A 60,948-nucleotide genomic window follows, 5' to 3' on the forward strand; every position below is an offset into this window, starting at 1 on the left:
TCGGCACAAACCTAAGGCAGGTTGGTACAGGAAGAGGCAGATTTCCTCGGAAAAGGCAGAGACAATTCCCTGAGACACTAATATGTGTTCTCCCAGTGCTTTCTCCTCCCCGTTACGAGCCTCGGGGAATTTTACAAAGCAGGCCTGGTGTGCCTTTAACAAATGCCCAAGGTCAAGGGAGAGCTTTGCTGGTGTCCTGCAGGGGGTGCCTTTGAGAGTAGTACGGGAGAGGAATTTTCTTCCCCCGCAGCCTGAGGGAGATCACAGAGAGGCCCCGTGGTACACCAGGTCCCCCTGGAGCCTGGGGCCTTCCCTGCCTCTCCAGATACTCCTGAACTGGGAACATTGTACAGAAAGCACACCACCACCTGACCTGAAGGGTCACCGCCTAAGTGAGCGGGTGTCCCAGCGGTAAACAGTGTAAGCCAGTGATGGATGAGAGAGGGAAGGTCTCTGAAGTTTCCACACAGTCCTGGCAGGGGTGTAAGGGGGCTGGGGGTAAAGCTGTGAGACAGCCGAGCCTCACGCATGATGTGGATCCCAGGATGTGCCTGGATCTGAGCAGGGGCCAGGCTCTGGAGGGTGGGGAACACTCCCTCCTGGGGTGGCCACACCAAACAGGATGGCCAGCCCAGAGCAGAGACTGGGTGCCTGGGTGCCGAGACCACTGCTTTCTTGTCTGTCTGTCTTTCTTTTTTCGGCTGCGCTTTACGGCTTGTGGATCTTAGTTTTCTGACCAGGGATTGAACCCCGGTCCCTGGCAGTGGAAGCATGGGTTCTAACCACTGGACAGCCAAGGAATTCCCCCAAGACCACTGCTTTCAACGAATTAAGATCGAGGCTGGAAAGGGGTCCTTGAATTTACGGCTGTCTGCTACCGACCAAGACAGAAAGGGGGCGCTGTAGGGTAGGAAGCCACCAGTGTCAACTCACACTTGTTCCCCTGGGTTCCATCCTGAGCATTTCTGAACCGTGTAGTAGCTGCCATTTAACCTGAAAGGAAGGAAAGAAGACGGACGAGCCTGTTCTTTCTGATTCTAGAAGTAACAAGAGGAGGCCGGAGGAGCATGGCTGTCCCTAAGCGGGGAGCAGCCAGGTGTGGGCCTGTCTGGGTCACTGGTGGGACCGGCCACCAGATATCTGTCTGCCTGGGGGACAGAGGAGTCTCCAGAAAGCCTTAAAATGTGAGGCAGAGTGTATCCTCCAGAAGACAGCCCAGACACGACAAGCTAGACTCAGTAAGGACCCCTCAGCCCTCACAGGGGAGGGATAATTGAAGGTCAGCAGAGATCACGTGTCACTCAGATGTATTCCCTCTCCCAGCACCCCCTCGTCTGCAGTTCAGTTAATCCCAGAGTGAAGTCAACATAGAATGCATGGCTTCACTACAGCTCCGTGTGACTGGGGCTTTGAAGCCACCTGACAACGTGTAGCACTCTTCCTGGCATAATGTGGTTTTGAGGCTCTCAGAGAAAGCAGAGCCCCAGTGCACCTCACGAGGGCCCTGCTCACAATCACGGTGGTGTCCCGGGCTGAAGGCTGCGCCTCTAGCGATGGCAGGGGTGCCTGGCAGACATGGCCGAGTCCACTGGGATCCAGCAGCATATCCCAGTTGGGTGATGGTGGCAGAGAGGTACCTTCACCTAGACTCGATCCCCAGGGAGCGTCAGCCCAGCCTCGGCCAACACATACGGTACCTTTGAGAGAATTGGAAACAGGTGCCCCACCTGGGCAGATGAACCATGAAACCCTCCTCTGTTCTGAAGCAGGGCTTGACCGATGGGGCCCAGGCTGAATTTCAGCCTCTCTCCGAGACCAGGCTCTGTTGGACCACGACCCTGGATGTGAGTGAAACACCGTCGGAGAGCCAAATGTTCAGGAATGGGGGAAGAGAACGGGGATGTCATGGCGAAGCACTCTGATCAGAGCAAAACGTTTTTAAAATCTAGGAAAGTATAAAGAAGAAAATCGAGATACTCATATTCTCAGTAATTTATGTTCAAGCCTGAGAAAATGTGATACAGAGAGAAATCAGAACCAAAAGATCCCGTAATGCCCTTCCTTTGGACAGTGATGTTAAGTCTCACTGGCCAAACCAGGGCCTTTGCCGGATGCCGGACCCAGCTGCTCCGTCACCAGCAAGGCCCCGACCGTGAGTAACAAGGTTACTGCTTCCTCTGCAGCTTGGATGCAGGCACTCCATTTTTCCTTGTGACTCGGAGCCCCTGAAATCCTCCAGCCTCTGGAAAACCCTTCATTGATTCATTCTCACTCAAGAATATCTCTTGAACGTCTTCTCTGCTCCATTCTTACCCTCAGGGGAAAAGAAAAATCACAGTGCATGGAAAGGAACAGTTGCCTCTCTGCCCTCTCTGCCTGCGTGGGCGGCTGTGCTAATTCCCCCGCCGCGGGCCCGCTGCTTGCGAGCCCTGCCTGCCTCTGGCCGTGCCGTCGTGAGATGCTTCTGCTGCTTGTCAGAGATCTGTTTCATGCAGTTTCTCCCTGGCAGTCATTCCCCATACAGGTCCCATGATAGCCCTTCCCTTCGGCCTACCTTTTGCAATATCCTTTCTTCTGGCTCAGGACTAGGCCCTGCCATCACCTTAAAGGTCCCAGCCGATGACAGAAAGTGATTACAGTAGAAGGAAGGAAAGTGTTACACAAGGAGGAGGTGTATTTGAAGGACTGCGAGGTTCTCAAGAGGTGGAAATGGCAGAGGGCGGATATTTCAGCAAGAGCAAAGCAGATGGACCTCGGGGGGCTGTGGCCAAGGGAGCCCCGGGCAGCCTCTCAACACTGTCCTCCCCCTCCCTCCCTCCCTGCCTCCCTTCCTTCCTCCCTTCCTTCCTTGCCTCCCCCCCCCCTTTCTTTCTCTCTCCCTTTCTTTCTTTCCCTCCCCTCTTTCCTGCCTCCCTTCCTTCTTTCCTTCATCACCAGAAATGGCCCTTGAGTCCCACAAATATGACTATTATTCTTGGGGAAAACTGTAAAGTTATTAACTCATAAAGGACTGTGGATGGATGTGCTGCACTGTGTCACCAAAGCTCTGGCAATGTGTGTGGGGGTCGGGGGTGGTCACAGAAGGAAGGGGAGAGAAAAGCTCTGGAAGCTTGTAGCATAGATGACAATTATGTACCTTATTTGTCACTGGTGCCTGAGGAAAAGGGTGATTGCTGCAATAGGAAGTGTTGCACTGGACCTCTGTGATTTTTTTAAAAGCTTTTTCTTCAGGAATGTGAAATTTCAAAATACATAAAAACCACATCCTTGGGCTTCCCTGGTGGCACAGTGGTTAAGAATCCACCTGCCAATGCAGGGGACACGGGTTCGAGCCCTGGTCCGGGAAGATCCCACATGCCGTGGAGCAACTAAGCCAGTGCACCACAACTACCGAGCCTGTGCTCTAGAGCCCGCGAGCCACAACTACTGAAGCCCGTGTGCCTAGAGCCCGTGCCCCGCAACTAAGAGAAGCCACCGCAATGAGAAGCCCACGCACCACAAAGAGTAGCTTGTCGCAACTAGAGAAAGCCCACCTGCAGCAACAAAGACCCAACGCAGCCAAAAAGTAATTAATTAATTACTTTAAAAAAAATCCCCAAAGCCACATCCTTGCTGACAGATAATTGCATAACATTGTTTTGAATTAAAAGGACTGTTTCTGAAAAATAAAAATATTATACAAGTTGCTCTATCAGCAAGCATGAATTAATAGTTGATATGTGTAAGGATATATTGTCAATAAACGCTGTGCATTTAACTCCTCCCAGGCTGGTGCTCTGCACCTGTGTGGTGACAGCTGGCCACCCTACGTGGAGAGGGCTCCCGGGGGGTGTACAGGATGAGCAGAGAGAAGAGGCTGAGGGGGCTCCTGGGAACACCAAAGAACAACGTTCTCTACACTATTTAAAAGAGTTCATAGACTCCTTGAAACTCATCCAGGGAACCCCCAAGTTAAGAAAAGCAAAAGCTAACACAAAAATAAACTCAAAATGGCTTAAAGACTTAAATATAAGACACGACACCATAAAATTCCTAGAAGAGAACGTAGGCAAAACATGCTCTGACATAAGTCATACCAATGTTTTCTTAGGTCAGTCTCCCAAGGCAATAGAAATAAAAGCAAAAATAAACAAACGGGACCTAATCAAACTTACGAGCTTTTGTACAGCAAAGAAAACCATAAACAAAACAAAAGGACAACCTATGGATTGGGAGAAAATATTTGCAAATCATGTGACCTACAAGGGCTTAATTTCCAAAATATACAAACAGCTCTGGGACTTCCCTGGCAGTCCAGTGATTAAGAATTCCCACTTCCACAGCAGGGGCAAGGGTTCGATCCCTGGTCGGGGAACTAAGACCCCACAAGCTGTGTGTTGTGGCCAAAAAACAAAAGAAAACATACAAACAGCTCATACAACTCAACCACAACAACAAAAAACAACCCAATCGAAAAATGTGCAGAAGACTGGAGTTCCCCGGTGGCCTAGTGGTTAGGATTCTGGGCTTTCACGGCCATGGCCTGTTTGGGAAACTGAGATTCTGCAAGCTTCATGGTGCAGCCAAAAAAAAAAAGAAAAATGGGCAGAAGATCTTAATAGACATTTCTCCAAAGAAGACATACAGATGGCCAGTAGGCACATGAAAAGATGCTCAACATTGCTAATTATTAGAAAAATACAAATCAAAACTACAACGAGGTACCACCTCACACTGGTCAGAATGGCCATCATTAAAAAGTCTACAAATAACAAATGCTGGAGAGGGTGTGGAGAAAAGGGAACCCTTCTGCACTGTTGGTGGGAATGTACTTTGGTGCAGCCACTATGGAAAACAGGATGAAAGTTCCTCAAAAAATGAAAAATAGGGGCTTCCCTGGTGGCGCAGTGGTTGAGAGTCCGCCTGCCGATACAGGGGACGCGGGTTCGTGCCCGGTCTGGGAAGATCCCACATGCCGCGGAGCGGCTGGGCCTGTGAGCCATGGCCGCTGTGCCTGCACATCTGGAGCCTGTGCTCCGTGACGGGAGAGGCCACCGCGGTGAGAGGCCCGCGTACCGCAAAAAAAAAAAAAAAAAAAAAAAGAAAAATAGGAAATTCCCTGGAGGTCCAGTGGTTGGGACTCTGCACTCGTACTGCAGGGCACACAGGTTCCATCCCTGGTCAGGGAACTAAGATCTCGCATGCTGCACAGTGTGGCCAAAAAACCCCAAAAACTAAAAAACTAAAAATAGAGTTACCATGTGATCCTGCAATCCCACTCCTGGGCATATATCTGGCAAAACTCTAATTAAAAAAGATACATGTACCCCAATGTTCACAGCACCACTATTCACAATAGCCAAGACATGGAAAAAACCTAAATGTCCATCAACAGATGAATGGGTAAAGAAGATGTATTACATATACACAATGGAATACTACTCAGCCATAGAAAAGAATGAAATAATGCCATTTGCGGCAATATGGATGGACCGAGAGATTATCATACTAAGTGAAGAAAGTTCAACAAAGACAAATATCATATGATATCACTTACATGTGGAATCTAAAATATGACACACAAATGAACTTATCTATGAAACAGAAACAGACATAGAGAACAGACTTGTGGCTGCCAGGGGGAGGGCAGTGGGGAAGGGATGGATTGGGAGTTTGGGATTAGCAGATGCAACCTACTATATATATTGATAGAAGAGATAAACAACAAGGTCCTACTGTATAGCATAGGGAACTATATTGAATATCCCGTGATAAGCCATAATGGAAAAGACTATGAGAAAGAATGTGTATATATGTATAACTGAATCACTTTGCTATACAGCAAAAATTAACACAACATTGTAAATCAACTAACTTCGATAAAATAATTTTTTTTTAAATCAGCACGTCTAAAAAAAGAAAGAAAAGAAAAGAAAGAGCCAGAGTAAACTCTTTCTCCATGGAAAAGTCATCATAAATCATTTGCATCAACAATCCTTGTAAGAAAATAAATGAAAACAATGTTTGGTACTCTTGGTTTTAATTTAAAAATTAAACTTTATGTTGAAACGTTAATCTTGGTCAAATGCTGTCATGTCCTAGAAGTGGTGAAGAAAGCAGGAGTTTAAACATCCATCAGAGAGGTCCTCATTCTACCAGGACAGGACATGGGATACCCCCATCCTGTGTGACAATGCCAGCTGCAATAAGAATTTCTTTCACCAGAGTAGATTCAGCAAAGATTTATCGAAAAAAAAGGAAACAAACCCAGGTTATCTGGTTCCAAACCCTAATTTTTTTTTCCCATTTACCACAAGTACCAAATTAGGCAGATCTTTAATTATTTAATAACTATGATTACATTGTTGAACTATAATCAAAGGATATAATTTTAAAAGAAAATCATTGCATTTACATTCCCAGCACTGTGCTGAGAGAAGTCTTAGGAAAAGAACTTTATACTCTGGTCAGGGAAAAGGGACACAGAGACAGGCAGCAAGTAGGACAGAACAGCCTGTGATGAAAGGGAGAGAGCCGTAGCTACTCGTCTAAGGGCAGGCCTGGCAGAACCTGGATGGCTTCCTGGCAGAGACGGGGGTAGGGCCTTAAAGGCCAAGGAGGGTTGGTTGGCTGGAAAAGAAGTGGCTTTAAGTGTGTCCTTTCAACCCGCCAAGCCTGATGTTTCCTCTCTGGCCCATAAAGGGGTGAGAACAGATTCTTGTAAGGATGTTCCAACTCTAAATTCCAAGACTGCCCAAGGGGACGGCATAAGCAAAGGCCCTGAGGCTGGATCGAGCCACAGTGAATTGATGGTTCACCCAGGGGTACTGCCTGCTCAGAGCAGTGGGTGCGTCTCAGGAGGTTAGAGGGGAAAGACTCCCTAAAGCTAAAGCATGGAATTTGGTGCTGTAGGCAGCGAGAGTAGTAACTGTAGGTCCTAGAGGACGGAGGTAGTCATACATTTAATGACTCCTCCTCTTGCCACCCCGTCTGCCCATTCCCTCCTGCCTGCCTGAGCTCTGGCCCTGGGGACCTCCAGCTCCACCAGGTTCCTGGGGGGGCATTTCCCTCCCACCGTCTCTCCCATCACCCTCCCCGCCCAGCTGCCTGTTGTAGCTATTCCTTGGATGTCCTTAACTTTGTATTGCCAAAAAAAAATAAATAAATAAAATACAGGATTCCCCATTAGATTTGAATTTCAGAGAAATAACTATTACCCGAAAACTGTGGTTTGCCTCTCGGTGGGTGTTGAGCCAAAGATCGGGAGAAGGAAGGATTTATTATTACTTGCAGCAAACAGGGAGAACAGGGAGATCTTTCCCAAAGCAGTGTTTCCCCGAACAGAAAAATTGGGGCAGTTTTAAACTAAGAGTACATGTATATTCATGAAGGAGCTTGGGCTGTGGGCAGAGTCCAAGCTTTAGTTGATTGAAGTCCTGAGGGTCAGAAAAGGTCAACATTATTATCCCTTAGGTCCTATTGATCTGGTGGTTGAGCGCGCGGGGCGGGGGGGGGGGGGGGGGGTGGGGGGTGGGGTGGGGGGGGGTGGGGGGGGTGGGGGTGGGGGATGATTTAAATTCTGCAAAACAGCTCAAGACAGTGCTTTAGGCTAGTCTTTTGAAATAGAACTGGGAGTCTTTACAACTGATTTGTTATCTTTGCTCTGGTTACTTCTCTCACCTGATAAGTTTGTCCTTTTGTTCTCTTAAGATCATTATTACCGAGACCTGTTCCAGGACAAGCATTGTGGCCAGGCTTAGCTTACAAAATGGCTTCTCTTATGTCAAGAAAGTGACGCTAAGTTCTCTTTTTGGGGGGACCCCCTACCCTATCTGCTTACATAGCAAATAATTTTTTAGTGTAAGTGTGTCCCCAGTGTTAGAGATACAAGTACTCGTCCTAAAAAAAAAATCATTTGCTGTTTAGATGAAATTCCAATTCAGCCGGGCATCCTGTATTTTTATGTGCTAAATCTGGCATTGGAATCCCCCTGATCCCTCCCACAGGCTGTACTGGACCCTTCATTAAACCTTTGTTGGGGTCTTCCGTTTCCTGCCATTTCTGACTCACACACAGCCATCCGCTCTCCACCGAGGCCCTGGGTGTTGCAGCAGCAGCAGCGGGTCCTGCCCTCACTGACGGTGGGGGCTTTGCCAGTCGCAGCCCCCGAGCCCAGCTCAGCGAGCGCACACTCCCTCCTCCTGCGGCTCCTCCCACAATGCATGATGTGTGGAGGCCCTGAGGGACCCTCGTGTCAATCAAGAGGCGGGACTCCTTTCACGGGGCGGAGTCCTATCTGCCTGTGCCTGAGGAGGACAGCTGAACGGACTTAGCCTGCCCTGCGGCCCTGGATGTCTGGGAGGAGACCCTCAGGATGCCCGAAGCATCATGGCTGAAGGTGGCACAGGGCAGCGGAGCAGCCCTGAACCCATAGATGCGAATCTCGGGCTGGGTGGCCCTGACCGCCGCTCTGAGTGTGTTTCCCCATCGGTAACTTGGAGATATACTCACCCCTAGGGTCATCGGGAAGAATAGGTATGTAAAAATCTTGGCATGTGGAGGGCATTTCAAAACTAGAAATTATTTGTAAATATCGTTCATCCTATAGGTCTGTCTCCCCTGTGACACTGTGAACACTCAAGGCCAAGAACCGTGTCTTCTCAGCGTCTGCTCAGGGCCCAGCCGAGGGCAGGGCTTGGAAATGTCAAAGGAGCAGGAGTTGGGCTGCGTTCACCCTCTGACAAAGGTCACAGAACGGGCAAGAGAATGCTGTTTCTCCGAGTTAAGCTTCTGGGAGGGAGAGCTCATTATCAGGGCCAGATCCGGACTTTTCAAGGCCCTGAACCCTAAGCGTGAAGAACAGAGTTAGTGCGATCATTTGCATGATTTTTTTCCAGCTGTCAGTACCCCCGCCCCAGCTTTTTTGTGCATGTGATCCAGCTTTGCGGCTGCATCAAGTGTACGCTTTAGCCACGCATTACGTGATCTGGTAGTGGGAGCTGGGACTGGGGCAGGAGACCTCCTGCCAGACGGCAGTCAGGCCCTCGCATAGCCCTCTGGCACCTTCCGCTCCTCGCAAGAGCCAGGACTCCCCTCCAGGGCCGCAGCTTGGCAGGACCAGCCTGATCGTGGCTGGTTTCCCCTGGCTCACAGCCTGCTCACCAGTTCTTGGATGCCCTGGGCCAGGAGCCCAGGAGGTCGATTATATAAGGTGAAAGAGGTCCATTTACAGAGCCCAGAGGTACAGCACAGACACCCCTACTTTTAGGTGACAATGGGGCTTCTGAGGACCCTAGTTCTACCGCTGGGCCAGCTGACTCCTGGTTTGACGTCAGGCTGGGTGTGGGCTCCATCACGGGCCACCCAGTACAGGCTTCATCTGGTCTTTGCAAAATAAACACGGTCGGCAACATCTGGCCACACAAGGCCAGACCCCTCCTGGCCTCAGACCTCCGGGGATCCCCAGGCCCACATCTCACTAAATTCAACGCCTGGAGCCACGTCAGGCCAGGACAGAGGCAAACCAGTGGAGACCAGGGAGGATGGGAACCACCTGGAAGATTGGAGGGCCCATCCCTCTGCTATGGGGCCACAAGCCAGAGACCCACCCCCATCCGTATCCCAGATGCCCTTCTGGAGGGAGGCAGGAGGAGGGGATGGAAAGCCGAGAATAAGCTGCCCAAGTGCCATCATCTGGAGGAGCAATTTAAACTTACGCATCAGATGAAGTCTCTGGAATGGACTAAAGACGTTTTGCTTTTCTTTCTATTCCATGGGTGGTAGCTTATTGGGAATATTGAATCTACCCTCTATGAAATTTAAAAATCTGTTTTCTTTTTTGTTTTTGTCTTTGCGTTACGCAGGCCTCTCACTGCTGTGGCCTCTCCCGTTGCGGAGCACAGGCTCCGGACACGCAGGCTCAGCGGCCATGGCTCACGGGCCCAGCTGCTTCGCGGCATGTGGGATCCTCCCGGACCGGGGCACGAACCTGTGTCCCCTGCCATCGGCAGGCGGACTCTCAACCACTGCACCACCAGGGAAGCCCTAAAAATCTGTTTTCTTTGCAAGTCTGAGTTGTGGTGTGGATCAATTTGGGACCCTGTGGCAAATGGAGAAAGTGTTTTGATAAAGTCAAGAACTACAGACTCATATAGGCACCGAGGGAACCAAGGGTGTTTTGAGGACACTTCCGAGGCTGGTGTCCAGGTCAGCATACTTTTATATCTGTTGTAAAGTGGACTTGAGCCATGACATAGAGGTCTTTTGAGTTCTCTTTGGTCGTTTTAGCAACAAGCTATCTCTCTGTGGCCACATGTCGGGGGCCAGAGGACCTGAGCTCAGGGTGTGACTTCAGGTGGCCACAGCTCTGAGGGCAGCTGTGTGTGGTTATAGACCTACTGGAGGGCTGGAGGGGGTTCTGCTGACCACGGTTGAAATAGCCCCCCCCACACCCAACCCTCTCCCTGAAATGCGTCATCCTGGACCCATCTGGGTGTCTGGTGGGATCTTCGAGTGACATGTTTCATCCTTTTTCAAAGGATGGCAAGACCCTCACACAGACCTTGGAGACCATGCAGTCTGTCTCTCCCCTACCAATTTAGGAGCTCTCTCACTCAGCAGTGGCAGCTCCTCCTACCCTCCCCGTTCTCTTGCATCGGTGGTGCTGGTTATATCTGATGACCTGAAAGAAACAGGCTGTCAGTAAAAATGAGTTTATTCGGGATCAGCAGAGAATTGCAACTCAGGATCTGCAACCAGGCCAGCCCTGGGCAAGTCCCTGCACAGCAAGGGAAGGAGAACGCTTTTATAGAGGGGAAAGGAAGGTGGGAGGGCTCTAGTAAGCAAAGAATCCATGGCTTTTCATTGGCTGAGTCCTTGCCAGGAAAGAGGAAGAATCCTTCTCCTTCCTGTTGGGCTCTGCTACAGTCTCAGGATGTGAGAACTCCCCCTCGGTGTCCCGACTCTATTAGTTGAGATTTCTGTTTATTAATTTTTTACATATTCCACTTACCAGCCCTTCTTTGCCCTCATCTTCCATGGGAGGCTGACAGATAGGACTGCATCTCCCAGGTGCCCCTGCTCCCTCGTTTCCGTTCATGTTTGGGAGCCACTAACATAAGGTAGCGGGGCAGGAGGACAGAAAGAACTAGGTACTCATCCCCACCTTACACACACACACACACACACACACACACCCTCTTTGCAGGTGACAGAGTTCCTTCTCCTGGTCCCTTCAGCCTAGAACCATTCTTCACACTTCCTCTTATGCTGGTTCTAGGGGTGTTTTTTTTTTTTGGAGTATAGTTGATTTACAATGTTGTGTTAGTTTCAGGTGCATAACAAAGTGATTCAGTTACACATATACATATATCTATTCTTTTTCAGGTTCTTTTCCCATTTAGGTTATTACAGAATATTGAGTAGAGCTCCCTGCGCTCTACAGTAGGTCCCTGTTGATTATCTATTTTGTGTATAGTAGTGTGTATGGCTCTAGGGGCTTTGACATCCGTTTGGCTCTCTTAACTCCTCCCATACCTCTGACCAGTCCTCTCATTCTTTGCGCAGCCTCAGAGAGGCCCTCACTGCTCTTCTAACACACTGGACACCCCAGGGTCTCTACAATCATTTAGGAAAAGCCCCAGGCTAAAGACCGGGTCTCAGCTCTTGGGCAATTTTGATGTTATCTACTGCATTTCTCAGATTCCCCTCCCCCCGGACCTCTGGAGTCTGATTATCTGAGAAGGTTTGGAAGCTGCTACCTTTGCCTGGGCCTGTCTGCACGACAGTGGTCACCTTCCCTCTAATTCCAAGACTTTGCTAGTCACTGGTTGCTTTGGCAAAATCATTGTAACCTTTCTAGGAGACCAACCCACCGGATCCGTCTGAGGACCCTGGGAAGATATGGCACCACCTTGACTGTCACCATCGTAGTCACTGCCTCAAAACCATGACCAGAATAGCACTGAGGTCAGATTTGGGTCACGTGTGGCAGAGGCTTGGGTGAACGGGGCTCCAGAACAAACCAAGCTCCAGAACAACTGGAAGCTGAGAGTTTGCTTCCTTTCCACCTGACAGAACTATTCTAGACCCAGCTGGGTTCTCTGACCTCACCTTCCCTCAGCACAGTCAGCTCTGGACTGTGCACCCGCAGTGTTTGGGGACATATCACACTGTGTTAGTGACTGGTTTGCCTGCTGCTCTCCGTCCTCTCAGTCAGGACTTGGATCAGGCAAGTCAACATTTTCTAGATGTTCACTGCGTATGTATCACAAAACATGCCTCGAATTTAACTTGCACAGGATCAAGTCCAAGAAATTCATCCAGACAGTTTCATTTGCCTTTCCTGAAGACCAGTGGGAAACAGAGAAACAGAAACATCCTAGAATTTTCTTTCTTTCTTTTTTTTTTGGCTGCACTGCACAGCTTGTGGGATCTTAGCTCCCCGACCAGGGATCGAACCCTCACCCCCTGCGGTGGAAGTGCCGAGTCCTAACCAACCACCGGACCGCCAGGGAATTCCCCTGAGGATTTTCAATGGTTGGAAAATGAGCTCACTTCACAGGTGTCTCCTTTGCTGAGATTAATAAGTGGAAGGGACACCTGGCCTCGAGTCAGGGGGCGTTGACTGAAATCCAGGCTCCACTGCTTGTCCCTGGGTAACCCTCGGCAACTGACTTCAGCTCTCGCCTCTCAGTCTCTTCATCTGCAAGAAGAAGAACTGAATACAAGAATGGATGCGGAGAACCTGGCCCCATAAGGAAACGCGATAAGGGCGGGAGTCCAGCTAGGTGAGTCCTAGTGTTGCAAATCCCGCACACGGATAGAAGGGCGTGGTGGCCCCCCAGGAAGGTGTCTGGCAAAATGGTAGATGGACTGTTTCGTTGGGCTTTGGATTTGCTGAGTAGAGCACACGGACAGCCCTAGGTTTAGAGAAGGAGGAATTGTACAGAGCGCTCGCTGGAGCAGATTGGTTGGAGAGGAAAAAGGAGGTGACTTGGGAGGCAGAGATAGAGAAGGAAGGAGGAGCTGCTCTGGGGAGAAGAACTTGGGAGAAGAATAGATTTATAGCAGGTGTTTCGGAGTACATGCAGAGTAACATCTCCTCTTTGCCAGGAGATCCTCAATAAGACTTACCCTGGGCACCAGTGTCTTGGCAGTGGATATGCTATTTAAGGGGCTACAGTGATGAGCTGAGACTGGCCACAAGGGAAATGTGATGAAGATCACGACTGTCCCCAAAGCCCTAGTCACATTGGACTACATGGGGCTGGAATGACTTGGAAAGGAGTATTGCAGGCATGTAACAGAGAAGCATACGGCCCTCCCACCATGGATTCAAAGCCCGGACCATTCGACACCCCTCCTCCCTGGAGCATGGCTACAGAGTAGGGGTCGGACCTCGAGTTTTCTTGCAGACACCTAGACTCTTATACACGGGAGATTCTGCCCAGTCAGTTAAGAGTGAGCTTCTAGGTATAGGATTGAGACCTAACACGTGCAGTTCCTCTGTATCTGAGTGTAGGTGGCAAAAATTGCTACAGAAAGAAAAGAAGCCAGTTTCAGAAAAAAAAAAAAAAAAAAAAAAAAAAAAAGCTCATCCAAGATGAGTTCAGCATTTGTAGCTCTAGGAGGAGGCAGGATGAAGAAATTCCCATTCTGCGAATTCCCTGGCTGTCCAGTGGTTAGGACTCTGAGCTCTCAATGCTGAGGGCCTGGGTTCGATCCCTGGTTGGGGAACTAAGGTCCTGCAAGCCAGGGCACGGCCAGAAAAAGAAAAAAAAGAGGAAAGAAAGAAAGAAATTCACATTCTCAGAAGGCCCTTAGAAGCATGAGTTCATAATGGTTTAATAAGCTAGTTTATTGCTGATCTGAGTGATAAGAAAATGGCTAATATACATTTAATTTCCATAGGACCTTGGGAAAGTGTCTTGACAATTGAATATAAATACCCAATATTGGGGAATTCCCTGGCAGTCCAGTGATTAGGACTCAGCGCTTTCACTGCCATGGCCTGGGTTCAATCCCTGGTTGGGCAACTAAAGATCCCATCAGCTGCGCCGTGAGGCCGAAAGAAAAGAAATCCAATATTTGTGTTCCTGGGAATGGTCTTGTCTCAAATCAAATAATGAAGTCCAATGTAGGGCCAGTGCACAAGGGGTTGTTCTACACCATAGCTCCCTGTGTTTCCACTTATCTCCATCTCTCAGATGGTTTTAACACTCTATGATTTCTGTTCACATGATTCATTTCTTCCCCGTGGCTGCTGACTGCGCAAGGAAGTGAGAGGAACAGTAGTGCTAGAGGCAAGTGAGAACTAACATTCATTGACTGTCTTTCAGGCGGCAGGCACCGTGCTAGGTAAATTGTCCACGTTCCATGTGTATTGTCCATGGTTGGGTGCAAGGGTCCACATATCAAGAACTGTGAAGGGTCTCATATTTATTTCATCTTACTTGCAGTCCAGTAACTTAGCCTGCTATAGTGTCACGGATGCTGACAGGAGACACGAGACTCCTGGATCAGAGATAAAGAAATTATTCGTCAGGGCAGAGCAGGCAGCCTGAGTTTCACGCTTATGCCGATTCTTCTTACCCCTTGAGGGCGATATGAGGTAATCCTGTGGTTGCTGGACATGAAGTGTGTTTGTTTCACAGCTGAGGAACCACAAGTTTAGAAAGTTCCAATTTTTTATTATGGGCTGCAAGCAAACCAGCTCAAATCTTGTCCTGGAGGGAGACATTAACCTTTATTATACTAGACAGTGATTATAATAGACAGTGAACTTGCTCTGGAGGGAGTCACTGTCTCTGTACTCCAAGGCTGTCCACTACACAGCCATCCTTGAACAGGTGTGCAGAACAAAATCTGCACTCACAAGACTTGGAGAAGCATGAGAGACGAATGGAGAATCGTCTCCCAAATACTAGCAAGTGTATTAAGTCACCCTTGTTAATTACTTTTTCACATCTCTAACATTCTTTGCGCTTGACATGTCAATACTTGATGGCGGTGTGTCAAAATCGCTCATCATTACGGCGAGTTTGTTCATTTCTCCCTGTAATTCTATCATTTTTAAAAATGTGTACTTTGAGGCAATTTAAATAGGTGGTATATGGGTTTAGAACTGCTCTATCTTCCTGGTAAATTGAACATTTTGCCACTATGTTGTGATCTTCTGTTGCCCTGCTCATGTTTTTGGTTTGAAAATCTTTTTTGGCTGCTGTCAACTTTCTTTTGGTTACTATTTGCCTGACCTATTTTGATTTTCAACTTTTTTGTACCCTTATTCCCAGGTGTGTCCCATGTAAAAAGCATATAGCTGAATTATTATTATTATTTTTTTGCGGTACGCGGGCCTCCCACCGTTGTGGCCTCTCCCTTTGCGGAGCACAGGCTCCGGAGGCGCAGGCTCAGCGGCCATGGCTCACGGGCCCAGCCGCTCCGCGGCACGGGGGATCCTCCCGGACCGGGGCACGAACCCGCGTCCCCTGCATCGGCAGGCGGGCTCCCAACCACTGCGCCACCAGGGAAGCCCTAGCTGAATTTTTTAATCCAAGTTGATAATCACAATCTTTTCAATGGAAAATTAAGAGCAAATAAATTTATTGTGCTTTTTGATGCATTTGGATTTGTTTTTAACCGTCTTACCTTGTGCCCCGTTGTTCTGTTTGCTTCCCCCTTCCTGTATTTACCTTTGATGGCTTCTTTGTATACGTCATAGAGATTAGAAAGAAAATCCCCAAGGAGGACGGAAGAAAGGGAAATAGCCTACAATGTTCACCAGAGAAAACAATGCTTATTCTAATAAACCCCAACACTAAGCAGGCGGAGTGACTGGTTTTCATTTGAGCTGAGCCACCAAAATACATGTTAGTATTAAAAAACTGAATCTGCTTATTCACTGCTCTTGTTTAGTAAAATAAGAAAAAGAAAAGAGAAGAGAAAAAATTAAAATTGCAAAAAATTGCAGTCAGCCAGGCGACAACTCTTCATTAAGCACCAGCTTTGTGTAAAGCTCTGAGCCAGAGTCTGGGAGCTTCCAAGCTAAAGAGGAGACAGACAACAGACAAAGACACAGACCCGCTATTTCCACATGTGACCAGCAGCACATTAAAGAGAGTGCTTTAGCGAGAGGGACTGGGAGGGGGTGGGGGGAAACCACTTTAAAGGGGATGGCAAGAGACAGTTTCTCTGGGCTGAGATGTGCAGGAGGGGAGGAGGCAGCCTTGGAAAGGGTCAGGAGGAAGAGGTGAAGGTGGTCCAGGCAGTAGGAACAGTAGGTCACAGATTGAGATAAAAATAAACTAGGCCTGGGACTTCCCTGGTGGTCCAGAGGTTAAGACTCTGCACTTCCACTGCAGGGGGCACGGGTTCGATCCCTGGTCGGGGAACTAAGATTCCAGGAAACTATGATCATGTATGTGCATGGCGCAGCCAAAAAAAAAAAAAGGAACAAAAAAATTAACTTGGGCCGTTGAAGACAGAACAGAGGTAGGGTGGCTAATGGAAAGGAGTGAGGCCAGGAAGGTGCACTTGGAGATAACTTGGGAAGGAGGTGGGATCCAGCTCACAAAGGGCTTGGAGGCCATAGTAAGGAACCTGGATTTGAATAAGAGACGTAACATGATCTTATCTTTAAAAAACTTACCATTTTGTAGAAGGAACTTTGAACAGGGTAAACAACTCATCCTAGACTGCCTTTTAGGATTAAAAGTTCCACGTCCTAGGAAATCCGTCAGGACAGAGAAAACCGGGAAGACTGGGCATGGTAAGTATATAGTAGATGCGAATCTTGGTTCACACTCAGATCTTGCCTTATTCTGCCTTAAGGCCCTTCCTTCCGGACAGGTCATTATTGAGATTTCTTCCCCTTTCAGGACCATACAGGAATCCTTATTAGGTGCTCAGAAAACTGGGCGAGGGCCTCTAGTCGTCATGGTTACAGCAGGTACCCTGACTGTTCAAGAAAAGGGTAGTCCCCTCAATGCCTCTGCCCCACAAGTCCCCCTTGGCACCCCAGGCTGCCAAGTTATCTGATCTGGTGACCTCGTTCCCTGGAGCCTTGGCTGGGCTCCTCCCTGCTCTCAGATGCCATGGAACTGTCTCCCTTCCCAGTCTGAGAAAATCTCATCTCTGGCTCTGCTGCTGGATCCAGACATACTCTCTATCCTCCAGAACCTCTAGCAAAGAAGCATCTGTGATTCAGGCTCCCACAAGTACAGACATTGTTAGGCTGCTTTACAGCTTTCCTATAATTCCAGGACCGTGGGATTAGAAAGTCTATCTGCTTGAAAAATGAAATGCAGGGCAGGGGAGGGAAGCAAAGAAGGGAAAAATAGAACACTTTTCAGTAATTTTTTTCTGCCATGAGTGAAAGCAGAGAGACAAGTTAGGAAGCTATTGCGTATTCTAGGAGACAGAGATGGTAGCTTGGATTAGAGTGATGGCAGTGGGGGCGGAGAGAAAGGGACGCTTGTAAAACATATTTTGGTGATAGGACCAATGGTACGTACTACTGGAGGTGGGAGATGAGAAAACAGAAGGACTCAAGAATCACGGCTTAAGTAATCCTTTTGGTTTGAGCATTTGGTATAAATAACTTCTGATTTGGAGACTCGGGGCATGTGACCACACACCAGACAAGAATGTATAGCAGGCCCTGTATTTCTGCCTCAAGTGGGAAAGCTCTGGCAGGGGGTGTGGATCTGGGCTGTCCATCCAAGGGACAGCTCTGTCACGTGAGGGTGGCGGTTACAGCAATGTGAATGAGCTGCCACCGGCAGTTTCATCTCTTGGAAGCTCTAAGAGGCCTTGGTTATATTTGTCTTGTGGAATGTGGTGCTGGACACATGATGCAAGATAGTGAAGATACAAGCTGTACTTTTCTCAAAAATGCAGCAAATGCACTCAAACCTCTTAAAAGAGTTCAGGAAATAAAATTTTAATTACACGTTACAAAGAAAAAAGAAACATTTTTAAAGACAGCTAGACCAGTGGGAAAACTCCGTTTTTAACTTTTGCCTTCTGATTTTAGTCGGACTTAGCAGTTGGTTCTTTACTGAGTCCTGAGCCATGAAATGCTGGTCTTCTGGAAAGAAGGGAAAGGAAAAGAAGAAAAAAAAAAATCTATTAAAGAATTCCCGGGACTTCCCTGGTGGTGCAGTGGTTAAGAATCTGCCTGCCAATGCAGGGGACAAGGCCTTTGGACTTGAGCTGCAACTTGCCTCAGTTTCCAGCTTGCCAGCCTCCTTCACCAGACTTTGGACTTACCAAACCTCCACAATCATGTGACCCAATTCCTTAAAATCAATCTCTTTCTCTATATACCCACATCCTATGGTTCTAATTCTCTGGAGAACCTAATACTATAAATGGATTTCACCAGGCCTCTATTAATGGACACTTAGCTTTTTCATTGTTCTGCTATTACAAAGACTGCTGCAGTGAATGTCCTTGTATGTATGTCATTATGCACATGCCACACCCATGTTTTAGCCACCAGTGGTATTTTGCTGTATAAAGGAATGTAGAAAATCCTCCCAAGCAATAGCCAGGCTAGCTAATGTCTTCCTACAAATCTTATTCTGAATGTCATTAGTCATTAGGGTAGTGCAGATTGCAAGCATAATTAAATACCCCTTTGCACCCATTAGAAGGGACCGGAATGGCTAAAATGATAAAGACTGACCAGAGTAAGAGTTGGTGAGAATGTGAAGCACTGGACCTCTTATACCTTGTTGGTAGGAGTAGAAAACATTACAACTACTTGGGAAAACAGTTTGGCAGTTTCTTAAAAAGATAAAAATACACTGATGATATGACCCAGCCATTCCATTCATAGGAACTTTCCCAAGAGGAATGCAAGCACATACCCCACAAGGACTTAGACACAGATGTTCACGGGAGCTTTACTTATAATAGCCACACACTGGAAATAATCAAATGTTCATCAATGGGGAAATAAACATGTTGTGGGAGAGTCATACAATGGAATATTACTCAGCAATAAAAAAGAATGACTTACCAGTTCATACAGTGACAGGGCCGAGTGCCAAAAGAATTATGCAGAGTGAACGAAAACAGACAAAACACGTGTAAGTACTATGACTCCACGGATATAAATTTCTAGAAAATGCAAATTAATCTGTAGTGACAGAAAGAAAATTGGTGGTTGCCCGGGGAACTGGTAGGAGAGCAAGGAAACTTTTGGGGGTGATGAATCGGTTCGCTACCTTGATTGTGGTGACCATTTCACAGATGTATATGTAGGTCAAAACTCATCAAATTGTACACTTTGAATATGTACAGTTATTGTATTTCAATATTTTAACAAGGCTATGAAAATCTTGAGTGTCAAAAAGTAAATATTAGGGCTTCCCTGGTGGTGCAGTGGTTGAGAGTCCGCCTGCCGATGCAGGGGACACGGGTTCGTGTCCTGGTCCGGGAAGATCCCACATGCCGCAGAGCCATGGCCCCTGAGCCTGTGCGTCCGGAGCCTGTGCTCTGCAATGGGAGAGGCCACAACAGTGAGAGGCCCGCATACCGCAAAAAGAAAAAAAAAAAAAAAAAAAAAAGGAGATATTAATGCTTTCTTCCTTAATGCATTCCTTCTAGAACAATCTTCATCTCATCCATGTAAATGAATGCCTCAGGAAAATCAGAAAATATACATACTCAGAAAGGCAAAAGGGAAAGGCACATTAATATTTTTCCAAAATATCACCCCCAGTGAGTTACACGTTTAAATTGTGAGTATGCCCCCTACGCCACACCCTGCTCATCTCCCATCACACCCACAAGGCCAGGTAAGCTGCACCACACTGAACCTTCGGCTCCCCAGATACCCCAGCTGAGGTCACTGTGACCTGTCAAGTGGGCAAAGCTGAGACCAGATGCAAAGTGTTCAGAGCAAGAGCTCACTGCCAGCCTTGAAGGCAGAAAGGAGGCCAAGGGGCTGATGCTCCTTGCTCTGAGCTGAGCTCTCCTTGCCTGGCTGCAAGCTGTAGGAGGAGAAAGATGAGTCAGTGCCCCATCGCAGCCTGCAAGGGGCCAGCTGAGCTGCTGGGGCACGCCTCATGCTTGGTAGCCTGTGCTGATGCCCTCCTGCTTGGCCCAGACAAGCCCTCAACAGCTGCCTCAGATATAGGGCGGGTGGGGTGCCGGCTGAGCAATCGGAAGCTCCCGTTATGAAGCAGCCAGTTCCTCCTGAGGGTCAGCACTGTCCAGCAGCAAGAAGAAAATGAATGCAGCAAGTGAAGGAGGAAGAGTGGCACGCTCCAGGTTACGGCTGAAAAGGTTCGACGCTAGCTGTCCCACCCTGCTTCAAGGCTGCACCCCAGAGAGGGTCAGGAGCCTTTTCAAAGTCTTCTGCTCACTGTAGCTCAGCAAGCCCTGAGCCCCGTGGCCTGGGATTGTCTGAGAGCAGAAGAAGATTCTGGGAAACTTGGCTGGCCTTCTATGTAATTCTCACGGACATCCATTGTTGTCGTAGGGACCCCGTCACTCCCCAGCCCAGCCCACTCCTAGCCCCTCAGCCCCTGACAGAAGGATCTGCTAGGCGCATTGTGTTTCTCTTGGACTTCAGGGGACAATATTCTCCATTTTGTAAACTGTACATAACAGGTCGACCTGTCCTGCTCACCCAACAGGGACAAGCATTAATGGAATCTGCATTGTTTATTACTTTTAAAAATTATAGTTCAGGTATTTGGTAAGTTTGTATTTGTAGGATAAAGAGAGAGATGCTTAAAAGCTCAGATCTTGAAAACAAAAAGGCAAAGAACTCTGGGTACTTTCGTTTCAATTGCCCAAGATCCCTTTCCAGCCCCTGATTCCATAGATTTTCCTAATTTGCAGGATTGTTTTAGCTCACAGACCCAGGATCCTCGTATCTCCTGGAGCCTCACATGCTCGGTTATGCTTGGCTGTTTGTCTTCATTTTAGATAATCAAGAATAGCTGTCAAATTGAGTAGTGAGGGTGGTAGAATATTCCATTCTCAGCAAGATATATTTAGAAGGCTCTACCACTGAAAGCAACAGCAGGGACTTCCCTTGTGGCACAGTGGTTAAGAATCCGCCTGCCAATGCAGGGAACATGGATTCGATCCCTGCTCTGGGAAGATCCCACATACCGCAGAGCAGCTAAGCCCGTGCTCCACAACTACTGAGCCTGCACCCTAGAGCCCACGAGACACAACTACTGAGCCTGTGTACCACAACTACTGAAGCCTACGCACTCTGGGGCCTGCGTGCTGCGACTACTGAGCTCGCGTGCTGTAACTACGGAAGTTTGCGCACCTAGAGCCTGTGCTCTGCAACAAGAGAAGCCACCGCTGGGCAAAACTGAAATCTGTAAGGAAGGTCATTAAAAAGGGCAGGTGGAATTCAGGGGCATGGATGGACGCTACTCTGTCTACAGGTAGAATTTCTTCTTCCCCAGGAAGCCTCAGCTCTGCATTTGAGGCTTTTCGAGCAATTGACTCAGGCCCACCCAGATTATCTAGGATAATCTATCATACTTAAAGTCCACTGATTATGGACTTTAATCACATCTATAAAATGTCTTCACTGCAACACCTAGGTTAGTGTTTTTTTTTTTTTTTGCTTTGTTTTACACGGGCCTCCCACTGTTGTGGCCTCTCCCATTGTGGAGCACAGGCTCCGGACGCACAGGCCCAGCGGCCATGGCCCACGGGCCCAGCCGCTCCGCGGCACACGGGATCCTCCCGGACCGGGGCACTAACCCGTGCCCCCTGCATCGGCAGGCGGACCCTCAATCACTGCGCCACCAGGGAAGCCCTAGGTTAGTGTTTGATTGAATAAGTGGAGACTATAATTCAAGCTGACAGGTAAAAAAGTAATCACAACAGAGTGTGCCTGTTGGCCTCAGTCTAAGACATGTCCATGGAGTCCTCCTGAGAAGTCTGGACCAGTAGGTGAGGTAGCAGCTGGGGCATCTGAGGGATGTGTCCTCCTGCGATGGGTGAATAGAGGGGCCCAGCACAGATTACCCAGCACCACCCCGGCTATGCACCAGATGGGACTTTACACCATGGGACCCCAGGATGTCCAGAGCATCAGAGCTGGGTGAGCCTTTAGACACTCTTAGTCAAACTCTCATTGTCCACTGAGAGAACTGGGGCCCATATCAGTGAAACAGCCAAGACCAGCGCGAAGAAGAACCAAGATCTCCGGCAAGAATGGGGAAAGGAATTAGAAGACTGAGAGGATGGAGAAGCAAGGCCTGATGGAGAAGGAAAGGCAAACAGATCCTCAAACCTCCGAGTCGGAAGTGACTCTCGGGTTCCCACAGTCCACTCATTGTACTGATGGGAAAACTGAGGCCCTAGGAGGGGAAGGAACTTCCTCAAGGTCACTCTGTGAGTTGAGGGTGTAACTGGAGCCCAAGCCAAGCCCATGTCTCCTGGGATGGCGCTGGGTCCCTGCTGCCCTCCCAGGCAGCTGGAGCCACTAAAGGCTGCCCTCTCACCCTTGGGCATTTGGAGTCCGGCATTCTTAGAAAAGAAGAATCAATTTATTGGTCTTAATAATTAGTTTAGGAACCAGAGAGCTTGGGGACTGTGTCATGAGAACAATTCCAAACTCAGTCTCTGACCTGAAAAGGCATAGCTACCTCTGTCCTGTGGCCGCAGGTGACATGCCCACCCCCAGTCATGCACGCCAGGGGCACCAGGGAAGGGCTAGGGGGCTTGGTGCTGGCCTGCCCCGTCCCACCCTCCTACTTCTCATTCCCAGGGGGACACGTGGCTCAGAACAGGTGTCCTGTGGATGGCAGGGGTGGAGCACGCTCCTCTCGCACCACCGTGCAAATGGCAACACGGAGCACAGAGGAATAATCGGCTCAAGGCCATGCCACAAGCTACTGACTAAAACAGCGGCCCTCTAACTCTCAGTTCAGCATCTTTGCTTTCGTCTGTTTGTTTGTTTCCCATTGTTTTTCACCCGCTTACAGTTGATTCCAGCAGGGCAGCCCAGCGCACAGACGGTGCCGTGAAAGCGTCTGAAAGTGTTTTTACTGCGTGTTAGTTGCCCGATGGAAGGTGGGCAGGCTTGAAAGGGCCCAGTAAGGTATCATTTAGCTGCTCAAACTCTTCCATTAGAGGACAAGTATTCAAGTATGGTTTTGAGGTCCCAGGCTTCAAAAACATAGAGAAAAAAATCACAGAGAGAAATACCATGGGCCTCTGGGAGAAATGTGAGCCTGGGCCTGCTCCGAGGTTGCATAAACAGTGGTTATGACCATGACTAATCCAAACCCCACTCAGAGCTTTGCAGAGTGCGTCAGCTGTCCCCGTGGCTCGCGAAATCCCTGCTCAAAACTGAACCATTTTAGGCAAGAGGAAACTGACCTTAGCATGGGCAGAAAGCCGCTGTGCGTCAAATCACGCTGCTGCCCGGAGACACCCTGTGTCAGGAAAGGTCCCATTTCTGAATGACTAATACCTGTACCAGATGCCAAAGCCGGGCAGAGTCGGGTTTGCAGAGCTCTAAAATAGATGCGCTTACAAGACCAAACCGTGCATCTATCTGTGATTCACGGTCAATGACCCCTTTTCTGGATTGTCCATCCATCAGCAAATATTTATGGGGCTGGGCTTAGCGCTAGGTGGTTTGGTGTATAAAAAGATTTACAAATCTGTCCTGGCCCACCAGGAGCTGTCTAACCGAGGTGGTAAGACAAACTCCTACACAGATACTGAACAAGACAAGCCTGGGTCCACAAGTGAGGGGCGCCCTCTGGAGTTGTGCCTCACGGCAGCCCTGGCCACGGTGGTCAAGGCAGGGGAGCTCAGAGGAGGAGTAGATCCCAGTGGGCTGGGCCGGCCGGGGAGGATGGCTGTTCAATGTCCGTATCCCTCCCCTTCCTCTCTACTGCTGGCAGTCGCTGGCTGGGCCTGTTGCCAATGACAGAGGGTAGGAAGGCTGGTCACGGGGCTGCTGAAGCACCTGAAGAAGGAGGGCGCCAGCACGACAGGAAAGCCACGTTCAGCATTCATGCAGATTTCCTTGGCATCTTCGGCTGCATCACTCCTTCATGGTTGGCTGGCCCCTTGACGAGTGCCGTCCAGCCGGCTTCCTGGAGCCAGCTCTCCACCATGCTCACCAGGGCCACTTGCCACTTCCCATTTCTCTAACCAATTATGTGATGTAAGGGACCAAAGTAGCGATAGCTTTTCCAAGTACCTCCCCCGATGCCTTGCCAGAGGAGAAGAGTCATCTAAAAATTGTACTAAAATGTTACCATGGTAGCTTGATTCCAATGGAGTTAAGTAGCACCCACCCTGGCTCCCTTTTTTTGAAATGCCAACAAGGAGGTGGGGGTACTTAAGTTCCTATTACCTTGGTGTGAATGGTTTGTTCAACTTTGCTGCATCGATAGGAACTGGGTCTCCAGGAAGGACCAGTGGTCCCCTCCTTCGGTCTGCCTGCTCTGTGCTCTGCTGCAAAGTGTATCTCCTGAGAAGCCCACTGCCCTGTGTCTAAAAGGTCGCCAGCAATCACCAGCAACTAGGCAAGAGGCACGGAACAGATTCTCCCTCGCAGCCCTTGGAAGGAACCGGCCCCGCAGACGCCTCAATTGCAGACTTCTGGCCACCAGACCCATGAGACGATACATTTCCGTTGTTTAAGCCACCCAGTTTGTGGTACTTTATTACGGCAGCCCTAGCAGACTAACGCCTATGGCTTCTCTGTTTAATTATTTCTGTAGACCCCTTCCTCTGCTACTCGGAAATAAATCAGGCTCCAGGAGGAGTCCTACCTCCAGTCCTGCTACCCAAGTCCATGGATAAGAGGACACACACACCTTTTCTTCAAGGTGACTCCCTCATCTTAGGAGGCTTATGTTTGCTGATGCTTTCGGGACTCTGCTGCTGCTGATTGGGCCTCCCATCGCATCACCACCTCCTTCTTTCTGGCTTCTGTCTGATTTCAGCTGCTCTTAGCAGCTCCGATTCTTTTTTTTTTTTTTGCGGTATGTGGGCCTCTCACTTCTGTGGCCTCTTCCGTTGCGGAGCACAGGCTCCAGACGCGCAGGCTCAGCAGCCATGGCTCATGGGCCTAGCTGCTCCGCGGCATGTGGGATCTTCCCGGACTGGGGCACAAACCCGTGTCCCCTGCATCATCAGGCGGACTCTCAACCACTGCGCCACCAGGGATGACCCCCCGATTCATATTTTGAAGGCTGTGGATCTGCTCCCAATTTTGCTGAACAAAAAGTTCATTGATTTGGCCATCCTTCTCGATGCTTTTGCATGACTTGAGAAAAACCAGACAGATGCTAAACCTATGTCACCGCATTCATCCCAGAAGTCCTGAAGGTTCAGATTTAACCCCACAAGCTCAAGTAGTGATTTCAGCTAAGTGCACAGAAAGTCATTTTCCCACGGTGATAATTACATAGCAGTTTTCATCTTCACGATACTCGGGCAACTTTTAACAATTACTCCTTCTAATACCTGGAGCAATTACAAAAAAAAATCACACATTTTAGGGCTTCCCTGGTGGCGCAGTGGTTGAGAGTCCTCCTGCCGATGCAGGGGACGCGGGTTCGTGCCCCGGTCCGGGAAGATCCCACATGCCGCGGAGCTGCTGGGCCCGTAAGCCATGGCCTCTGAGCCTGCGCGACCGGAGCCTGTGCTCCGCAACAGGAGAGGCCACAACAGTGAGAGGCCCGCATACCGCAAAAAAAACCCACAAAAAACAAAACCTAAAAAAAAAAAAATCACACATTTTTATTTGGCTAAAGGAGATAATTACCAATATTAGGAGACAAGGAATACCTTGAGGGACTGGAGGTGAATAATTAAATTGTGGTAGAAATATTTCTAGGCCTGATTGCCTTCTGTTTTCATGAGAGTAAAGAGATTGAAGCTTCATTAGGGGGACTTCCCTGGCGGCCCAGTGGCTGAGAATCCACCTGCCAATGTAGGGGACAAGGGTTCAAGCCCTGGTACAGGAAGATCCCACATGCCGCGGAGCAACTAAGCCCGGGCACCACAACTACTGAGCCTGCGCACCTAGAACCTGTGCTCTGCAACAAGGGAAGCCACTGCAGAGAGAAGCCAACTCAATGAGAAGCCCGTGCCCCACAATGATGAGTAGCCCCCGCGTGCCACAATTAGAGAAAGCCCTCACGCAGCAACGAAAACCCAATGCAGCAAAAAATAAGTAAATAAAATAAATAAATTTATATTAAAAATTTAAAAATAAAACATTTATAAATTGATTTTAAAATAATAAATCCATTAGATGTTGACACAGACAACATAATTTTATGAAAAATAACTATATTTTTCAAAATAAAAAATTATCAAGAGATTGGCATTGTTTTTTTTTTTTTTTTTTTTTTTTTGTGATACGCGGGCCTCTCACTGTTGTGGCCCCTCCCGTTGCGGAGCACAGGCTCCGGACGCGCAGGCTCAGCGGCCATGGCTCACGGGCCCAGCCGCTCCGCGGCATGTGGGATCTTCCCGGACCGGGGCACGAACCCGTGTCCCCTGCATCGGCAGGCAGATTCTCAACCACTGCGCCACCAGGAAAGCCCTGGCATTGTTTTATATTTACTTATGAATTTCTGTGATTTTCCTTTTTGGGAGGGGAGGCATGCAGGGTATGCAGGGTCTTAGTTCCCCAACCGGAGATAGAACCAGTGTCCCCTGCAGTGGAAGTGCAGTCTTAACCACTGGACCATCAGGGAAGTCCCTGAATTTCTGTGATATATTTTGATAGCAAAGATATCATTCAGTTTGTTATAGATTATTTCCCACTGTTGTTTGCCCTTAGTTAGTTCGTTTTCTTTCCTATTTTTCCTTATTCCAAAGCACAATTTTGGGGAGGAAGGGAAAAGAAATTAATTTATAACATAGTTTAAATGTTCTACTGACTTTTACTAATAAACTACTCTATGAAGCAGAATTCAAATTTCCAGATTTCTGGGAATTCCCTGGCGGCCCAGTGGTTAGGACTTGATGCTTTCACTGCCAGGGCCTGGGTTCAATCCCTGGTTGGGGAACTAAGATCCCACAAGCTGCACAGCATGGCCAAAAAACAAAAACAAAAACAGATTTCCAAATTTCTTTATCCGTTAAACTTCTTTCAGGTATATAATAAATTCCTTAAGTACTATACATATTAACATAGAAGGGAATAACAATTCTATTGAACTGCAGGCTTTGGGCAGACCACTAATTATTTCTATAAAGTAGGTGTGTTGTTTTGAAGCCTCCATCCTTCGTGATTAAAAGGCAAACATTTCAACAAAACCACAATATGTGCCAAGTGGGACTTTTTAAAGATTCACATGCCATCAATAATTTATAAGAAAAAAAAATTTGAGGCGATGGTTATGGGAATGATTTGAACAAATGAAATGAAGTTCTTTTTGAAATATTTCAATAGAATATTAAAGGAAAGCAGCTGGTTTCTATTTTATTAAGGAATATTTCCAGCCAAAACAATGTTTGCCTTATGAAGAGGATGTGTGGACAGACTATCTTAAATATTCCAGCTATATTTTCCAGATGTCTCAGAACTGATAAGATAGTCTAATGAGGAGTCTAGCAGGGATTTGAATTGATGTTTCGCTAATCCTTTTATTTCTGGGAAGTAATGAATAATACATCATATTACAGATTCATTCATCTGCTCTAAATGCTTTTATTGACAGTCAGATTTTCCTTGGTAGAAGTCTTTAAAAATTATTCCCTTCAAGAATGCTGTGGTTAAAGTTGATAAAGAAGTATAATATAGAAGAACACATTTTTTTTTTTTTTTTGCAGTACACGGGCCTCTCACTGTTGTGGCCTCTCCCGTTGCAGAGCACAGGCTCCAGACGTGCAGGCTCAGCGGCCATGGCTCACAGGCCCAGCCGCTCTGTGGCATGTGGGATCTTCTCAGACCAGGGCACCAACCCGTATCCCCTGCATCGGCAGGCGGACTCTCAACCACTGCGCCACCAGGGAAGCCCAGAAGAACACATTTTAACCATAAATTATGGTGTGAAAGGTCAAATTAAAATAACATGTAATGATTTTTTTTTCATGTAATGATTTTTATGTTTATCTTAGTTCAGTTTTTAGCACTTGTTATCACTGGTGGATTTGTTTATTGGTTTGGTTGCTCCCTTCTTTTTATTTAATTTAATTTTTATTTTAATAATTTATTTTATTTTTAATATTTGATTAAAATTTTTGTTTTCTTTTTTTTTTCTCCTTTTTCTTCTGAGCCGTGTGGCTGACAGGGTCTTGGTTCCTGGGCCTGGTGTCAGGCATCAGCCTCCAAGGTGGGAAATCCGAGTTCAGGACATTGCACCACCACAGACCTTCCAGCCCTATGTAGTATCAATCTGCGAGAGCTCTCCCAGAGATCTCCAGCTCAACACTGAGACCCAACTCCACCCAACGGCCAGCAAGCTCCAGTGCTGGACACCCCATGCCAAACACCTAGCAAGACAGGAACACAACCCCACGTATTAGCAGAGAGGCTGCCTAAAATCATACTAAGTTCACAGACACCCCAAAATACACCACCAGATAGACAAGATCCAGTCCCACCCACCAGGACACAGGTACCAGTCCCCTCCACCAGGAAGCCTACACAAGCTACTGAACCAACATCACCCACTGGGGGCAGGCACCAAAAACAATGGGAAAGATGAAGCTGCAGCCTGCGAAAAGGACACCCCAAACACAGTAAGTTATACAAAATGAGAAGACAGAGAAATATGCAACAGATGAAGGAGCAAGGTAAAAATCCACCAGACCAAACAAATGAAGAGGAAATAGGCAGTCTACCTGAAAAAGAATTCAGAGTAATGATAGTAAAGATGATCCCAAATCTTGGAAACAGAGTGGAGAAAATACAGGAAACGTTTAACAAGGACCTAGAAGAACTAAAGAGCAAACAAACAATGATGAACAACACAATAAATGAAATTAAAATTTCTCTAGAAAGAATCAATAGCAGAATAACTGAGGCAGAAAAACGGATAAGTGACCTGAAAGATAAAATAGTGGAAATAATTGCCACAGAGCAGAATAAAGAAAAAAGAATGAAAAGAATTGAGGACAGTCTCAGAGACCTCTGGGACAACATTAAATGTCCCAACATTCGAATTATAGGGGTCCCAGAAGAAGAAGAGAAAAAGAAAGGGTCTGAGAAAATATTTGAAGAGATTATAGTTGAAAACTTTCCTAACATGGGAAAGGAAATAGTTAATCAAGTCCAGGAAGCATAGAGAGTCCCATACAGGATAAATCCAAGGAGATACATGCCAAGACACATATTAATCAAACTATCAAAAATTAAATACAAACAATAAATATTAAAAGCAGCAAGGGAAAAGCAACAAAAAACATACAAGGGAATCCCCATAAGGTTAACAGCTGATCTTTCAGCAGAAACTCTGCAAGCCAGAAGGGAGTGGCAGGACATATTTAAAGGGATGAAAGGGAAAAACCTAAAACCAAGATTACTCTACCCAGAAAGGATCTCACTCAGATTCGAGGGAGAAATTAAAGCCTTTACAGGGCTTCCCTGGTGGCGCAGTGGTTGAGGGTCCGCCTGACGATGCAGAGAACACGGGTTCGTGCCCCAATCTGAGAGGATCCCACGTGCCACGGAGCGGCTGGGCCCGTGGGCCACGGCTGCTGAACCTGTGCATCCGGAGCCTGTGCTCCACAACGGGAGAGGCCACAATGGTGAGAGGTCCATGTACCGCAAGAACAAGAACAAAAACAAAAACCTTTACTGACAAGCAAAAGTTAAAAGCAGATCTAAGAGGGAAGTTTATAGCAATACAATCCTACCTCAAGAAACAAGAAAAATCTCAAATAAACAACCTAACATTATACTTAAAGCAATTAGAGAAAGAAGAAAATACCCTAAAGTTAGCAGAAGGAAAGAAATCATAAAGATCAGATCAGAAATCAATGAAAAAGAAATGAAGGAAACAATAGCAAAGATCAATAAAACTAAAAGCTGGCTCTTGGAGAAGATAAACAAAATTGATAAACCATTAGCCAGACTTATCAAGAAAAAAATGGAGGACTCAAGTCAACAGAAGTAGAAATGAAAAAGGAGAAGTAATGACTGACACTGCAGAAATACAAAGGATTATAAAAGACTACTACAAACAACTATATGCCAGTACAATGGACAACCTGTAAGACATGGACAAATTCTCAGAAAAGCACAACCTTAAAGACTCAACCAGGAAGAAATAGAAAATATAAACAGACCAATCACAAGCATTGAAATAGAAACTGTGATTAAAGATCTTCCAACAAACAAAAGCCCAGGACCAGATGGCTTCACAGGTGAATTCTATCAAACATTTAAAGAGCTAACACCTATCCTTCCCAAACTCTTCCAAAATATAGCAGAGGGAGGAACACTCTCACACTCATTCTATGAGGCCACCATCACCCTGATACCAAAACCAGACAAAGATGTCACAAAAAAAGAAAACTACAAGCCAATATCACTGATGAACATAGATGCAAAAATCCTCAACAAAATACTAGCAAACAGAATCCAACAGCACATTAAAAGGATCATACACCATGATCAAGTGGGGGTTATCCCAGGAATGCAAGGATTCTTCGATATATGCAACTCAGTCAATGTGGTACACCATATTAACAAATTGAAAGATAAAAATCATATGATAATCTCAATAGATGCAGAAAATGCTTTCAACAATATTCAACACCCATTTCTGACAAAAACTCTCCAGAAAGTGGGCATAGAACCTACCTCAACATAATAAAGGCCATATATGACAAACCCACAGCCAACATCATTCTCAATGGTGAAAAACTGAAACCATTTCCTCTAAGATCAGGAACAAGACAAGGTTGCCCACTCTCACCACTATTATTCAACATAGTTTTGGAAGTTTTAGACACAACAATCAGAGAAGAAAAAGAAATAAAAGGAATCCAAATTGGAAAAGAAGTAAAAAAACTGTCACTCTTTGCAGATGACATGATACTATACACAGAGAATCCTAAAGATGCTACCAGAAAACTACTAGAGCTAATCAGTGAATTTGGTAAAGTAGCAGGATACAAAATTAATGCACAGAAATCTTTGCATTCCTATACACTAAGGACGAAAAAATCTGAAAGAGAAATTAAGGAAACACTCCCATTTACCATTGCAACAAAAGGAATAAAATACCCAGGAATAAACCTACCTGAGGAGACAAAAGACCTATATGCAGAAAACTAAGACACTGATGAAAGAAATTAAAGATGATATAAACAGATGGAGAGATATACCATGTTCTTGGATTGGAAGAATCAACATTGTGAAAATGACTCTACTACCCAAAGCAATCTACAGATTCAATGCAATCCCTATCAAACTACCAATGGCATTTTTCACAGAACTAGAACAATAAATTTCACAGTTTGTATGGAAACACAGAAGACCCTGAACAGCCAAAGCAATCTTGAGAAAGAAAAACAGAGCTGGAGGAATCAGGATCCCTGACTTCAGACTATACTACAAAGCTACAGTAATCAAGATAGTATGGTAATGGCACAAAAACAGAAATACAGATCAATGGAACAGGATAGAAAGCCCAGAAGTAAACCCACACACATATGGTCACCTTATCTTTGATAAAGGAGGCAAGAATATACAATGGAGAAAAGACAGCCTCTTCAATAAGTGGTGCTGGGGAAACCGGACAGCTACATGTAAAAGAATGAAATTAGAACACTTACTAACACCATACAGAAAAATAAACTCAAAATGGATTAAAAACCTAAATGTAAGGCCAGACACTATAAAACTCTCAGAGGAAAACATAGGCAGAACACTCTATGACATAAATCACAGCCAGATCCTTTTTGACCCACTTCTTAGAGAAATGGAAATAAAAACAAAAATAAACAAATGGGACCTAATGAAATGTAAAAGCTTTTCCACAGCAAAGGAAATCATAAAAAAGACAAAAAGACATTTTCTCCCATTCCTCAGAATGGGAGAAAATATTTGCAAATGAAGCAACTGACAAAGGATTAATCTCCAAAATATACAAGCAGCTCATGCAGCTCAACATCAAAAAAACAAACAATGGGGTTTCCCTGGTGGCGCAGAGGTTGAGAGTCCACCTGCCCATGCAGGGGACACGGGTTTGTGCCCCAGTCTGGGAAGATCCCACATGCCATGGAGTGGCTAGGCCCGTAAGCCATGGCTGCTGAGCCTGTGCGTCCAGAGCCTGTGCTCCACAACAGGAGAGGCCACAACAGTGAGAGGCCTGTATACCACAAAAACAAAAACCAAAAAACAAAAAACCCAACTGAAAAATGGTCAGAAGACCTAAAAAGACATTTCTCCAAAGAAGATATACAGATTGCCAACATACACATGAAAGGATGCTCAACATCACTGATCATTAGAGAAATGCAAATCAAAACTACAATGAGGTATCACCTCACACCGGTCAGAATGGCCATCATCAAAATATCTATAAACAATAAATGCTGGAGAGGGTGTGGAGATAGGGGAACCCTCTTGCACTGTTGATGGGAATGTAAATTGATACAGCCACTATGGAGAACAGTATGGAGGTCCCTTAAAATACTAAAAATAGAACTACCATATGACCCAGCAATTCCACTACTGGGCATATATCCTGAGCAAACCATAATTCAAAAACAGACATGTACCACAATGTTCATTGCAGCACTATTTATAATTGTCAGGACATGGAAGCAACCTAAGTGTCCATCGACAGATGAATGGATAAAGAAGATGTGGCATATATATATATATATACAATGGAATATTACTCAACCCTAAAAAGAAACGAAATTGAGTTATTTGTAGGGAGGTGGATGGACCTAGCATCTGTCATACAGACTGAAGTAAGTCATAAAGAGAAAAACAAACATGGTATGCTAACACATATATATGGAATCTTAAAAAAGAAAAATGGTTCTGATGAACCTAGGGGCAGGACAGGCATAAAGACACAGAGGTAGAGAATGGACTTGAGGACATGGGGAGGTGTAAGGGTAAGCTTGGACGAAGTGAGAGAGTAACATTGACACATATACACTACCAAATGTAAAATAGATAGCTAGTGGGAAGCAGCTGCATAGTACAGGGAGATCAGCTCCATGCTTTGTGACCACCTAGAGGGGACGGATAGGGAGGGTGGGAGGGAGACGCAAGAGGTAAGGGATGTGGGGATATATGTATGCATACGGCTGATTCACTTTGTTATACAGTGGAAACTAACACAACATTGTAAAGCAATTATACTCCAATAAAGATGTTAAAAAAAAAACATGTAATGAAATAATATTAGTTGGGGTGGGAGTAGGGATGAGGTAGAAATGGGTTTATAAAAATCTGCAGGGAAATATTAAAACAAGAAAAAAATCTGCAGGGGAGCTTAGAGCAGGTGTTAGAAATCTTTTTCTGGGCACTAATATAATTTAAACAGTCTATATTAAAAATATCATTAGCTGTCTACCTCATACTACTTACACAAATAAATTTCAAATCAATTATAGCTAATATTTATTGAATGCTGACACTAGGCCCTGTTGAAAGCCTTAATGTGAATAAACTCATGAAATCCTCACAGTACGCACCAGAAAAGTATTATTATCATCTCCATTTTATAGTCCATTTTATAGGAATTGGAATCTGCTCCTATATGTTGTTAATCTGCCTTCCATGTCATCACTGCTTACTTTTTCTCTCTTTTGTGCAGGGTACTGGTTCAATTTATCATTGTAGTCTTCTAATTTGCCAATTTTCTCTTTAAAAGACTCAAGAGTTTATCAATTTTGATTTAATTTCTGTGTATGGTATGAAGCAGAAGTCCAAATTCATAGTTTTGCGTGTAGATGTCCAGTTGTTCCTGTACTACTTGTTCGAAAAACTCTTTTAACCCATTGAAACATCTTGGCTTCTTGGGAGTTCACTGGAGGTCCAGTGGTTAGGACTCTGTGCTTCACTTTCACTGCCGAGGGCGCAGGTTCAATCCCTGGTCGAGGTCCCCACAAGCTGCACAGCGCGGCCAAAAAAATCTTGGCTTCTTTATCAAAGATCAATTGACCATAAATATAAAGGTTTACTTCTGAACTCATTCTATTCTATTGATCCACATGTCTAGCCTTATACCAGTGCCACATCGTCCTGACTATATAGCTTTGTAGTAAAGTGTGAAAACTGGAACTCCACTAACCCTGCTCTTTTGCAAGAATGTTTTGGCTATTGTGAGTCTCTTGCATTTTTTAAAAATAATTTTTATTGGAGTATAGTTGATTTACAATATTGTGTTAGTTTCAGGTGTACAGCAAAGTGAATCAGTTATACATATGCCTATATCCACTCTTTTTTAGATTCCTTTCCCATATAGGCCATTACAGAATACTGAGTAGAGTTCCCTGTGCTATAGAGTAGGTCCTTATTGGTAATCTATTTTATATAGAGTAGTATGTATATGTCAATCCCAATCTCCCAATTTATCCCTCCCCCCTTGCATTTCTATATGCATTTTAGAACTAGCCTGCCAATTTCTCTAGAAAAACACAGGTGGGATTTTAGATTGGAATGGCACTGAATCTGTACATCAATTGGTGGAGTATTTCCATTTCAACAATATCATTTTCTAATCCACGAACAAGGATGTCTTCCCATTGATGTAGGTCTCCTTTAAACTCTTTCGGAAGTATTCTCTCTCTTTTCTGTCTGTAATCTCTCCCTCTCTACTGGCACCTTCCCATCAGGATATACTATAGTCAAGTTTCCATCACGTTAAAGGAAAAGAAAAATAAAACAAACTTTCTGGACTCGAATTCCCTCCAGCTTTCATTCTTTACCCTCTTCCTTGACAAAACGTCCTGAGAATGTGGTCTCTCCTCATTGTCTCCACTTTCTCTCTAACTTCTTACTCTTCAGTCAACTGCAGCTTGGCTGCAGTCCTTACCCCTTCACTAAAATTGCTCTTGACTAGATATCCAAGATCTTGTTCATTTCAACGAGAGTTTTCAGTCTCCATCTCACCTCTTACAGCATTTTATACGTTAATTGTTCTTAGTGCTAGAAATTCTTTCCTGGCTTCCAATTAACCACCTCCTCTTGTTTTCTGTGTATTCTCTAGAAGCTCTGCCTCATTCTCCTCTGAAGTTCTCTCTGCCACTGTCCATCCCATAAATGTTGGTGTTTTCCAGGGTTCTGTGTCAGACCCTGTTCTTTTCTCATTTTACCTTCTCCCAATTGTGACATTTACAAAATGACTCTCCCATAAATATCACCAGCTCAGATCTCACTCTTGAGCTTTAAGCCCACTTATCCTGTTGCTAAGTTGACAAGTCTCTTGGAGAGCCTTTAACCATAACAAATTCAACATGCCCATACCCTAGTTACACCTTGTCTCCCACTCCCAGACCCCAGCTAGTATGCACCTAATCAGTTGCTCAAGCCAGAGCTCTAGAAGCCATTTTTGACTCCTCTCTGTTTCCCAGTTTCATCCCTTCTTTCACCAACTCTGTTGATCATATCTACTGAATAAAAATAACTAACAGTTATCTATAATTTATGAGTCTGAAATAGCTCCATAGACAAAGAAAAGCACAGAGACTTTAGAATCAGATAATCCAGAAAGGTGAGTTAGACAGTGTACCCAGTTGGCTTTTGGGTCCATGCCAAAACCTTTCCCAACTTTCCCCTACACTTTTCAGGTCTCCTTGATCTGGTTCAAACTTTCCTGTCTGACCTCAGCTCTTACCCTTCTCTTCCCATTCGTCTCCCAACCCCACATTTCTCTAATTGTACTAAATTTCTTTCAGATTGGGATATGCTGGCTGCTATAAAAAACAAACCCCCAAACAGTATTGATTTATCCCATTAACATTTATTTCTTATTTGTGTTACCATCCAGTGGCATCTTGTGGCTTCCCCTTATTTGGTGATTCAAGTGCTCAGGCTCTATCTGGTGACTCTGCAGGGCCCCAGGGCCTCAGAGTTCTCTGAATTCAGCCAGCAGAGAAAGAGGGAAAAGGAGAGCAAAGATATTATGGGAGGAACTATCCCACCCTTCTTAAAAGCCCTGGTTCTCTTTGACTCATGTCATTTCTGCTCACATTCCATTGCTAATAACTATTCAGACAGCCACCTTGATAGAAGGGATGCTGGCAAACGGATGCTAGGTAAAGTAGCCCCTGGCAGGGCAGACACCACTCCTGCTACACAAACATCCCCTACTCTGTCCTCCCTCTCTCTCTGCTACACTTTTTCCATAGTATTGCCTCTGACTCGGTTCAGGCTTTCTCTGTCCCCAGCCTAGTTTCCTTCTACTATCAGCTTAGGTATCACTTCCCCTGGGAAACCTATCCTGATAGGTTAGGTATTCTTGTTCCGTGCTCCCATAACACCCTTTATTACCCTGTGATAGCAGATAGCGTGTCTACCGTGGTGACCACGATGGCCGACTATCTATCTTTTCCCCTCCAGACTGTAAAAAACGACAGGGGAAGGCACATTGTTTGTCTTGTTCATTCTCGTATCCCCGTCACACGGTATATCAATAAAGATGTGCTAAAGTCACGTCGGAGGAAAGAACTGTTGTTCCGAAGGGGAAAAAATGGGCGGGGAGAGAAAATGGTTACCGGGGACCGGAGAGCTGCAGGAATCAGGCCGTGACACGGTCGGGGGCTAAGGAGCGCTCGCCCGTCAGGATGCTGCGAGCTGGGACCAGATGGCTGCCCCCCCCGCCCCCGCCCTCACCCTTCCCGGTACCGCGCAAGGGGGACGAGATTTTTGGCGTTCATACAACATGGCAGACATCGACAACAAAGAACAGTCTGAACTTGGTCAAGCTTTGGATGATGTTGAAGAAGTAGAAGAAGAAACTGGTGAAGAAACAAAAATCAAAGCTCATCAGCTGACTGTTCAGATGATGCAAAATCCTCAGATTCTTGCAGCCCTTCAAGAAAGACCTGATGGTCTGGTAGAAACACCAACAGGATACATTGAAAGTTTGCCTAGGGTAGTTAAAAGACGCGTGAATGCTCTCAAAAACCTTCCAGTTAAATGGGCACAGAGAGAAGCCAAGTTCTATGAGGAAGTTCATGATCTTGAAAGAAAGTATGCTGTTCTCATGGACATATATACACTGTCAAACATAAAATAGATAGCTAGTGGAAAGCAGCCTCATAGCACGGGGAGATCAGCTCCGTGCTTTGCGACAACCTAGAGGGGTGGGAGAGGGAGGGTGGGAGAGGGAGGGTGGGAGAGGGAGGGTGGGAGGGAGACGCAAGAGGGAGGAGATATGGGGATATATGTAGAGCTGATTCTCTTTGTTATAAAGCAGAAACTAACACACCATTGTAAAGCAATTATACTCCAATAAAGATGTTAAAAAAAAGTATGCTGTTCTCTATAAGCCTCTATTTGATAAGAGATTTGAGATCATTAATGCCCTTTATGAACCTACAGAAGAAGAACGGGAATGGAAACCAGATAAGGAAGATGAAATTTCAGAGAAGCTAAAAGAAAAGGCCAAGATTGAAGATGAGAAAAAGGATAAAGAAAAGGAAGACCCCAAGGGAATTCCTGAATTTTGGTTGACCGTTTTTAAGAATGGTGACTTGCTCAGTGATGATGGTTCAGGAACATGGTGAACCTATTCTGAAGCACTTGAAAGATATTAAAGTGAAGTTCTCAGATGCTGGTCAGCCTATGAGTTTTGTTTCAGGATTTCACTTCGAACCCAATGAATAATTCACAAATGAAGAGTTGACAAAGACATATAGGATGAGGTCAGAACCAGAGGATTCTGATCCGTTTTCTTTCGATGGACCAGAAATTATGGGTTGTATAGGGTGCGAGACAGATAGGAAAAAAGGGAAGAATGTCACTTTGAAAACCATTAAGAAGAAGCAGAAACACAAGGGACGTGGAACAGTTCGTACTGTGACCCAAACAGTTTCTAATGACTCTAATTTTTTTGCTCCTCCTGAAGTTCCTGAGAGTGGAGATCTGGATGCTGCTGCTGAAGCTATCCTTGCTGCGGACTTTGAAATTGGTCACTTTTTACGTGAGCGCATGATCCTAAAATCAGTGTTATACTTCACTGGAGAAGGTATTGAAGATGATGATGATGATTATGATGAAGAAGGTGAAGATGTGGATGAGGTAATGTTTACCAAATGAGCAAATAATTCTGTATAACACACTGAGAAGCAAATTGAGTGACTTATGGACTCCTTTGCTATAAATCATTACTCTGTGATATGGGATAAAAACGTTTTTGGAAAAAAATATGATTTTAGAATTCTATAGCCAAACAATGTATGTATGAGGTTTCAACAAATAAATTGCAAAACTCAAAAAAATTGTGCTAAAGGCAAGTGAATAAGCTGAAGCCATTATTTAAAAGAGGAAAGTAGGTTAAACTTTGCTACTTGAAGAGCTCCAAATTTGCCCTAATTTCTTTTATTGTGGATGTTTCTATATGATTTTCTCCCAGAAATAACCAAAAAAAAGATAAGCTGCTAATAATACCTTAAAATTATTTTCTCCTCCAAAATGGTGTGCATATTAGAAAAAAATTATTCAGACAAAACTTCCATTATCATATTTTTGCCCCTTAATCAACAGTATGTATGTTCTCTGGTCATGGACACTTAGCCACCATCTCATGGTCCATTACACAGAGTCCCAGCACAGGGACAGCAGACCTTAAGAGCTGATGTGATGCCAGGTTAAATATATTTAATTTGGAATATGGATTGATTTTGGCTCATCTAGATAAACCAGGTAACTTCCCCCCATCTTATCTTTCTATTCTATCTTATTATTTTTGTTTGATTGTATTGTATTTATTTTTGTCTGCCACATTGTATATCAAGACAGAATAACATAATGCTGGTCATTAGAATCCCCTGGAGAGCTTTCGTGGTGACCTAAATGGGAAGGAAATCCAAAAAAGAGGGGATATATGTATACATATAGCTGATTCACTTCACTGTACAGTAGAAACACAACATTGTAAAACAACTATACCCCAATTTTAAAAAAAATTTAAAAAAGAACTTTTAGCTGGTTCTCTCATCTTCACTCTGAAAGGCAAGTCCATTCTTGTGCTGCCACAAGGTAGGGCTGGTGACTGCAAACAAGGCATGGACAGGGAGGATGTTATTACCAATTGGCAGGTCCCAGAGGACACACAGACATACCTGGACAGACCCAGAGGTATCCTCCAGAATGACTGGAGGCACACAGAGCTGTCTTCTGCCTCAGGGATAGCTGGTTGGGCAGAGAGAGCAGGGAGAGGCAACTGCACCTGGGCAGGGGGTTCACATCTGTCCACTGTTGGTCATCACCCCCAGTCCTGTACATCCGGATGGCTGTGTAGGAAAGCTCACGCTCAGGGAGCTAGGAAACCCCACATTGCTCTGTAAGCTCAGACTTCTCATATTCACAGGTCAAAGAGCCCCAGTAAATTCTTCAGTGGAAAAAAAAAAAATCACCTGGAGAGTTTCAATGCCCAGGTCTGACCCCATAACAATTAAATCATAATGTCTGGGGGTAGTAGCTAGGTAGCAGTGGTTTCTAAAGATCCTTAGGTGATTCCAGTGTGCCACAAGATTGGAAACCACCAGTGTGGTAGGTTTTAATCTAAGTTCTGACACATACTGGCCTTCTAACTTTGGGCATGTAATTTAACCTCTTTGTGGAGTTAAATTATATAAAAGTGGTTGCCTTATAGAGCTGTTTTAAGGATGAAATGATTCAAAATAAAGTGATGGGGTCCATGCATAGCACACAGTAAAGGCTACGGAAATTTTTTTTTTTTTTTGGTGTGTGTGGGGGTATTATTAGTCTCCTCCCTACCAAGTGGAGAAACATCATAATTCATTCTGAGTTAAACTTCTACCACCCCATTCCATTCTTCAGTGTAACTTGGCTTAACTATGGCCTCCTAGATAGTTTGAGAGTATTATCCAAACCAGGATAATTGTCCACAGACAATTCCTTCAGTGTTGCAGAAATAAACAGTCTCTGCTCTTCTAGAATTTATATTTTAGTGGGGGAGATAAATAATCAACAAATCAATATATAATTTCAGGTAGTGTTCATTGAAGCCATGCCAAGGCAATAAACTTTACACTGAATTCACTGTGGTTTTCAGCTAAGAATGGCAGAGGGGAAGGCATTTCTCTTCCCTAAAAGGAAGAGTACTTTCCAAAGAGTGAAACGATATATTTTCTTAAAAAGGTAAAAGTCATGTCTCAGACAAATACAAAATGAACATGTGTCAAAGATTTTGTTTACTCATTAATTAACGACGGGACCAGTAAAATCGTAGAACCGGTTTAAAGCACATTGTAACGTACCCACTTACATTGTTCAAATCGGGACTGGGAAATGAACTTACAAATAGCTGCAAAATGTCTTTTTCCAAGGAGGGGGATTCAATATGAAGTTCAACGGACACGAGTACTTCCTCTTGCTATCTGTTACCTACATTTAGAGTTGAACAGATGTTGACTGAAAAAAATACACACAAGCTGTAAGTTGAGAATTATGTTTTATTTGTCGTACTTACTGAGGGTTTAAACCCAGGAGATATCCTCTCAGATAGCTCTGAAGGCCTGTTCCAAAAAGGTAATAGAGGAGCCAGGAGATACAGGAGTTTTTGCAAAAAAAATTCCAGGTAGTCAGAACATCAAATGATTACTGTTAATTAAAGAAAACCAGATATCTCAGGTCAATGAATTTAGTGTTTTTCCACGTATGGGAAGACACAAGAGTCTGGGCTTATTAAAATTATTCCTTTGATATGCACCATAACCATCTAGGGCCAGTAACCTATTTTTCTCCATCCTGAATCCCCTCAGGATGCACCACTTGTGGTGGCTGCTGAGGCTGACTGGCTCCACGGCCACAATAGCCTTTGTTTACTGAAATAGCAGGTTACATTCTTTGTCCACACCTAGCTCCACAAAGAAAGATGGAGAGCTCCTATAGACTCAGAATACCCTGAAAGGTGAGCCAGACTATGGCTGGTTTTTCATTGAAAACAAGCGGGAATCTTTTAGTCCATTGCATCGTGTTTCACAATTTTTCCCTATAAAAATCACTCTACCTGTAAACACTCAGCAGCTAAGCAGCTCTTCCGCTTTACTTTGCTTCTATTTTCGTCAATCCTTTTGCTTCATCCTTGCCTTTGGCAGGGCTGGATGGCATTTCTTTGCTCCCACCAAAGAGGCGTCAGAGTGAGTGAGAGCGGAAGGCTAACCCTTTCCCCCCTTCAGTAAATCCCCGATTCCCTTAGCCGGGAAGGCCCTAGAGCAGGGATTAGCTCCGCCCCCTTTCCCTCGGGCACCGCCCCTGGCCGGCCCCATAATTGAGCTACGCGCAAAACACACGTGAGCAGTCGTGGTCACGTGTCGCTTCCGAAGCAGTACGTGGCAGACATCACTCAGGAAAGTCCTTCGTTCCCGGTTTCTGCCACCTACTCGATCTCGACCCTGTTTTTATTCCCATTAAATGCCTCTCTTCTTGCCGCTCTCATCTCGGGGATGCTGAACCACCCGCCTCCCCTCAACCCGAACTACCCTAGGCCTATGAGCCACCCATCGCCGTCAAGTAAGAGGCAGGGAATCTATTCGCGCTAAGGCGAGTTGCGGTTCTGATTGGCCGTGAGGTCTTGTCAGTCTCCAAGTTTTTCCAATCAAGAGCCGGGTCCACCTAGCTTTCCGCTCTTCCATTGGCCTGTGTGCGGGGAAGGTGGAGGAAAAGGGTAAACCGAGCTCGCGCGAGAGCAGCGCTGGGCCTACAGTGCGCAGGTGCGAAGGGTCTGGTGGGGCCCGGGCCGGGGGCGGGCTAGAAAACGCGTCGTTTGATTTTGGACAGTGACGGAGTTTTCTGGGTTCAACCGCTGGGCGGAAGGCGTTTGTCAGGGCCCCGGCCAAGAACGAGGCCCGCCAGATTCCCAATGGTGTCCATGACTTTCAAGCGGAGCCGCAGCGACCGGTTCTACAGCACCCGGTGCTGCGGCTGTTGCCATGTCCGCACCGGGACGATCATCCTGGGGACTTGGTACATGGTAAGGGCTGGCGAGGCGGGAGGGTAGGGGCGCTGGGGGGAATGCACCAGGAGCGGGAAGGGGGGGGGGTTCGTGAGGTAGGATCCACTGGGAGGGGGTGGGGCGGGAAGGCGTGGGGGACCTTCTTTTTAGGGGGCTCTAACTTTGAGGGGGCAGACTTGTGTCCCGGAATCGGAGTGGTGGTGGGTGGGAATAGGGAGATGGTTTTGGGGCAAGAGTTAAGAGAAGGAAGGCGGGACTGGGAAAAGCAGAAGCGCTGCATGGGGGCGTGGGGAGTGGGCGGCGGAAAGAGGGTGCTAGGTTTTGGTTTGGGGAGTTCGGGAAATGACCAGGTTTCGGGATCTTTTTGTGTGCTTCCGTGACCTGAAAGAAGTCTCCCTTCCCCCAGTGCTTCCTGGAATTTTTTTTTTCTTTTTCCCTGCGAAACAATTAGGAATGCATCTTGATAGATGCAGCCTAGTTTTAACATTACTTCTTGCTTGAAGGGAAGGCGACATATCCATCCATTTTTAACGCAGTTGTCTGTGGTTCCTGGACCTTATTTTTTACAGTGTGTTTGTGATGTAGGCAGAAAGGCCTCTGTTGTGAGTCTGGAAGTACGCTTGGAGGTAATACCATTTGCAAGGATTTACATACACTCGATTTGCCTTTTCCTAAAGCAGTAGATCCCCTCACTCCCCCATCCGGTGCTCATGAGACGCTTTTCATAACAGACCTATTCCGGTTTTGAGACCTTTGTTGAGGGCTTACTCCGTTTTGGTCACATATGCTAGCATTCCCTGGGGGCCAAGATCTATGTAATTCGATGTCATAACCAAGTTGACAGTGTTATTGATTGGTGGTTCACTAGTAATACCTTTGTGATTTCTTACCACTATCTCCAGTATCGACATACGTTGAATCTAATTTGTGACTTGTAAATATGTGTTTCTGTTTAGGTAGTTTAGGTTATGATGACTTTACAGATTTGACAAAGTTCTCATATTGCCGACTTGGTCATGTTTGCTAATGACTTTGTGATTAAAAAAATTTTTTTTTTTGGTTTGGGAGGTTGTGGCATTAGTGATACTGCAGTTTCTGATAACGTCTGTGAGCTGCGAAAAAGGAAAAGCTTTATCACAGACATATCTTTTTGCCTTTCTCTGTTCCCATTTCTTCCCAATCCAGAGGTTTGATCGAAATCATCACCATTTGGCAAACACCAGATAAGAATCATCTTCAGTTAGGCAGATACAGTTTCATGCCCCACCCCCAGAGGACTACTGGAACTCCACTTTATTCCTAATTGCCATGTTGTTATTTACAGTCTTGCTTCATTAATGTACATTAAAAACAACAAAACTTGAATGTGTAGGCTTATTGGGTTGTTTCTAAGCTTATTTTAATATTTCCATTATTTTTATATTCAGAAACATCATCTTATTGCTATAATTATATCACATTTCCCCACGAAGACTGCCCCCCCCCTTTGTGTTTTAACTGATTTGTAAAACTGGACATTGATCAGTTCAGGGCAACAGCAGCATTGTATTTCTAACTTTTTATTTCTTCATTTTGCTAAGGGACTGGGTCTTCAGTTTCTTTTGTTTGTCCTTAGCTCTGCCTTCCCTAAATGAATAATTAAAATCTTTAGGGTCCTCAGGCCTCTTAGTCAACCCTGCTTCCCTCATCCCTAGAAGATGACCTTCCCTCCCACTTAAATGAGAAAGAGCTCAGCAGCCTGGGACTCAACCTGCAAACTTACTCTTCCTGGTTCTTCTCATATCCTTCCCTCCATTCACAGAACAAAGGATTTCTAACTCCTCAAGAAGAAAATAAGCACCATCTCAGTTTCAACCATCCGAATGTAATTGGCTGCATTTCTTTCCAAGGCAGATTTTTTTTGATGCTATGGGCTCAGTTCATAAAAATTAAGGGAATAGCAAGGAAAAGTAGGAGTTATAAACCATGAAACTCAAAATGCAGAGAGAACTTTAGTAAGGGCATTTATTCTCCCAAAATAGGGAACAGGGAGTTGTAAATCTGTTTCCTACTGGAAGGACTTGATGTGAAAACATTTTGCATAGCATCCTTTTTGCGTGCTTTAGTTTTATAAAAAGATGCCGTAGCTGTTCTTTCTTTGCATGGATTTCTGTGGTTAGTAGAATATTATAAGCTGCTTACATCAGTTAATCTGTTTTAAGACATATTGATTATCTACAGTGTAAATGGCCGTGGTGCACATACAAAAAGAATAAATCACAGAGACGTGTTATTCGTCTTTTGTGTTCCTATTAGCTGCCACACAGAGGCTCTCAAGTGTTTCTTGTCTTGGCCATGGCATCTGCCGTTAAGATACTGATGGTATTGCAGAGAACTTTGGAGCAAAGATACAAAAGTGAAACTTAATGGTACGGTGTCAAGGGAGGAGAAGGTGATCAGTAATATCAGATTCAAATTACGTTTAGAACTGGAAAAGGCCATTGGTTGTTTTGTTTTGTTTTTTGTGGTACGCGGGCCTCTCACTGTCGCGGCGTCTCCCGTTGCGGAGCACAGGCTCCGGACGCCCAGGCTCAGCGGCCATGGCTCACGGGCCCAGCCGCTCCGCGGCATGTGGGATCTTCCCGGACCAGGGCACGAACCCGTGTCTCCTGCATCGTCAGGCGGACTCTCAACCACTGCGCCACCAGGGAAGCCCGGTCATTGGTTTTTTTGGATTACATTATTGTAATTGTATTGGTGACTTTAAAAAGTGTGGGTTCAGGGGCTTCCCTGGTGGCGCAGTGGTTGAGAATCCGCCTGCCGATGCAGGAGACACGGGTTCGTGCCCTGGTCCGGGAAGATCCCACATGCTGCGGAGCAACTAAGCCCGTGAGCCATGGCCGCTAGGCCTGCGCGTCCGGAGCCTGTGCTCCGCAACGGGAGAGGCCACAACAGTGAGAGGCCCGCATACCGCAAAAAAAAAAAAAAAAAGTGTGGGTTCAGGATCCTGGCAATACAAAGACACAATATCTGTCTAGTTGGGGAGACATGTAACATTCAGAAAACAAGATCACCAAGACACAAAGAGGAGTTGTCTGAACAAGGCATTTTTTTGCCCGAAGCTTCTTTACTAACAGAAATAATATGGGAGTGAGTGAACTGGAATGACACTTCCCTCTCCAAGTACCTTGTCAGGATACTCTTCCTCCTTTCCAGGTGGGAGAATATGGTTCTCTTTAGATTGCCCTGTGCTGTTTGGAACCTAGGGGTTCAGTCCTCCCTCCTGCTGGGTGCAGACACTGTAGCAACGACTTTGTATCTGATAGAGTGTCATTGCCTTCTAGAACTGCCTCTACTGGTCCCATGTTAGGCGATTGCACATTGTATAGTAAAGGATTAATTGTATGGTATTAAATAGTGCAGTAGGACACAGAGAAGCCAGAGCCAGTTGAAAGAAGCATGCCTGGCTTAATACCTGGTTTAAGTAATATGAAATTTCAGAATGAGCTCCAGTTTAAACTCTGACGTTCATAAATTTTTTCTATCATTTATTGAAAAATCTGAAGCCCCGTGATTTTAAACAACAGTTTCTTATGTGGTATAAATTCAGATGCTTATTGAACGATTGAAAATAAGCTTAAAAGTCTGCCGCAGGGGTGTCCTCTTTCATGGTTAATGGTGTACTACAAGGAGACATTTTGAGCATTTGTTATAATTTTAGGTCTTGGAAAGATTTAATATATGGCTAATTTTTCATGAGTGTCTTCACCGTAAACAGTCTAAAAGTTAGATAGCTGGGGTAGAAGTGAAGACAGGCTCCCTCAAGTTGTGTTCCTTTCCAGTCCTCACCCCCAACTCCTTTAAATAAGTATAGCTTGTGTATATTTCAATGTTAGTATCTTTCCTCAAATTCCTTTTTGCTTTTTTTTGCCCCGGGGCCTTTGAATATGCTATTCCTGCTCTCCAAAATGCTCTCCCCCAAGTCACTTTTTAAAAACTTTATGAGAAAAATCTCAAATACACAAAAATAATGAAATAGTATAAAAACTTTTCATTTACTTATCATACAGCTTCAACCATTAACCATTTTTCCAATTCCACTTATTTATTATTTTTTTAATTGGGGTATAGTTGGTTTACAATGTTGTGTTAGTTTCTGCTGTACAGTGGAGTTCCCTGTGCTATACAGCAGGTTCTTATTAGTTATCTATTTTATACACATTAGTGTATATATGTCAATCCCAATCTCCCGATTCATCCCACCCCCAACCCCCCGTTTTCCCCCTTGGTGTCCATATATTTGTTTTCTACACCTGTGTCTCCATTTCCGCCTTGTAGACCGGTTCATCTGTGCCATTTTTCTAGAGTCCATATATATGCGTTAATATATGATATTTGTTTTTCTCTTTCTGACTTACTTCACTCTGTATGACAGTGTCTAGGTCCATCCCTGTCTCCACAAATGACCCAATTTCAGTCCTTTTTATGGCTGAGTAGTATTCCATTGTATATATGTACCACATCTTCTTTATCCATTTGTCTGTCAGTGGGCATTTAGGTTGCTTCCATGACCTGGCTATTGTAAATAGTGCTGCAATGAACATTGGGGTGCATGTGTCTTTTTGAATTATGGTTTTCTCAGGGTATATGTCCAGTAGTGGGATTGCTGGGTCGTATGGTAATTATATTTTTAGTTTTTTGAGGAACCTCCATACCATTCTCCATAGTGGCTGTATCACTTTACATTCCCACCAACAGTGCAAGAGGGTTCCCTTTTCTCCACATCCTCTCCAGCATTTATTGTTTGTAGATTTTCTGATGATGTGCATTCTAACCAATGTGAGGTGATACCTCATTGTAGTTTTGATTGCATTTCTCTAATAATTAGTGATGTTGACCATCCTTTCTTGTGTCTGTTGGCAATCTGTATATCTTTGGAGAAATGTCTATTTAGGTCTTCTGCTCATTTTTGGATTGGGTTGTTTGTTTTGATATTGAGCTGCATGAGCTGTTTATATATTTTGGAGATTAATCCTTTGTTGATTCGTTTGCAAATATTTTCTCCCATTCTGAGGGTTGTCTTTTCGTCTTGTTTTTAGTTTCCTTTGCTCTGCAAAACCTTTTAAGTTTCATTAGGTCCCATTTGTTTGTTTTTATTTCCATTACTCTAGGAGGTGGGTCAGAAAAGATCTTGCTGTGATTTATGTCAGAGTGTTCTTCCTACGTTTTCCTCTATACAGTTAGTTTTTTAATAGTTAGTTGTTTTCATGATGAAGCTTCCTCGACTCCCAGCCAGAGGGATCTGGTTTCCTCACTGTGTACCTGGAAAAGTTACTGCATACCTCTTGTATGTACTTATTAAATAGTACTAATTATACATTAGTATGATTATCTTTTAAAAAATTTTTACCCCCTACAACAAGATGTCCTCCTTGAGGGAGGAAGATGATATGCCTTTCTCTATAAACTGTTTAATAGTAACTTATTAGAGCATTTGAAGTACTTATTAGACATTTATTAAATGAATTATCTCCTCCAAAAATAGTAGGAATAACTCATTTGGAACTGCATGTAATGGTAAACAACAACTGTATACATACATTTAACTATATACATTTAACAACATTTTAAAAGATAGTCCATTTTGGTCTCTAACTGATGACGGCTCTCTGACTTGCTTGAGACCCTTATCAGGTGGCCCTAAAACACTGTTCTAATTATAGTCTTCACAGATATTGGGTTGTGGCAAAATACGCTGTGGGAAAACCAAAGAATAATGATTAAGGGCTTCCCTGGTGGCGCAGTGGTTGAGAGTCCGCCTGCCGATGCAGGGGACACGGGTTCGTGCCCCGGTCCGGGAAGATCCCACATGCCGCGGAGCGGCTGGGCCCGTGAGCCATGGGCGCTGAGCCTGGGCGTCCGGAGCCTGTGCTCCGCAACGGGAGAGACCACAACAGTGAGAAGCTCGCGTACCACAAAAAAAAAAAAAAAAAAAAAGAATAATGATTAAAAAATAAAACAGAAACAAAACCGGTCCTCAAGGATCTTCTGGGATGGGTGTGGCCATGAAATGAGAAGCAAAGAGGAATTACTCTCCCCAGGCTGAGTGCTTCCTAGGATCTGATACTATTCCTTTGAAACAAGTGAAATCTAACACATCTGGTCTTCAGTTGCTGTATGTTTACTTACATAAAGTGTGCACTAGACTTATAACACAAACCCCATTGTTTATCTCACTAAATACAATACCGCCCCTACATTGGTGTGTCCATTGCCCACGCTGTTGACATATTTGCTGCATTCTGTACCTCTCCATATTATTAGGTTTAGAAGTTGATCATTATTTTAATTACATTTTTACTAATTTTCTTTCCTGAATGCAGTAAAAGGGAAAAATGAATCAGGAATAAATATTCTGGAATTGTTTGTATATAGTTGCTCTCTTCATAGAAATTTTATAGTATAAAACGATAAAGTTTTATGTGTGTTTTGAAAAACGCTACATGGAACTTAGTAGAAATATCAACTGCAATCAAAAGTAAATAGGATAGGTGCTCAGTGATGTATCTTTTAAGATCACAAGGATGGGTTTTCCAGATTAGTACTTTAAAATGTTAAGTTGGGGTGCTAATGAAATATAATTAATTCAGTGAAGATTTGAAAAATTGTTTGAGCATTTAATGAAATAGTGCTGAATTTATTTTACCATTTCTTGGTCCTTTTGATTAGACCTATATTTATTTTGTTTAATATTTGGGGGTATGACTCACAGTGAAAAGAAATTTGAAGTGTTACTAATACTAGAAGATAATAATGGGTGAGTCTGTGACTTACCCATGGAAGAGAAGAAAAGAGATTTTTATAAATCCTACATGTGATACAAATATTTAAGAAGGGAAAATTAAACTCCTAAATATTTTTGTTGTCATTTCCTTCACTTAGTAATTGAGTTTGCATGTTTTTCTTGACATGAAAGTGTTTTCGTATATAGTGCAGAGCTTTTAAACTATTACCATATTGTGCTTAGCAAAGAAGAGTTTGGTGAGTTGATTTCAAACTCATTTCCATACACAGAAAATACAGTGTTTTAGTAGATATATCTGATTGTTCAATAATTAATTCACATGATTGTATTAACTCATACTCATATACCACATATACTGTCCAAAACCTATTACAATAAAAATGGGCAATAAAAAAAAGCTTTCAACTGGGGAGTCACCTTGCAAATATGATTGTCCCTTGTAAGACCTTTCAAGCATTGAAGGATAAAATACCTTGCTTTTGAGCAATGCAAGGAAAAAGGCATGTTACTGAACATATTTATTTAGAGGGTAAAGTATAAACATTTTATAGCCTTAAATAATGGTTTATTTTGGAAAGATCTCAAAACAAGGGTTGCTTAGGAATGGTTATAAGTAATCCTATAGTGGTAAGAGGAAGGATGCCTTAAAAAGAACCAGATTTGTATCCTAGCTCTTCAGCTCAGTGAACTTAACACAAGTTGTTTCACTTTGGTGAACCTTAGTTTACCCATCTGCAAGTGGGCGTAAGTAATATTTACTTCACAAGATTGTTGTGAGAAATAAGTGAAGTAATATATGTGAATTTACTTATTTATAGTATATAGTCAGAAATATCAATTGATTCTGAATTAGGTATTGTGACATTGTTTATCTTATTTAAAGATAAAACTTGGGCTGCATGTCTTACAGAATGTGAAATACCTTCAGCTTACAAGCTAAGCTGTGTTATCATTCAGGGTGGACAAGAGAGAGCTACATAATAGAGATTGTTTAAAACACTGTTGGTAAAGCTCAGATATCAATGTTCACAAAGGGAAGGAAGACACATTCTGTGAACTTTAGATAGGGAAGCCTACTCCCAATCCTCAAATCGTTAGGGTTGGTTTGATCACTTAAAGGAAATGGTGCCTCCTGGGATAACTGTGCAATTCACTAACAACTAGAGGCCTGGAGAATTTCCTTTTTGAATTGGAGTTATGCCCTGGTAGACTAAGAAAATTCACCAGATACCAGTGATGGGATTTCAGCAAGATGTTTGACAAAGTCTCAAGATGTTTATCTGGACTAGATAAAGACTTTCATTCAAAGGTTGCTGGCTGATGGGCAGAGAACAGCCTCTGTCTGGCGGCTTTGTCATCAGCCCTGTTCTTTTGCTTACCACTTAGTTGGAGATTCTCATTACATGGTGATCATATTTTCAAATACAGGAAGCTGGGAGAGAGTAAGTCTATCCGCAGGGTGTCAGAATCTAGATGGAGAAAATCTTGATAGGCAAGAATGTTAATAAGATGAAATTTGATTGCAAATTATATATCAGGTCTTATGCTGAGGCCTGTGAATCCAACTCTACAGGTAGATACAGGTGGTAGCTTAGCAGGATCAAATGTGAAAAAGAACTGGGAGTTTTCGGGAGTCACTCATGTGACATTGAAAAGATTTATGCGGCCAGTGCCGTTTCGGGCTGCGTTAATTGAAATTTGTTAGCCTGGGATATGGGAACTGAGATCCCGATGTGTTGTGATCAGGCTGATCTTCTCTCATTTTAATAGTATGTTAACTGGAACGTGTGTATGGAGGGGAGCGAAGAGGAGCTAGTGGGCTAGCTGGAAAATACGCTGGTTAGAAAACTGGTTTAAATACTTGAGTGTTTATTCTAGAAAAGACAATATTTGGAGGCATATGTTGGCTGCCCTTAGGTGTCAGAGGAGCACTTATTCAGAAGGGGTAGCAAATTATCTCAAACTGTAAAATTAAGACAAACAGGTGAAAGTTAGATGGCACAGTCAAAATCTTTTTAAGCATTTGAGTGTAGCTCAAAGAGTTTATAGTTCCCTATCGCTGGACAGGAGATAACTGTGAAGGGCCTTTAGGCTTATCTGATGGATCATTACATACTTAACCCATGGAAATTATATTTATCTGATAGATTAGCTTCTTCAAATCTGGAAATTCTGAGACTGGGATATGAATAAATATGTGATTCAAATGGACAATTTGTGATGCTCTCTCATTTTTCATTATTGTGCCTTCTTGTTCTGTTATATTGACACAGGATCAGTCAAACATCTTTTCTCTGAAATGATTGTTTGTACTTTCACTTTATGAAATATTTACTTTAAAGTATTCTTAAAATGGTATTGTGTATTTTGTCTCACAGGTAGTCCCCCTTTTGTGTCTCTGTTACTTCAGGGAAAACAATGTCAAATAGGGGAAGGCATCTAAAGGTTGTGCTGAGGACTGCTCACTGGCCAGTTAGTATAATTGATAAAATGTTATCTTTCCCAGGTGGTCAACCTGTTGATGGCCATTTTGCTGACTGTGGAAGTAACACATCCAAACTCAATGCCAGCTGTCAACATTCAGTATGAAGTCATTGGCAATTACTATTCGTCCGAGAGAATGGCTGGTATGTTTTTCGTTGAAAATATCTCCTGCTAATTACACACATACCGTTAACTTAGACGAGGATTGATTAAATTATGTTTGTTATTATATTTGCTGAGGCACAAAATGTTTTTGTACGTTTTTCAAAAATTATAATTGAGCATTTGCAGCCAGAAAATATAATAGACTGCTAGAAGATTTTTGAGAAACGTGTATTGTATACATTGGGGTACTGTGGAGAGAGGAGGGGAGAAGGAATTACAAAAAAGACTGAGCCTTTGAGGCTCAGCTGACAAGTTGTACTAGAGGATGGATTTGCCCATGGAGCAAATACCTTACAGTAAAATATAAAATGTGAATTATTTGAATATTTGGTGGTATCTTTTGCCCAGGGTCTCAATTCTTAATATACTTTTATTGTTTAGATGAAGATTTGACATTGGCATTAAAAATAGGGTACTCCTAGAACATTCATGGAATGAATGTTCATGGAAATTACCTTTTTAAACCTATTTATTCCCTGATAGCAGTATTTTTCATTATTTATCTTTCTCTAAAATACAGGTTTAATTTTATATTAAAATTATGTTAAACATTTAATATTTGAACAGAAAATTATGCTTCAGACTTTTTAGCGTGAACAGTTTCTTCTTCAGAAAAATTTCATTTCAGAAAAATGTTCCCAGTTCACATGTGTATTGTATTTATATTGTAGGATCTTTTTAGATTAGCTTTTATCATAAAGTTCTGTACTTCTGTACATTATGATCTTCTCTGATCCATTAATGAAGTTTTTAAAAAAAAATTGGTTATTAATTCAAATGATTCATTGTCCCCAGGGCTAACCTATTTTAGGAGCCAAGCAGAGTTTTCTGGCTATCTGTGAGACATTGTAGTATGGTAACACTAACAGTTGTTCATACTGTGTTTTCAAAGTGGTTTTTTTTTTTTTAAATGAGTTTCCTGATTGTATTTCCAAATACAGTATAATCTTTTTAATTTTGTTGTCAAATTGATAGCAGAAATACCAAGAACATACAGAAACATACTTTCTGGCATTTGATTTTTTTTTCTTCTGAGTAATCTGTTTTTATTTAAAAGCCAGACTAGAACAATAAATAAAACTTTAGCTTCCAGTGATGGTTTTTTGGCATTTATAAAATTTTACTTCAGGCTGTAAAATTTTACTGAACCTGCTGATGTCAGCATTTTCCCTTGTCATGTGTGTTTCTCTTAAAATTGAGGTGCAGAAAACGATTTACGGTTATTGAGATTCCCGTAGGTCTGTACAACTGACTCTTGTTAGAGCTGCAGGGAAGAAGTCACAGATTCGTTGCCTGTTGCTTGAGTGTTGTTGCAGCTATAGAGAAAATCAGATCTATTCATTATCATATTTTTGTTGATTACATTCTACCGAAGCCCTGTTATTGAGTGAATATAAAAAAAAATACATAGTTCTTGGTCATACGGTAGTTGGTGTTTCTTTGGAAGGTAAAATTTTACTTTCCCACAGACCCAGTATGGCAGAGGTAAGTTAATTTCTAATCATTGGCCTGATAACTGATTTTTTTAAATGAGGTTTGTGATTTGTTTTTTTTTTGTTTTTGTGGTACGCGGGCCTCTCACTGCTGTGGCCTCTACCGTTGCGGAGCACAGGCTCCAGACGCCCAGGCTCAGCGGCCACGGCTCACGGGCCCAGCCGCTCCGCGGCACGTGGGATCTTCTCGGACCGGGACACGAACCCATGTCCCCTGCATCAGCAGGCGGACTCTCAACCACTGTGCCACCAGGGAAGCCCGAGATTAGTTATTTTTAATCAGCCAAATAGGGTGTGACACTCAGTTTATAGGAGATACTTCTGCAGCATATGCAAGCTCTTGTTCAAATATGAATTTATCCTTATTTATACTCACTTTGGAGATGGGTGAACACTTGGGGCCTCCCAAAGGAGGTGCTGAATGTAGTGGTGGGTGGGAACCTGAGGTTCTTCTCTGGCATCTAGCCTCTCATATTTTGTTTGCCTTATTGATTCACACATACTGGAGTGTCCCTTGTTCCAGTCATGAAATGTGTTTCCCACCCACCACCCCATCTCTCCTCTGTTTTGCCATTTGTTGCTGCAGCGGAAGACCTTGAACTTCACTTTAATTATTCCGATACTTTAAGAAGTCAAAATCAACTCCTAGTCTTCCAGTAACAGATTTTTGAAAGCTGATTGTTTGAATGATAAATTTTGCTTTCAAGTTTGTTTATATTTGAATTCTTCCCTTTGAGTGCCATTTCGCGTGTTGCAGCAGGGAAGTTCTTTAAGTCCTTAACATTTAGCTGTCCTGTATCCTCTAGGAAGATTTAAAGAGGGCTGTTCTTACTTAGTTTAGTGCCAGATATTGATGCTGTTTGCATTGCCAAGTGACAAGATGATACCTAACATTTATCCAGTAGTGTGAACATTCAGCAGTTAGTCTAATCATTCATCATTATTAGTGCCTTTCAGGTTCTTAACTAGCCAGAGTCAGAGAATCAGCTTTAGATTTGTGCTGAGAAACTCAGCAAGTCAAGTGTGGGTGCTTTTTTGGTTTGTTTTTGTTTTGTTTGAGATTACATGAGTGCTTTGTGAGAAAATTTAGTGAACATGGAGTAATGTAGAGAAAGGCAGCAATCTGAGGAAGGGTTGAGGAAGAAAGAAAAATAAACCAGGATGTAGCAGAGAAGCCATGGTTGAAGGGACGCGGAGCGGGGATTTGGGGTGTTGGAATGGGGGTGGGGGATTAAGGGAGAACCTTGAATTTCAGGCTGTGTATTTAAGGCAGTTGGGGGCATCTGTGTAACTCTGTGTTTAATACATCTGTCTCTTAAGCAAATACCAGCCTTTCGCTCCAGTCGAACCCTGCTTATCTCAGAAGACCCGACTTGTACCATTTCTTTCATATTTTTTCCCTGATTCTACAGGCAAAACGAATCGTTTCTGCTTCTGTTGTAGCACTTTCCACACTGAATTATAATTATCTATTTCACATCTTCAGAAGTTAGACTCTGGGCAGAGATCTGTTGCTGGCAGAGTACCTGCTTCATGTGCCATCCTAAATAAGTGGCAGTGAGTTGTGGCCGTTTAACAAACAAGAAAAAGGCACGGATCTCTCAAACTTCATTACTTAATAACATTATTTTGTCATAAAGCGTTTTATTCTTTTTGTTATATAAGTAGCTTAATTAGATTCTTGGTTTTGTTTTCTTAGATAACGCCTGTGTTCTTTTTGCCGTCTCTGTTCTTATGTTCATCATCAGTTCAATGCTGGTATATGGAGCGATTTCTGTAAGTATTCTGTGATTTTAACTTTTAGAGTTCTGACGTGTACTGAATGGTACCCAGTCATTGCATATACGTGATGTGATGTTGTGGTTGCCGTTTCTTTCCTTCAGTATCAAGTGGGTTGGCTGATTCCGTTCTTCTGTTACCGGCTTTTTGACTTCGTTCTCAGCTGCCTGGTTGCTATCAGTTCTCTCACTTACTTGCCAAGAATCAAAGAATATCTGGATCAGTTAGTAAGTGTATATGCTAATTAAACCTTTTTTTCTTTCACTGAAATTCAGAGTCAGCTTTTGGGCAGTATTTTTATTTTAACCTCCCCTGTTTATTTTTAAAAGTGTTTTAAAGCAGTTGTCGTTACTACTCTTAATGACCATGTTGAAACCAAAAAGATGAAAATAGAATATCTTCTTGCCATACCACGTGGATAATCCAATATTAAAAGTCCCTAAAGATGGATATCATAGAACTTCAGGAGTAGTTCAACTTTTGTTTTGGGTATATGAAAAATGTAATAATTCGGCTGTATTTGGCACTCATTGGAGTTGTAGCTTTCTGTCTGCAAGCATCTGTAGCAAATATTTGAGTGCCTTCTGTAGCCTTCACTCTATTCTAGGCAAACTGTTAGTGAATGGTGTGAATAGAAACGTAACTTCCTTCTCTTCAAGGAGCAGAGCGTGTATTTGGGGAGTCAAGACATGAAGATCTCACTTGTGATAATAGACTAGGGCTGTCCCACGACAGCGGTAAATGAGCATAAGTTAGTGACATGGGATGGAGAGGCAGGGGGCGCTGTGGGCTGAAGTAAGGTCTGGATGGAGGTGTAGGATCCAGATAAATGGACGTTTATTTCAAAAATGCTGTCTTTGGGGAATTTGCTCAAAACCCACTTCAGCTAGTCCATTTTGCATACCACAAATTTATTATTCGTTCCTTCAAGAAACATTTGTTGATGGCTTCCTATGTGCAAGGCACTCTGCTCAGTCCTAGGGCTACATCAGTTAAAACTTACTTTCTAGTGAAAGAATTGGGAAGTTGACGATTATTGAATTAAAACTGTGATAAAAATGGTGAAGTAAAAATGTCGGTTGCTTTGTGAGTGGGTATCACACAGATACCACACCTGGGCTGGGAAGTGAGCTTTGAATTGCACTCAAGAGTCCTGAGTAGGACTTCAGATAGGAAAAGTACAGAAGAAAGTTCCAGGTAAAAGAGACACCTTGACTCAGGAAGGAACATGGCGTAGTCAGGAACTCAAAGGTGACCGCGGTGGCCCGGCAGACGTGGTGGGAGCAGCGTGTGATGGCGCTGGAGAAAGGTGGCCTGGGCAGGGCCTGCTGGCCTGGTCAGCCGTGGTCAGCAGCTTCCTGAGCATAGTTCTCTCTGATCATGTAGCCCTTGGCTGAAAATTTGCAAAAAGCCTTGTGAATAAAATTCATAGCACTCCCCCAGGAGCTGGTCCCATTCAGTTGTTTATAGATGAAGAGGCTTACAGAACAGTTTTGTTCCGAGGAGACACTTCGTAGCTAGGGTTTGGGGTTGGTGTGTGGATACGATTTTCTTCTGGTCCTTGGGATTTCTGTGTGCTTTTTTTATGAAAATGTAAAATTATTTGGGCCTTTGTGTTGATGTTTCCATTAAAAACAGTTACAAGTTTTAAAAGATTAAATGAACTTTATAGAAGAACATCGAAAGGAATTTACTATTCCTTTGGCAGAACCCCAGTGGTTTCTCTGTTCTGTTATTCACTTGGTGTCCCAGGCTGGAAGATGCTTTCTCTGTTGGCCAGCTTGTAAATCCGAAATTAAATTAGTTTGTGATGCCCTTCTCCCTGAACCTAGCTCATTGCCTTGCACACCGTAAATGCTAAACAAATATTTGAGTAAATACAGCTGATCTTTCTCAGTAGAACATTTTATGTGTCTAGTAAATAGTATAAGCTTGCCTGGCTTCATAACCAGGGACGTGCCGCCTTTTGGCCCCTTTCTGATGAGCAATGAGACTGACAATTGGCTTTTTTTTTTTTTTTTTTTGGCCACACCGTGAGGCTTGTGGGATCCAGGGATGGAACCCAGGCCACCACAGTGGAGGCACGGAGTTCTAACCACTGGACCACCGGGGAATTGCTGACACTTGGCTTTTAAAAAATCATTTTCCCCATGTAGGACTGAATGGCCCATGAAACTTAGGTAAATCTCAGCACCTCCTGACTTAGTGACCCAGGGACAAATCTGGGGTCAGGTACAGGAGACAGTGTGTTCCCAAAGGCCAGGAAGATGTAAAATAGTGAAGAGTAAAGAGAAAATGAGCTCAGTGTAGACTCTTAGGAGTATTCTGGGTATTCAAACATATATTTTAAGTGATCAATAGCATGCATTAATGATGATGAGGCCTAAAAAGCACTTTGAGTTAAATTCTGTTTATAAGTTTTTATTAGAATATCAGTTCTGATTTAGGTGCCTTTTGTTTGTATTCTTAAGATGCCTTCTAGGTTATCACAAAATACAGGTGCCATGGCTGAATTATAAGTGTGTGTGTGTGTGTGTGTGTGTGTGTATGTTTAATTAATAAACTTTATTTTTAGAGCAGTTTTAGGTTCATAGCAAAATTGAACAGAAAGTACAGAGTTCCCATATACCCCCTCCTGCCCACCCAGCCTCCCTCACAGTCCATATTCCGAACCACAGTGGATATTTGTTCCCGTTGATGAACCTGCACTGATACATCACTATCACTCAAACTCCGTGGTTTACATTAGCGGTCACTTTTGGTGTTGTGCATTCTGGGGATTTGGACAAGTGTATAATGACATGTACTCATCATTGTGATGCCATAACAGAATAGTTTCCCTTCTCTAAAAGTCCTTTCTGCTCTGCCTATCCATCCCCCACCCCCCCTTGTTTTTAATAGCCTGATTTTCCCTATAAAGATGACCTCCTGGCTTTGGACTCCAGCTGCCTCCTGTTCATTGTTCTTGTATTCTTTGCCTTGTTCATCATTTTTAAGGTGAGTTGCTCACTAAATATTTGGGGGGCCATTTGGACTGTGACACTGTCCGTCTAAACCCTTCTTGTTGCTGGGTCTCCTTACTTAGAGTTCTCCTCATTCTGATGTAGTGGTAGAGATAGCTGCCAGCGAATGTCCTCCCGCTTGTTTCCAGGCAGTGGTTAGAAATGCCAGGATTCTTCGTAAGGAACATCATTTGTGTTTTTGGATGTGGTTCATGATTTGGACTGAAAATCTGTTAAAATTCCCAAGGTTCAGAGATAGAATTTCTTCTGCCGCACAATGGTTGCCACACTTGAATTGGAACCCCAGACTCTGGTTTCTCTGTAAAACAGTGGTAATAAAACCTGTGACGTTTAAGTGAGGGCAGGTAGGGAAAGCGCCTGGCCTGTGCTGGGTCCAGGTGGGTGCCAGCCAGTTCCCTTCTCTGTGGAGAAAATGTGGGGAGAGCATTGTAAGTCACCTTAATTTTAGAGCAGGTGGTCTGTTGAGTTTCGAGCATATGTAAATTTTGTTTGTATTCCTTTAGGCTTATCTAATCAACTGTGTTTGGAACTGTTATAAATATATCAACAACAGAAACATGCCAGAGATTGCTGTGTACCCTGCCTTTGAAGCACCTCCACAGGTGAATGAATGATCCTTTACAGTATTAAATCTTCACTCGCCTTTATCAGTTATTCCAACGAGAAGAACCTGGATCTTGACTTTCTCTTCAATGCCATAACTATGGTTTAGGGATAATCCTAAACTTCTGGATAGCTTGTATCTACAAGTTTCAGCCGTTCCCACTTGGAATCCTGGGTACACGGGCTAGAGGCACCCTGCACTTCCCATCTCATTCTGTTTGGCCCATAGGTTTGATTCATAATCGGTCTCCAAGTGTTACATTTTGAGGGGGAGATCAGACAGGGAACAGCAGTGTGAGCGATGCCAGGCTCTTGGCTTCTGGAACTTCTAAGGATAGGGTACCATCAGCTGAAGCTTGTGTTGCTTTCTGAAAACATCCATATGATCCAAAGGGGAAGCTGATTTTCCTGTGGGGAGATGAATGCAGTGGATTCCATGAGTCTGTTGGGAGGCCTACCTCTCAGGCCCTCTAGTTGCTGCTGTACTGTTTTCCCAGGTTTCCAGCATGTAGAGTATATGTGACCCATGTAGGGCCAGCCTATCACATTGGAGTCACTTAGCTTAAAAATGCCACTCTTCTACATAGATGTGCCCTTTACCTTGGAGCAGAAGACACAAGTACGTCATCCTCTGCCTGCAGATTCTGATGAAATACAGCCTCATAATGGAGCGTTCCTTTAGCATGGTTCAGCGGGACCCTTCACCGAGATCCTAAGTTCCTGAGGCGTACTTGGCACTGCTGCTTTATGAGCCACAGTGGAGCGAGGGGGGGGTGGCAGCACATACCGCCTGTCAAGGCATCCTGGTGGCCTCGGGGTCAGTTCAGAAGCAAAATTGTGCCTCTGCCCTCCCTCCTTCCATCATCCACCTCTGGTGATCTTGGATCAGACGTCTCACCTGCGTGTCAGAGCGCCACGTTATTACTCATCTCTACTCTCAGGAGCTATAGTTGACCCTCGGACAACATGGGTTTGAACTGCGAGGGTCCACTAATATGTAGATGTTTTTCAGTGGTAAATACTACAGCACTATACAGTCTACGTTGAATCTGCAGATGTGGCACTGCAGATGTGGAGGGCCACCTATAAGTTATGTGTGGATTTTCAACTGTGCAGAGTGTCGGCACCCCTAATGCCCACATTGTTCAAGGGTCAGGTGTACTCACGGGGGAAGCATACTTAGCTAGTGGGTTCTTCAGCTCTTCTGTAGGTTTATATACCCCTGTTAAAGGTATTCGTTCTGAAAGCTGAATTAATGAGAATTAAGTCTAATATAATTTTTTGTCTCTCTTCAGTATGTTTTGCCAACCTATGAAATGGCAGTGAAGATGCCTGAGAAGGAACCCCCACCTCCTTACATACCTGCCTGAAGAAATTCTGCCTTTGTCAATAAACCCTATACCAGCTTTTTGTCTTGTTTATTTTACAAAATGCTGCAACACAGGGCTCTTCAAACTTGTTGGATATAAAGTACATTTTCCTTTGTTTAAACACTAACAAGCTTTTTGGATAGCTATTAAAAGTCAGATTTTGTTGTTGTTAAGTGTATTACATTTTAATAGTTTTTGAAGACAATCTAGGTTAAGCAAGAGCAAAGTGCCATTGTTTGCCTTTGATTGGGGGGTGGGTGGGAAGCGGGCATTCTCTACACATACTCTTTTTTAACTGCACTTTCTTTATATAATAGTTTGCATTTTGGTTATTTGCTGCCCTGGATACTTCCAGGAAGAATGAATGAAATATTCAGGGTGAGCGAGTTCAGTATAAGATCTGAAGTTTTCAGCTCCGAAAACGGGAAAAATATATAACATTTTTAACTTGACTGTGGAAGATGATGGTTGCATGTTTCTAATTTTGTATGTGTTTCCATCTTTGTGATAAGATGCTTTAATAAACCTCTTAAATATTTATTGTTTTTTTTTTAAATTTGTTACCCTTTTTTGGTAGGTGAAACCCAACGTTTTCTATTACAATAAACTCGGACTGCCAGGGTTTTTTAGTACTTTGAGAACAGCCATAGCCAAGCTCGGTGGACCCAACTGGGCCCTGTTCCTGTCCCTGGGGTGGGTATGTGGACCATCACAGCTTCTGATCAGTACTTCATCAAAGCAGGTTTGTCTTCTGGGAAAGGACACAGGCCTTAGACTTTTTAACCGAAGAACAATCATAATATATTAATCCCAATTATTTCCACCAAGGAAGGGGAAAATGTTGTTAAGGGATCATTTTCCATCAGAGGGAAATCTGTTGTCACATAACAGTTCAATATCCTAGTAAATATACCCAAACTCTGCCTTTAAAAGTTAATTTTTTTCCTTTTGCTAGTGCTAGAGAAAAACTAGGTTACTTAGTATATTTGATTCTGAAATTCAGATAGAGGTAACACTGAAAGATAAACGTTTAGCCCTGTTTTTTAAAATAAGAAGCAACTTTACCGTGAGTAGCTCATACATTTCACCTTTCTGACTCCTGAGTTTGATACTCTCTTCGCATTCCCACAAAAATGTCTCATGAGATGCTGATGGCCTCCTAAATCACAAAGTTCTGGT

The 60,948-nt window shown here is 44.1% G+C and overlaps 1 protein-coding gene and 1 pseudogene across 1 annotated transcript; both read left to right on the forward strand.

Annotated features, from left to right (window-relative positions):
- Positions 1 to 36,797: 36,797 nt before the first annotated feature.
- Positions 36,798 to 38,222, forward strand: LOC131765290 (nucleosome assembly protein 1-like 1; annotated as a pseudogene).
- Positions 38,223 to 41,416: 3,194 nt separating this feature from the next.
- On the forward strand, positions 41,417 to 60,307 carry LAPTM4A (lysosomal protein transmembrane 4 alpha). The gene is made up of 7 exons (XM_059078777.2): positions 41,417 to 42,086; positions 51,359 to 51,479; positions 54,694 to 54,770; positions 54,878 to 55,000; positions 57,675 to 57,770; positions 58,300 to 58,398; positions 59,695 to 60,307. Exons 1-7 carry the CDS (start codon positions 41,976 to 41,978, stop codon positions 59,767 to 59,769), a joined length of 702 nt encoding a protein of 233 aa, XP_058934760.1. The 5' UTR covers positions 41,417 to 41,975; the 3' UTR covers positions 59,770 to 60,307.
- Positions 60,308 to 60,948: the final 641 nt, after the last annotated feature.

The sequence above is a fragment of the Kogia breviceps genome, chromosome 11 (assembly GCF_026419965.1).
Source record: "Kogia breviceps isolate mKogBre1 chromosome 11, mKogBre1 haplotype 1, whole genome shotgun sequence".
Classification (NCBI taxonomy): Eukaryota; Metazoa; Chordata; class Mammalia; order Artiodactyla; family Physeteridae; genus Kogia; species Kogia breviceps.

Coding starts and splice junctions, on each gene's coding strand:
- LAPTM4A (XM_059078777.2), top strand. CDS start 41,976: ATGGTGTCCATGACTTTCAAGCGGAGCCGCAGCGACCGGTTCTACAGC. Junction 42,087..51,358: donor TCCTGGGGACTTGGTACATG/GTAAGGGCTGGC, acceptor TATCTTTCCCAG/GTGGTCAACCTGTTGATGGC. Junction 54,771..54,877: donor TGGTATATGGAGCGATTTCT/GTAAGTATTCTG, acceptor TCTTTCCTTCAG/TATCAAGTGGGTTGGCTGAT.